This window comes from Choloepus didactylus, chromosome 5, assembly GCF_015220235.1.
Source record: "Choloepus didactylus isolate mChoDid1 chromosome 5, mChoDid1.pri, whole genome shotgun sequence".
Lineage (NCBI taxonomy): Eukaryota > Metazoa > Chordata > Mammalia > Pilosa > Megalonychidae > Choloepus > Choloepus didactylus.
The window spans coordinates 54,999,820-55,071,908 of record NC_051311.1 but is presented as its reverse complement, the minus strand read 5'-3'; positions in this window follow the sequence as shown (position 1 = coordinate 55,071,908).

Here is a 72,089-nt window from a genome sequence, read left to right as displayed (position 1 = left end):
TGCTTTGCCAGAATTTCTAGTAATTGTTTTCATTATTGCCATTGCTTATATTATCACATACTAGCACCTATGGGGATGAATCACAGTTCATCCTGCAGATTTATGGCAAGCCTACAGAAAAGTGTCATATGATGCAATCTTATGGTTTAAATTATCTCCGAAAAGTCCCACAATGTGGTTTGGAGGTCACAATTAAGACAAATCCGTTTAAAATCTTTTCTTTTTTTATTTAAATAATAAGACATATTAAGAAGGATTGGGAAATGCTGTTAGCAAGCAGATAAGTCATTTATTCATAACACAGTTGAAATGGAAAGCTTCCATGTGAGGGAGGATTCATGAATTCTTCTAGCATGTAAACACTCCCTTCCCCCTACACTTTGACTAGCAATAAGAAGGTAGTTCCTCGGGTTTGCTTATATTTTAGAGAGCTTTTCAAAACAACGACTTTGTTTCTTAGCCATTTCAACTTGCCATTATTTCCAGTTATGTTGCCCAGTTTTCTCCCATCAATGGCTTTTTTTTCCACATTCAGGAAGACCTTAGCAAGTATTTTTGTGGGAGAAGAGGGGCCAGGTATTTATGCTGATGACTTCATTTTTCTTTTATTCCTTTCTTTTATCCTCCTGTCTTCTCTCTACTTTTCTCATGTCTTTAAGAAAGCCTCTTTGTGTCTTTTTGCCCTTTCTCTTTATCTCGGATCTGGCTTTCTGTACCTGTGTCTCTCTGTGTTTCTGTCTCTTTTTCTCTCATTCTCTGCCTCTCTCTTCACCTATTTGTTATACATGATCATATACCAGGTACTGGGTGAGAGGTTGGGGATTAGGATGGTAAAAACAGACAGTTTTTGCTTTCCAGGATTTTCAGTCTAATGGAGTAGAGGACAAAAGGAGGGAACAGATATAAAAAAGGTAGTGATAGCGATTATGTAATAGAAATATAAACAAGATGCTGTAGTAGCAAAAAAAAAAAAAAGTAGTTAGTTCCATCTGAAAAGATCACAGAAGCTTTCCTGGATGAGGTAAAATCTGAACCAAGTCTTGAAGGAAAAGTAGGAGTTTTCCTGGAAAACAATGGTGGCCAGGAGAGTTCATTCCAGGCAGAGTGGATGATGCGTACAAAAGTGTGGAGATGGCAAACAGGGCCCAGTCACTTAGAGCCAGAGAAGTAGGGTGGGTCAGCAGAGCCGTGATGCCTACAGTCCAATAGTAATACTATTCTACAAGCTCCTTAAGTCCTGGGCAACTGGTGCATATTTTTTGTTTTTGTTTCTTTCTCTCATTAACCACTGTGGAATGTATGTGATGCTGGCATGTTGGGAAGCAATTCTCTGCCTCAGTCTGAATCAATGAAAGTAGGCTTTGGTGAGGCCTCTATTTCTCTGACCAGAGGGGTTTATGCTGACTCTTTCCTTAACTGAAAGTAGAAGCCAATTGTCGGGGACTTGAGGGCAGCTACTGTATTACTCCACTTCCTTCCCATAGAATTCTGAACCAGTTAAGAGATAAAGATTAAGGCAGATGGAATCCAGATATCCTCTTTATTAGTGATAAAGGCTAGTTCGGAGACTGTGGATTAGGCATGTGGCAATATTGTGCTTCTGGGCTGCTTACTCCAGAATTAGAGAGATTCACCTACCCAAGTACAAGCAGGCTAGAAAACAATGGCTTTCCTAGCAATGCTGATAAGATGAAGAGCAAACCAGAGTTCTCTGCAGGCAGACATTCCCTAGAGAGGAATGAGAGGGTGGGACTGAAGCATGCATGATGCTCTGTTCCTTTTCCAAACTCATCAGTCAGATAAATTATTCCACCCAGCATGGTGGAATAAGTGAGTGGTGGAGAGAGGTCACTAGCTTAACATTGACGGTGCCCCATGAAGCCAGGTAAAAGCAGGTTCCCCCCACCAACTCCAAGTGTCATATTTGTCATCCCTTTTCTCCACCGTAGGAGATTGACATTTGGATGATTATGTGGATAGGAATGTGGTCTGGTGACCATATTTATTTGGATCCCTAGCATGAACTGGTGTGGCAGGGAGAGAGACGTCTGTAAACACCAACATTTTAGCACAATCTTCCTTCATGTAGATTCACAACAGGTTGCTCTCTCTAGATCTGTGACTCCAAATGTTGTGCTCTACTAAAATCAGTGGACTGAGAAACACAAATGTTACAGTTTGAAGAAGTGTTAGACACCTAGATCTTTAGAGGAAATCTGGAATCGAACACAAGATTGGGGATATGTGGCAGAATGATCTTTTGAGTAGATTACAAATTTGAAAAGATTAGTTTTCAGAGTGTTGAAACTTGAAAGGTCTGTTGGTACATTTTGTTCTGGCAACATTAACTGTCCTCTATTAAGCTAACATCTCCCCCCTCTGGCTCCCGAGGACTCTGTTTTCTCTTGGATGTAGATTCTGTGGGGGTGCTGTGTTTCTTCAAGATTAAGACAGCTGCTCTGCTCTAGTTTAGCAGTGCCCGCATTTTAGTGTCTGATTTTTTTAAACAGTTGAAACAAGATTTACAATTTAATTAGTAACGAGCTTTAATCTGCCTTTAAGAGCTGCAGAGGCAGGCCTGTGGGAGAAAGGGAACCTCAGCTCTTCCAAAGAGGTTTCACCCAAGTCCAGAAAATGTATTGACACCTACTGCATTACCTGCCTGTTCTGTGGCCTTGTCTCTCAGTGTTCCTGCTGTTGATTTGCTAGATTTGCTCCCAGGCTTTGCTATGCATCCTTGCTTTTGCCCAGAATAGGCATTTTTAGCTGACTGACCCCAATTTGCCCTGATTCTACTTTCCCTCAACGCCAATAAATCTCTATTCTTAGAGACTTGGGGTGGGGGAATTCTTCAAATTTTTAGGACTGTTTGTGGTTTTCTTTCCTTTCTGTTATTGTTTAATTGATTTTTATTTATCTTGACTCACAATATTTTAATCTTCAAGAATAGTCTTTTACCTAATATTATCTTAATCCTTTTCATTGTTTTTAATGATCTTAGGTTACCATTTTATCACTGTCTGTTTACTATGTCTATTTATTTAACCATGCTTCACCGTATAACGTTCTATCCCATTCCATTTTAAATTCAAATTTTATGTATTTATTTTGGTCATTTTATGGCTGTGACCTTTTGTAAACCAAAAAATTGAATTTGGGGTGAATTCTTTGAATTTTTGTTGTGGTATAAGAAAATTGCTTTCAAGTTACACAGATTTGTTGTAAAAATTTTTATGATTTGCTTTGTCATCATTGCAGCTCCTTAATTATATTTTCTTTATAAGGAGTATATTTCTCTTGAGAGTTGTTTGAAATCCAAACTGTTCACTCTATGCTTCCCTGAGGGAAGTTTTATGAGAAAATAGGCAAGTATTGGCATAGCTTTAGTGGGTGTCTATTTGCAATATGGATTGGACTGCAAGGTGGTGTGACAAGAAGGCCACTAAGTTAACATTCTTGAAACTATCATTTAATTTTTTTTTAAAAAATGCATGTGCCTCAAAAGCCAAACTATGGAATTGAGTTATTATTATTGTTATTTTTTGTAGTGGGTGAGGAATGTTAATTATCTTCCTACCTACTCTTTGAAAAGGCTTTATAGAGAGCTTCATTGTGCATTCCTTGTGTCCTAAGCCAAATTCTCTAGGTTAACGTTTAGGATTATTTCACTTAAAATAGCTTTGGCCTCTGTCTACAGACCTGGGAAAAATCTGTTTCTATGATATCTAAAATGTTGACATTAATTCTCTCACTTTTAAGGTTGCTGGCCATAGTTTAGTAACAGGATCCCATTTTCAAGTGAAAGAAACCCAAACAATAACTAGACTTTAGATAATAGGAAAATGAGAATAGTCGCAAGTTCCATGAAGTTCCTGTATAAACAGCATTCCTTACTCCCAGAATCCTTGGGGGAAGTTCAGTAGACCGTCCCTAAAGCCTGGACTGAGAATTATATCTGCTACACCAGCTTCAGTGGGGCCAGCAGTCTGCTCTTTGTTATTTATTAGGTCTCTGGTCATCCACGAGTCACTTTTTAATCCACTTCTGTTCATTTCCTGTTCTGGTAAAGTCTCTAACCTGACCTTTTCCTTCATGTATGAAATAAAATAGGAAACTGCATTTCAAAGACAAATACCTATTCACCCATTTGAGTAAATCATTACTTTTCCTTTGCATGAGCATTTGTTACTGAGAATTTATGAGTATGCAGAACACCTGTTCTCCCATTTAAGGTGACTTTGATAGCCTTACTTAAAACATTCCTCTACCTACAACAATAACTAACCTATCCCCGAGTTCACATGTATTTTATTTTGTCTTCCCAGCATCCCTATTTCCTTGTATAGGTAAAGATGCCCCAATTTTCCTTTTGGAGAACTACTTTCCCGAACCTTTGTCTATATGCTTAGTCTGTGGGCTTGTCCTCATTTTATGGCTCCAAAGGTGACCAATCATAGCATCAACTTACTTTGACTGAAGAGATTGCTTTAAGGATGGACATGTGGCCAAAACCAGATCAGTGAGGGCCCTTCCTGCGATTCTTGCTTGAACTATTAGGAATGAGGCTCTGCTTTAGACTCTGGGTACTGAGGGTCCTGAGAGCCTGGAGCTACAGGGGACCATTTTTACCTCCAACATGGGGAAAGCTTGCTTGAAAATTAAGCCCACCCAGGAGAAAGAAAACAGGGCTGAGAGATGGAGAACAAGACAATTTCTTGAAGATACTATGTGAACAATATTAAAAAGCCTGAATCAGGCTATCTTGATCCATGGATATTTTATTTTAAAGTTCTGTAAGCTAATAAATTCCTTTTTTTTCTCAAGCTAGTTTAATGTCAGTTTCTGTCACTTGTAACAGAAGTGATGAATATACATTAATATTAATAATTGATAACATTCTGATTAATATACAATATACTAGGCACTGTACTAGGTACTTCCCAGAGGCAGCCAGTTTCAACAATTTTGGCTGTTTCTTTTGATATTTATCTCTGCATGTCTGGACAACATGCCTTTGATTCTTTTTCTTGATTTTTGTCAGTTGTGACTGACTTCCCATTATGGTGACTGAAGTTTCCCTATTTCTCCATTTCTCCCTCCCTACCCTGACTCTCTCTATGGTTATACTACAATGTTTAGCTAAGTCAGTAGTTAGAATTTACAACTCTATAAACATTGCTTACAGTTTTACCAAGCACTGTTCTATGGTTGCATCTTTTCTATACTTTTTGTTTCTCTCATGATAAATTTTCCTGCTTTTGCATTTCTATGTACCAATTGCTATATATATATAAACTTTTTTCCTAAATGTTTCAACACATCTGTCAATCATTCAAGAAAAAATATTCCCTAACATTCAAAATCACCAGTTTCATTCCCCAAACCGCTCGTCTTTCTCTCATAGCCACCATCTTTCTGCTTTAGACTGTTTAGTGACTCTGCTGACTTGGTGCATAGTTGTTGCCTAGGGACATCCTTTCATTGATGACTTGTATAGGAAAACCTATTGCTTGGGTTTCATGTATTCCTTTCTTCTGATTTATCCCTCCATTTATTAAAGCATACAGCTTCTTTGGAATGGGCTCATGGGAAATAAAATTTTTTGGTCCTTCCATATCTCTATATGCCATTATTACACCTTTATATAAACGTACCCAGTTTGTTCAGGGGGACAATTATAGGATGGGAGTAATTTTCCTATAGAATTATGAAGGCATTTCTCCATTGTCTACTGGTCTCCATTGTTGCTTTTGGGAAGCTGGATTCTATTCTGATAAAAGTACTTCTGACATTCTTTTTACACCTGGTGCTTTCTACCTTCAAGATTATGTGATCTGGAGATTTGTGTGTGTTATGGGCCTTTTCAGTCTGGAGACTTGCATCCCTACTGTTGCAAACTCTTTACAATGTGATTTCTATTATAATTTCAACCCATCTATTTCTCCTTTCCCTTTAACTGGAACTCTAATACTCAGATACTAGACTTCTTTGATTTGTCCTTAATTTTCTTAATCTCTCTTATTTTCTAACTCTTTACATTTTAGTTCTACCTTTTTGAGAGACTTCTTTGACCTTATCTTCCATCCCTTTGATTAAATATTGACCTTGTCTTCCATCTCTGTTATTAAATATTTTATCCCAGTTATCATAGTTTTAATTTTCAAGAGCTACTCCTTGTTCTTTGATTTTTAAATCATCCTATTCCTAATTTGTAGATGCATTATCTAAGATCTCCAATATTAGTGTTTTATGTTGTTTTTTTGTTTAGTGTCATTTCATTGTTTCCATTTTTTCTAATATATATACATATATATATATATGCACACATATTTAGCTAATAGTTTTGAACTTTTTTTTCATGCTGGAGGCTTTTTCACTCCCAAAGATTTATAATCCTGAGTTGTCTATTCAATTCATATGTAAGAAGTAGACTGAAAGTTGTGTGTGTGCTTGTGTGTGTGTGTGTGTGTGTGTGTGTGTGTGTAGGGGAAGTTGTTGACAGTAGGCTTTACTAGCAAGCAGACCATCTGGCCTTGTTATCCAGGGATCTCCAGATGTCAATGTACCAGTTGTTTTTCTGGTGTGGTTTAGTTTTTCAAGGTGAGACTCCTCCAGTCTCCTGCCTCACAAGTGGTGAAGGTGCTGGTAGAAGTTGTATCTGCTTTTGACCATGTTCTGGAGTCTGGGAAGGAGACTGACATTCCCATTACTCATATGTAGTCTTTGCTTAATTCCCCTGTATTTAGCCTGGTGTCTCACTCCTGGCCTCTTCTGAAAGGACTTACCCTTTGTTCTGCTGGTGCCAACAAATTTGCAGTTCCCGAGTTGTGAGGCAATGCCTCACTTCTTGTGGGTGTCACCTCTCTGCAGGAACTCAGCATATAATTTGTCTTACTCTGATAAGCCAGTTGCCACTCCTCCTTCCACTTCTCATCTTCAAGAGAGCTGTTGGAATCTTTCATCTGCTGTTGTCTCCTCCTCTGTTCTCTTTATCCTTGAAGAATTACTAACTTTTTAATTCTTTTACTGTCTTCTTAGTAGGATTTGATATAGAGAAGGGAAAACAAAAGTGCCATTTGATATCAGCTGTGTAATCAATCTACCAATTCAAATCAGAATTTGCTGCAGGAATCTTTGTGTGTTTGCTGTACTTTAAAAAAAAAAAACACAGAAACTGGAAATCTGAGATGGTGCATCATGGGTGTGGTTTGTGCAAGAAAATTGAGTCTGAACTTAAATCAGCAGACTCATGCTCAAAGAGAGGCCTTGACCTGACATCAAAAGATTGGTGAATACATACACATTTGTTTTGAGTTAAAATAAAGTGTTTGAGTTATGCATGTATTTTTAAATGGACTTTTCTGATTAATCACCCAAGAAGGCTTTTAAGATTGTCACTGGCTTCCTCTTGATTAGAGTATCAGCAGTGACCATGTCTGCCTTTTCATCACTTTTTCCTCAAAAGTTAGCTCAATGTCTGGTTCACCTAGCAGGTACCCGTAAATATTTGTTGACTGAAGAATAACATTTTAAATCTTCACAATTACTCTTCACAATAGTTTTAACCCCATCCTATAAATGAGGAAACTGGGGCTCAAAGAGATTATGGGACTTGTAAAGCAGCTAGTGAATGTCTGAGTAGGGAAAATTGATTATAATTGGATATAAGATGATAGAATTTGTTACTTTCTTAGGCCTGGTAACTTTATTGTGGTTATGTAGGGAGAATATTCTTACTCTTAGGAGATCCAAGAATAAGTATTTGGGGATGATGTGCCAATGCTTACAAATGCTTTCAAATGTTTCTGCCAGTGTGTGTGTATATATGTGTGTGCACATTTCTAATTTTTGAAGTTGGAAAATTCTCACCCAGAAAAAGTTGGAAAAACAACAAAACAAAAAAACCCAACACAATAGAGAATCCGACTCAAGTCTGTCCAACTTCACGGTATCAAAAAAAAAAAAAAAAAAAAAGCAACTTAAGGACAATTGCTCCAGAAACAGTCTAGTTATCACTTCAGGTCAAACACTATCTCCCTCAAGAATGGATGTTAATCAATCCAGAGAGAGCCCCTCAGGTCATTTAGCAAATAGACACTCTCTTCAAAGTCAGGACAAAAGTTAGGACAAAATCTTTACATGGAGAAAGAAGAGCAATATGGTAAAAAGTCTGAAAATCCTGCTGAAGGAGATATGGTTGAAGGGGAAGAGAAGAGTCCTGGGTAATGACAGCACCTCAATACTCAGAGGACCAAATACTCAAAAGGCAATAGTCTTATTCTGTGTAACTTATAGGGGTAAATCTGGGATAATTATGTAGAAATTTCAAGGAAAAACTAACTAGAATTTTCTGGAAATAGAATGGTAACCTTGTCCAAAAGAGAGAGCAAAATTGTTGGAAGTATCTAAGCAGAGGCTAGAAAACTGCTAACCACCTATTCGAAAAGGCACAGGCTAGGCAACTTTGATGATCTTTTTTTTCTTTTTTTTTAAATTCACTTTTATTGAGATATATTCACAAACCATGCAATCATCCACAGTGTACAATCAGTTGTTCACAGTACCATTATATAGTTGTGCATTAATCACCACAATAATTTTTGAATATTTTCATTAACATACACAGAAAAGAATAAGAATAAAAATTAAAGCAAAAAAAAGAACACCCAAAACATCCCATACTCCATCCCCCCATTCATTTACTTTTTGTCCTCATTTTTCTACTCTTCTGGTCAATGGTCTTTTATAATTTTAAAATCCTGTGATTTATAAACCAATATTAAAATAGATCCAACCCAAAACACCTTTGGATATAAAAATTAAACTAAAAGGATTTGAAATGCAGGTACACCCACCTGTTTGGGGGGAATGCACATGAAGAGACAGTCACCTAAGTTTTACTTCCCTCCCTATTCATTCCCAAGACACTGAAGGGTCCCTTTCCCCATGGGTGAAGGGCTTGGCAGAGCGTGTGTGCCCAAGAAATCAAGTGTACCCCTACCCAGAGGAATGAGTAGTTCAGCAGAGCTAAGAAGGCCACAAATGATTTTTCTTTTTTCTTCTTCAACAAATCGTTAGTATGAGGTACAGAACATCTGAGAACAAAGCAGGAATGACTGGGTGATTAACTTTGATGAAATCCAACATTTCACCAGTCCACTTTTCATCTCTTTTTTTTTCTGGGAGGCTGCTGCGCTTCCTAGAATTGCATGAGGCATATTCAGAAAATATGATGAGAGACCAATACCAAATCATTCAACCAACAATACATGTTGAAAACCTATCTTATGGTCAGCATGGAGCTAGGTATGATGGAGAGTTTAAAAAGAGATTAAGATACAGCCCCTATATTCAAATCATTTAAAATCTGAGGACAAATATAAGTGGTTGTTGGATGACCTCCTCTTAAATCCTACAGCTGGAGAGGAGATTACCCTTATTCATTTATTTTTTGTTCTTTCCGATAGTCAGCCTGTAACCACATGTTTCTAGAGGTGGGAGCGCAGTGAGTTTGCTGAGATACACAGAAATAAATAGCGGTAAATGGAGAAGTCACCTGAACTTAATTTTCCATGAGATAATGGCTCCCTTCTCCCAGCAGCAGGGGCTATGACTTCTCATGATTACACGGTCAGTTGCTTTCCCATGAATTGCTGTAAATGGCTGGCAATAAAAAACTCAGATTGTTTGGTTTCCAGGCAGTTTGTTGGCCTCCCTTTTTAAGGCCACTCTCATGTTTACTCTATTAAAAGAGTGAGAAACCAAAGTGAGAGATGGGGACCCTTTGCTGGAGCCTCACCCCAAGGTGCATCCTGTTAGGTTGGACTCAAGTGCACCTCTTCACAGGATGCTGAGGGAGAGGAGGGCTGAGCTCTTGCTCAGTTCTGCCTTTTATTTCCTGCAGATAGTGATGCTTCGTTGGGCTTGTTGCTTTTTCTCCCAAGCCGCGGCATGCAGATTATGTTTCTTCCCTTAGGTAATTTACTTTCTTCTCTATGCTACAGTGTAATGATCTGTAAAATAACGACATTAGAAATAGGATGGTGCCGAAGGATCACTACAGGTTAAAAACAATAAAACGGCCTCAGATTCAGTAAGGCACATGTTGTTCTGGATACTATACTTTAAATAATATGATCATATTATTGATCTCCAGCATTAAACAAAAACTAAATGAAACGTTTTTTTAGCTGACTTAATGAGGGCTGCAATCTACTCAGTTCCAAATTTACTGCTATTCTCAATTTTATCTGAAAAATTAAACGGACGGTTACTAGGAAAAGTAAATTATTTCACTACTGTAATAAATGGGGTTCAATCTATTTAGAATAGCATTTTCAGCTGCAGATTCTACCTAAAATGTCTTGTAAAAATCACTACATGATGTATACAATGATAGGGAAATTTTCTTATTGATTTTTTTAATTTCCTAACAACATGTACCTACTTATTGATTCACTGGCTGCTGAAGAGATTATAAATACTCTGATAATTTTCCACAGTGAGGAACAATACAAAGATTAGCTTTTCCATTTTGGAAGGTGAAGCCATCCATCCAAAGTATTTTTTCCTCCTTTATCTCCACATCTGAATTAATAGAACTTTAATTCTCATAAGGGAAAATGGATGCAGATGTAATTATGAAGCACTCCTTTAGCTATGAGTTGAATTTGTTAGTAGGAATAATAAACTGAAGAGGGTAACAGAGGCCAAGGTGAATACACTTAATTTGGCCAAAATCAATTTACTCTATACAATGTAAAGCATCAAAAACTTCTTAAAAAAACCTAAAGAATTAAAATATAACTTAGGAATAATTTTACATAGATTCCTTACAATATGCTACGTAAACTTGAAGAGTATAGAGAATATTTGTAAAATTTTAATTGTCAATTTTGCTGTAGGCCAGGAAGTAAGAAAACATTTATTGAGTGTCTACTCTGTGACACACCCTGTGCTGGTATTTCATGAATCATCTATTTGATCCTTACAAGAACCCTATGAATTTGATGTTACTTTCCCTTTTTCACAGATAAGAAAACCGAGGTTTAGAAAAGATCATCATTCATGTGAAGCAGAAAAAATGCTATTATCATCCTTGTGAGTAATATTGGAGTAGTCTGTGTATCCGTAAAAGGAAGGTGAATCCTTTTTAGGGGAATCATTAATTTAGTTATAAAATAAAGGCAAAGGCACTTAGTTTAAAAGGGGCCCAACTTGCTCAAGACTGTGCTTTTTTTCTGAATAAATGTAGTTAATGACACTTCTGGATATTACAGGATTTGGGCTGGTGGATCCCATTTTTATAAACAATAAAAATTTAGCCTTGTGGCATTGGTGAATATTTTGAAGAGCAGAACTGAGAGCTTTCTAACAGGTTAAGAAAAAGGAGTGCAAATGGAGAGTTTCATTTGGAAATTGATAGAATTATAAGGGATTCAGGATTTTCCAAGTTTGGCTGAGGTCATGGAGAAATATGAAGCAAGGACTCAGAGTTGGTAGAGGCATATTGGAATATTAGGAAGAGCTCTAAAGCTGACGTCTAGAGATGTAAATGGAAATCTGGCCGCTGCAGTTACGTGGTTGTTGGATCCCAGGTAGCTCACTTAATTTTTCTTCTATTCCTTACATGTGTAGTGGTTGCTGATCACCTCCACAAGAGGATTGTTATGAGCCACAAATGAAATGTGTGTATAGGTAATGGTAGAGCAGCAATGTCAACATAAGTCTGAGCTGTGTTCATCTTAGGCTTTGGACATTATCTGGATGTGTCCAGAGGACAGGTATGGCATACCTACTAGGGATTTATTTTTAATACCTGGTCACCCAGAATCCTGGGAAATAGCTTATTTTAAGGAAATGGAAAGCTGAAATACACAAGTTTGACTCCAGAGCAATGGATCATCTGGGAAAGTACTATGATTGTGAGCATAGTATAGCTTCTGTCCGTCCTGGGGATGGTTGGGGTGAGGATAATTTTCAACATTATAAACACACAAAAACTAAACACTATAGATTCTCCCAAATCTCCAGGGAATATTGAGACTACAAAGAAAGTCTCAGCAGCTTGGGTGCCAGCAATTTTAGCAGTGATGGGAGATGCTTGGTTTAATTTAGAGCACCGTGATGTCACCTTCAACACGTGGACACTGGCAGCCTCATCATGGTAGAGAGGGGGCTCCTGGAGAGGTGGCCGCCCCATAGGGCTTCACCAGTAGTGACTTTGGTGGGCTCTTGCTAGCAGCAGGTAGTGGAGATGTTACCAGAGTGAATCAAAGTGGGAAAGGAGGGAAATCTTTCCATGAGACTACAAAGAAAGTTCATGTAGCATTTGTAAGACACCCCCAGCGAATAACTTCTGTGATATGTTTGAAGGTGGGGATGGAGCGTTTGCCAGGCAATCCTTTCAGAGAAACTGGGCACAAAGTCCCCCGAAAAATATTTACTGTTCTATGACTTTTATTGCAATCCTATATTTTTTTTCCCAGCAGGAATGGCCTGGGAAACTTGGTTGATATTTGTTGGGTAGCTATACAAATGTAAGGGATCACAATGAAGGCATCTCACAAGTTTATTAATGCTTATATCTGCTAGTTAGACTCAGAAAGCAATGAAGTAGGGAACCAAAACCAGAAAGCTCTTGTTTTATTGCTCAAGGTAGAGACAAATTGAGCACTCTGGGATCTCAGATTTGTATTTTTAAGTTTCACTGAGTTTTGGTTGAATATGTCAAATGAATTGTTTGAAATCAGAATTTTTATAAAAATGGAAGTCATATCAAACTGAGTAGAAAAATGCATAAAATTTTGGTAATTTAAAACTAAATCCTGTGCATTGTTCATTCAACAAATATTTGCTGAAAACCCACTGTGCCAGTTTAGATGTATTATGTCCCCCAAAACGCCATGTTCTTTGATGCAATCTTGTGGGGGCAGATGTATTAGTATTGATTAGACTGGAATCCTTTGATTGAGTGTTTCCATGGAGATGTGACTCAATCAACTGTGAGTGAAATGTTTGATTGGATAATTTCCATGGAGGTGTTACTCTGCCCATTCAGGGTGGGTGTTAATTGGATCGCTGGGGTCATATAAAGGAGTTCACAGACAGAAGGACCTCAGAGCAACTGAGAGTGACATTTTGAAGAGGAGCTGCAGCTAAGAGAGGACAAAATGACCCAAGAGCAACATTTTGGAGAATACCATTTTGAAACACAACCTGGGAGCAAGCAGACGCCAGCCACATGCCTGCCCAGCTAACAGAGGACTTCCAGACACCATTGGCCATCCTCCAGTGAAGGTACCCTATTGCTGATGCCTTACCTTGGACACTTTATGGCCTTAAGACTGTAACCTTGTAACCAAATAAACTCCCTTTATAAAAGCCAATCCATTTCTTGTGTTTTGCATAACGGCGACATTAGCAAACCGGAATACCCACTATGCAGGTGAAGTGCCAGGCACTGAACATCACTCATTTATACATTTCTTCAATAAAAATTTGCTAAACACCTTGTTCTAGTCACTGGGATATAGTAGAGACAAGAAATTCAATGACACTGCTCTCATGAAGTTTAATTCAAATGAAGGAAGAAGACAATCAACCAAAAAGAAAGAAAGAAATGAGAGAAATATTGTATTGTAGGAAATTCCATGCAGGAAATTTTTTAAAGGGGAGTATGACAGGGAACAACTAAGTAGCTCCTTTAGAAGAGGTCAGAGGAGGTGACATTTTGCAAATATTTGAATAACAAGAAGAAAGTAATGTGAAGCTGGGGACAGAGCATTCCAGACAGAAGAACATGAGAGCAAAGGCTCTGAAGTTGGGACGAGCTTGGTCTATTATAGGGACAGAAAGAAGGAGACCTTCTGGACTCCTCTTGGAATGAGGCTGGTGTGCCATGAGGTTGGAGAGCAAGCAAGGGAGAAATCATGCAGGACTTTGGATATTTGCATTGTATTATAATTGTGATCAGTGGCTGTAGTGTAGAGAAGGGTTTTTGATGGCAGCAGTGGAAGCAGGATGCTATGGCAGTAACCCAAGTAAGAAGTGATGGAGGGTTGACACTGATGATAATAGTGAAGATGGAGTATTAGAGGGATTCAGGATATAAATTTGGAGGCACTATTGATTGGATTTGCTGATAAGATTCTATATGTGGGTGGGGGGTTAAAGAAAGGAATCAGGATGACTCCTTGAAGATATAATGTGATCCAAGAGAGACATAATCCCTAATATCATGGAAGCTGGGGAGATGGACTTTTATTAAATAATCCTCTAAATACAGTGAAAAAGTGGAACAGTGATGATGTTTCAAAGGAAAGATTTCCAGTGCTGTGATAGGAGTGATGAAACTGGATAGGGAGATCAGGGAAGGCTTGTTTTGGGCTAAGATCTAAATCCAAAGCCAAATGCACAGGGAACATCCCTCTTCCTCAAGACTGGATCCTCTGCCTTAGACAGGGAGGATACTTAAAAAAGGAAAGTGTCAGACTCACATCCTGAGCAACTTCACTCCCATACTTCCCTTCTCTTATTCCCTCTGCCTACAAAGAGATAAAGATTCCTTTAAAAATGTACAAGAGTGAAACAAAAAAAGCTCTATGTGAGAGAATTCCCAGAAGCTGCTCTGGGATGCGGAGGTGGGGCACAGCCTATTCTTTTTATATTCAAGGTCTATTGAAGAGAGCAACAGCCTCTTTCTTTCTCATGAGTCTTACTGCCAAGAGATAGCCATGCTGTTTCTTTTTCTCTATTATTATTATTATCTTGCTAGCATTTCTTTACTTACATTTGAGAAAGATTTGAAATAGTTAATCACATAGGATTTGGCACAGAACCCCAAGTTTGATATTTGGCTCTACTACTTGTGAGCTGGGTGTGGGTGTCACCTCGGATAACTTTCCTAAGCCTCAATTTCCTCCTGTAAAAAATAGGGGTAATAGTGATAAGGACCCCATAGAGTGTGGTGAGGACTGAGTGAGATAATGAATGTAAAACTCTTTGTAAGTGATTAGGATGTTCTACTCTAACAAATTACCATAAACTGAGCGTTTTAAAGTGACACAAAATTATTACTTCCAGTTCTGGAGTTCAGAAGTCTAAAATGGGTTTCATTGGGCTAAAATCAAGATGTCAGCAGGGCTGTGTTCCTTCTGGAAGCTTTAGGGGAGAATCCTTTTCCTTGCCTTTCCCGGCTTCTAGGGGCTGCCTGCATTCCTTGGCCTGTGGGCTCCTTTTATCTTTACAGCCAGCAATTGTGTCCATCTGACCTTCACTTCCATCATCTTGACTCTGATGCTTTTGTCTCTCTCTTCCACATTTAAAGAATCCTTGTAGTTACATTGGGCCCACCTTATTTTAAGGTCAGTTGATTAGCAACCCTAACTCGATCTGTATCTTTAGTAACATAACATAGTCACAGGTTCTGGGATTAGAACATGAGTGTCTTTGGGGTGGGGATGTGTGCATTACTCTGCTCACCTCAGAGCTCAACACAGGGAGCTATTACTAGCTGTGATAGTCAATGAAAGGGATGCAAAGAGAAGTCCACAGAAACCTGTTAATTCATACCCATATATGGCTTGGGCTATCAAATCAATAGAAATAAAATGTTGTTGGTGGGGAGATTTCTCAGAAGAGGAAGAATCTCACCTGGTCACAGGGATCAGGAATTCAGAAAGTAACTGTGTAAAGAACATTTCCGTTGGGCCTTTGAAGATGGATAAAATTTGTTGGAGGCTCCAAACCTGTAGAGAGTGAGATTATAGTGGTGAAGTATATCGATGTCAGATTTAGGCAGAGCTGAAGTGCTTGGACTCCTAGGAACAGAGAAACTGTAATGATTTTTAACAGGGGTGATGGCCTGTTCTAGGAGGCAGTGTTTTAAGAAGATTAATCTGGTCAATGGCTAAGACTGACCAAAGGCGAGACTGAAGTTTGAGACCCAGTTAGGAGGCTGTTGCTCCAGTCCTAGTGTGAGGTCAAGAGGTTAGTAGTTGGGAAGGTGGAAATGGAAAATGAAAGGAAGGAACTTATCCTTAAGAAGTTAAGGTAACCGCATATAGAGGGAGAAGGAGAGGAAAACATTAAAAAAAGCATAGTTCTAAATGACAGGTGTTAATTTTTGTAGCAGGACCAGAATACTTGATGGTTTGCAGTGACAAAGTGAGTGTTAGCTGCAAAGATTTCAAGATAATTTGCATCATGTCAGCAACCCTGTTTTTATACAGTAATATATGCTAAGTTCGCAATAGAAGAGAAACTCGGCATGCAGACAGCATGAGTCAGTTCTTTCAAATGAGATAAAACTCTAATACTTTAATACTTATCGAGCCACTGTAAGATCTTCCAACTGTCATCTGCGGTGTAAGCATTCACTGAGGACAGGTGGAGGGGGGTTGTTTCTCCCATGAAGGGACTAGATGAAAAGAAATTCTATAGTAATCAAAGGAAGACTAAAATTCTAATCCTTCTCTGGGCTCAAAAGTGAGAGAAGTGTAAAACCGTGGTGTTGCCTTTTCTGTTGCCTGAGCCCCCTGAGGTACCTGCTCAGAGGTGAGGGCAGGCAATGGGCATCATTAATGGAGCTATTTTTGTGCCTGTGATGTCAAGCGCTGGCCCCTGGAAGATGCATGTAAACGCTGGCAGAGTCATTTCACAGGGCACATTGAGGGGGCCATTGTATGAACAGGAAGATAAAAATATGGAAGGAAGCCCCCACAGGCTTGTACAGGAATGTTCTTCAGAATTCCCAGATGGCAATTTTAGTGTTTGAGCACCACAGATTTGGCCCTACTGAGAATTTTGTATTAGACATGGATCCAAATCCCTCACTCCTTCTGGTAGCATGTTCTCTTTCTCCCACTAGTGGCTTATATCGTGAGTAGATTAGAAGAACCATAGCTAAAGAGGTAGAGCCTCCCAAATGTTTTCTTGACTCTCCCCGAAGCCACCAGGGATGGTGCCTGTGTGATCTTTACCTGCTTACTTGAGGTAGAGGGTCAATATTGTGGTTTGTAGCTTGCTGCAATCCTGCTGGGATGCTGGGTGGCAAAAGAGGCCATGCTAATATGTTCAGAGCTGACTTCACTATTGTTTGCTTGGTCTGATCAGCATCTTTCACCAAGGCTGGGAAAAATTCTTCAGATAAATCCAACAGAAACATTGTCAGCTCTTTCAATAGATGTCTTACTTAGCTGTCTGGAGGTTGCCCATGCCAGGGACAGTCCTTGTTTATAGCTATTATCCTGACATCATTAAGAATATCCTGGTTTGGGTGATAAATTATATGGTCACCTTCCTTTCAGGGCTTTTCTACTTCACTGTGTGGTTAATATGCCTCTGGAGAGTTCCCTCCTGCCTGGAACTTTCCCTTTGCTTTGCCTACAAAGGGGTCATTCACAGATTCCGTATTCCCATAGGGTGACTGAAGCCTCAGCCCTGTCTTGGAGAGGTGTCTCTGCAGAGGCGCCCTGAAAATGCTGCACTCTGGTAGCCAAGGGATGGAATTGTTCTACTGTTTACATTTACCAGATAGATGTACTTAAAATAATATGCCTTAACCACTGTCCTGAATCTTGAGGGCCTGACTGCATCTTTTAGACAAATTTTACGTGTCTTACTCAAGCTAATTTTGGTTACTCTTGCAGCTGGGATGGGGATGCAGTAGGAGTGTCTCTATGATGCTATTCAACCTCCCCTGTATAGTAACCACCTGGAGGGCAGGGTCTTAAGACAAATTCTTTTAATTTAGTTATACACAGAGTCTAACAAAACATCAGATGCATGTAGCAGTTTAATAAGAAATAAATGCAATTACAACAGCACAAGAATTATTCAATCTCATGGCTGTCCCAAGCCTCTATGAGCTTTATTGAGCAGACCAAATTTTGTTCAGCAGCCAGAAATATGGCTTGCAATTTACTGAATCCACAGCACTGTTTTCCCCCGAAGTTATTTATAATTTTTTCTTCCTTTATTAGAAAAGTTTTTATACAGCAGAGTTTTATAAAGGGTTTTAATAAAGAATTTTATAAAGGTAATTATTACCGAAATTAAAATGAATAATTATGACCTATAATCAATTTAGAAAAATGGTTTGCTTTCACTAGGAAGTGGCAATTATTGCTATCTTCCTCATGTAGTCTTTGGCTTGCAATTAATTGGTCTTCTGTGGGAAGCAGCAGCTCAGCTTAAAATGATTCCCTCGATTGATTAAAATCTCTAGACAGAATTTTGAGGAATGTGTTTGTGTGGTTACCCGTGTTCAGAAGTATAGACATTCATTTCAGTAATTAATATGGCTATATTGATGATGGTAAAAATGACAATGTATCTGAACATGTACATTTTTGGATTTTTAAAAATCTTTTCTCTTTAATATTTTTCAACAAAGTATTCTAATTTTGATCATAGTTAAACTTACATTTTTTGTTTCTTAACTTTACTAATTGAAAGTTAGGGATTATGGTGTGTTCTGTGAGAACCAATCTGTCCTGAAATGATCCAGCAAGTTACCAAGCACTGAGACTTCCCACCACTAATTTTGCTCATCTCCAGATATATAGGTGTATATAAGGTACACTCTCTGTGGTAGATTGCAAAATGGCCATGGGACCTTAATTGTTTGCATCAATTTTTTTAAACAAGAAGCACTGAAAGAGTAGGGAGCATCAAGTGTCATCTTGAAACATCAAACATATTCTTCTTTTTGTAAAATTAAAATCCCAAACCCAAAATGGCTTATCCTTGTTAAGTAGTGGTCAAATGCAACAATCCCCCAGTATTTTGTAGAAATCCATAGAAAGAATGACTAAATATTGACAATGAATTCTACCTTATCCAATTACTGAAGGAAAACTCTAGATATATAGAGTGTGACATGTACACTCTTCATTAAATATTTCCTTTATATGCCTGTTATTATGCTTGAAATTTGACAATCAGAGATGCCTCAAGTTAAGGCACTAAAGGGATAGAAATGAGAAGTCACGTGTTAACCAATATCCACAACATAACACAACTTCATTTCGTAGATTTAATTTAGAATAAAGTTATAAAGGAATGAGACATGGGATGAGTAAGTTTTGATGAGTGAGTGTTGTCTAAATTATGGGATACTGTATGGGAAAACAGGCCTAGTAGGGTCATCACAGTGGGCTTAGCTGGCATTGAATATCCAAGACCAGGGGATTAAAAGACAGAGAGCTAGCAATGAAAGGCAAATTCTAAACTAACCTCTTGTCATGTCACAATTTTGTGTTTGGCTGGCAGTTGCTAAGATTCTCTTCCCAGGTAAAAGTGAGGGCCAAAATGGTGGTGTTCTTCACTCATCTGGAATTTCATTCACCTTCAGTCCTCTCTCTGAAGGCCAAGTCTATCTCTAGAAGATCACCCTAATGAATAGGTGGTGGACTAATAGCTTTTAGTTTCTGCAAATTATCTCTACGAACTTTTCCTTATACCTCTATACAGGCACAACAAATATGTCTTCATGTTTGTAGCATTCCAATATAATCAGTGTCAGGACATAGTAGATAATCAGTGATGAATATAGGTCTAAAAGCAAGAATTTGTGGAGAGAGCTTCCAACAAAACTAATTCTTCATGTAGCAGGCAATTGTCTTCTGAGTGATTTGTGAAATGCCATTGAAATGACCCTGTTCCCAAATTCTCTCCTCCTTTCCATATCACCTCAAATCCCCGTCATTAGAGATTAGTTCCCCTGGATTAAAAGACAGTAGGTTTTTGGGAGTTCCCTTTGAAAATTAAATCCTTGTGGGTGGGAGGTGAGGTAGGATGAGGAGGAGGCATTTAAGTACCAATGAATTCATCAGCAACCAGCAAGTCAGTTCCGTAACACAGCAAAGGAAGTGGGGGATGCAAAGTGCATGTTGATGAGCAAAGAAGGGACAAGTCCTGTCGCAGCCCAAGAGGGCCATGCCAGTCCAGAGGGCAAAGAAGACAACAAGCATTTTCTGACACATGAACTTTTATTCAGGGCTTACTTACAGGGTGAGAAGTCGTGGAGAGACTGTGACGGCTCTCTCAGGCTGGGCAGACACCACGTTCGCAGGCAAGACGACCAAACAATGCAAAAGGGGCACACAGCCTTTTATAAGGGTTGAAGACAAAGGCCCTCCTGGGGTGGGGGAGCATAGATGCAGGAACAGGTTACTTTGACCTGGGGGGTGGTGCAGGAAGGACTAGAATAGCACTTGAACAATTACATTTTGCTCTTTTTGTTAGACTAACAGCCTCTCACTTCCTGCCTGCTGGCATAAAGTTACATTTTAAGGTCAATTTACCCTTTTTCTCTTTACTGGCTTAGAAAGACAATAGATTAAACATTTAGCTGTCTAGGTCATGCAGACAGCTGTGCACCAAAGATCTGCAGGCCTGTTTAGCTCAGGCCAGGGGTTGCCACAAGTCCATAGAATGTAGTGTCATTTAGGGATGAAGAGTACAAGTCCTCCACGGAGGGGACCTGAGTTAGCTAAAGTTTATGTTGAATACTCAGGAAGGATCTGCTTTTTGAAAAACATAGAAAAAGGAAGTGAAAGAATTAAAGAGCAATTTCATTTATTACACAGTATGGCCCAGGGTTGACCTGCCCATAATAATTTAAATAAGTATCTACTATGTGCCTATTCCCACGTTAGAATTTTGCATGATTTCTAATAATGTGCTGGGCCTCTTTCTAAATGCTTCACATATATTATTTTTCAAAATAGGCTCTATGTGGTTGGTACCATCAATTCTCCATTTTACAGATGAAGAAACTGAGAGACAGAGAGGTTAAGTAACCCAAGGTCACACAGGCAGTAAGTGGCAGAGCTTGGCTTTGAACCCAAGTTGTCCAGCTCCACAGTCAGACTCTTAACCAGCGCACTATCTGATCCTTCATAGATGCTATTTCATTTAATAAATATATGCACTACTCCTATGGCTGTTCCTTCATTCAAAAGCTATCTATTGAATTAGGTGCTATGGTACCCTTCCTCCAGACTGAGGAGTTTCCTGGGATTTGAACTTTCAGTACTAAAACTGGCTGGGACAGTCCCAAGCAAATCAGGATGGTTGGTCACCCTATGTTAGCTGTATGATTGTCATAAAAACAAACATGGGGCCTGCCTTCACAGAAGTCACAGTTTTGTGGGGAAGGACTGCATGTAAGTAAGGTAAGTGTCTGAAAGAACAGATTAGGTTCCATGAGAACAGGTAAGGTAAGGGAAGAGGCATGAGGATAGCAGGGACATGGTCTATTTTAAGAGACAGAGATCTCATCATGTCTCTTATGTGTATCTCTCTCCTGGTCCAAGAAGAGACGGGTACTGGTTAATTTTTCCTTTGGAGCAATTTATATTGTTGCCACATGGTGAAAATGGAGAAGAGTAACCCGCAACAAGCAAGATTTAAACCCTAAAGCCTCATTTATCCCAAGGATACATTCATATTGCTGTTTAAGCCTGATGTGTGGAACTTTTAAATAATCATGTGCAGCACATGTGTATTTTTTAATCCTGCTTTTGTTTTTATAATTTACAGCTGCAGAAAGCCTCAGACACTGTTTTTAAAGAGGATTAAGGTACTGCATCAAAAAGCCTCCGTTTCAAATCAGCAAAGTCCATTGTAGCCATGGGATTAAAATTAAATATCATTACATGTTTCCCAAGAAATTTAGGGGAATATGGAAGTTAAAAAACTGAAAGATTAAAAGCAGCAGGAATGTAATATGCAGATGAGGGCTCCAAGGGAGAATCTCTTCTGGCTTTCTATGATTGGAAACAGAGCCCAGGGGTTGCGCAGGGAAGGATGTCAGCTGTGTCGGGATACAGCCCTCTATAGGCTCTTACTTGTTCTCAGGACAGCATTGGTTAGTTATGTGTTACAGAGAAAAGTTGAACCAGGAGGCACCTTAATTTGGGTCAAGTGCGGTGAAGAATGAATGAAAAATCAAATTGTACATACTCATATTTTAATTTAGTGGCAAGATTAAAAGTAAAAGTCTTAGTTTCAAGGAATTAATAGGGGGTCAAGAGGTCCTTTCAGGTTGTTTGGAGAAGACGGTTTAACCTAAACCAACGAACCAGTTCCGGATTGAGGATAAAGCATGACCCTTACTTAACATGAGAGGCTCCGGCACAGAGGCAGTGAAGTGTAGTAGGTGGGAGGCTAGAAGCTGGATTCTGGAGCTGGCTGACTTTGGTTTGAACCCCAGTGCTGCCACTTACCGGCCATGCAGGGTCTTTGTGCCTCTGTTTAATGGGAATAACAGTAGTACTTAACCCTAAGGCTGCTGGGATGATTAAATGCTAGATGGAATGTGTTGCATAAGAAATATAGAGGGTCCTCATGACAAGTATGGGTGAGGGAGACCCCAAGGAGAGACTCGGCGAGCTGGGAGCTGAGGAGGCTGACCAGCTTTTGAGAGTGGGCTGGACAGGGCACAGACTCTGCAGGGCATGGTGGGGTAAGTGGGGAATCAGTGAAGACTTGCTACGGGGAAAGTCCAGAGCCGTGATAAAAGCAGCAGCTTGTGATTCTATGCTTTCTCTTGGTCCACATCCTCATTGGAATGGCTTCAGGGTACTGGGAACTTCTGGCCAGATGTACTCTGGTTGAAAATAAATTAGATCAGATAACTCGAACAGTTGGAAGGGTAATTTTGGTGATTCATGTAACAAATTTGGCAACTTTATATTCATGTTGGAGCATTTTCTATCTTTCCACGTTTACATTATTTCTATTTCTAATTCGTTCTGCTTCCTTGATCTGTTATAATGAAACATTTTAAACAGTTTCTTATACCTATACAATGGAAAACAATGGGAGTCTTAAAAAATGATGTTGCAGAACTATATAGGCATGAAATGATGGACCACTCATTCATTCATTAATCCACAAATTCTTATCGAGGGCCCACCATATGCCAGACACATAAAAGGCACTGCAGACACAGTAGCAAACAAGGCCCTTACTTTCACAGGGTTTACCATTCTTGCTGTTTCTACTGGTGGTGGTGGTAGGCAGACAGATATGATTAAGTAAACAGATACACATGTTGGAAAGAAAAGGGTTGCTATATAGAGAATTATTAAGAGGGGTTTGGGGGGTGTATTATTTTGAATTGTCCCTCAGAAGGCCTGTAGGATGACCAGGACCCAGCCCTGCAAAGAGCTGAGGGAAAGTATTTCTTGGCAGAGATGACAAATAAGTGCAATGGTCTGGAGAGAGGAACAGCTTGTCAAGTGGCTGGTGGAGTGATGTGAGTGTATGTTGGAGAGGTGGGCAGGATCTTATGGGAGCTTTAGGCTATGGTGAGGAGATTGATGTTTATGCTATACTATTAAGTGAAAAAAGAAGATAAAAATGGTATATATGGAGTAAAGTCCATGTAGAAATAATATATATTTGTGCAGCTAGCAGCTAGAATCTATGAGAGGAGACACACCAAAGCCTAGGAATACTCTGGGACAGTTTTATCATAAATTTGTACAAGTGCTTGTCCCTGAGACATGATTCTCCTGTAGGCATCAGAAGGTATTTGTGTACTTCCCATTTGTCACAAAGAATTAATAAAAAGACATTTATTCAATGGTTGAGATTTAATAAAAATAACAATTTACAGTAATTCATCAAGGAAATTAAAAAGATAAAATTGGCATTTTTTCCAATTTACTACCTGGTGATAAATAATACAATAAATAATACAGTTTAATGCCACAGCCTTGATTTGTACTGAGGCAGCAGCATTGCTTTTGCACCACCAGTACAAAAAGTCATTAGTATTATTAGGAATCTAGTTTTGACCTAGTGGAGCCTCTGAGAGAACCTAGTGTATTAATTCCAAGCCCCTCCAGGAAGTAAGATGCCAGTTCCTCAGAATCCTTCAGTCCCAGTCCTGACCCCATCGGGAATTAGGGAAGACCTATATTTGCAAGGAAAGTCCAATAACAGAATCAGCAAATTACATTCTTTCTCTTCGTCTACTCTGCCTACTATTTATTAACTATCCATGTGTTGTGTTGCATACTGAGCCCCTGTCACTGTTGGCTGTCCACTTACAGTGTTTGTATCCATTCTGGTTAGTGGTTGTGGTACTTAGGGCAGGATCAGAGAGTCAATGTTTTTCGGGCTAGAAGGGACCTAGGAGATCATCTCATCTAACCACTCTCATTTTCATAGGTAAGGAAATTGAGGATAAGATTGGTGAAGTGATTTGTACAAACTCACACAGTAAATAGCAAACCAAGATGTATGAGTACAGGAATGAGGAACTAACATCTCGTGTGAATTCTGTATTCCAGAGACTGTCTAATTGCTATCTCATTTCATCACAGCAACTATCTCCACTTTCCATAAGTCAGGAAACTGAAGCTCACAACGCTCAGGACATCTTCCTAACTCCAAATGGCAGAATGCTGGTCAGCTTGACTGCAAATCTCACATTCCAACTCCTATCTCCTAGCTGTCTTGCCTCTTCTTTCCACACAAAGCTGAGTAGTAATATGTCCCAGTAGTTTATGGACTTAAATCAATAAGCTCCTTCTCAAGAGATGTGATTAAAATATTATTTAAAAAGTTGATAGCTATTAAGAGTATTCTTACTCTCCTTCATCTTGCCATTGCTCCTTTCTTTAAGAGAATGGATGGAAGGAGCCACTTACACTATACCTAGGAAATGTTTCTCTATTTTTAGAGTTAGGACAGAAGGATAAGCAAGGGTTCTTTAGGATAACACCCTAGATAAAAGCTAAGCGGTTCCTTGTTTCCTTCAAGTAATTACTAGTGAATCATGCGTATTTCTCTACTTCTCTATATTCAGCATTTCAGTGTGTTTCTTTGGGAAGCAAGATATTGTGATACTTGTTTTAATGCATTGGCAGAAATTGCTATTCTTCTGAGAAAAGTTTGGTTTTGTCAACTATGACAAATTTGATTTTTAGGTTAATTCTATTTCTATGGTATTAATTTGTAAATGTGTTTAACGGTGATTCTGAAACTTTTCATTGTAACATACTGTTATTTTGATCTCTGTGTAATCAGCTCCTTTCCTAAAAAAAAAAATAAAAAATAAAAAGTGGCAGATCTCTGTTCGTTTAAGACTTAAGAAACCCATCCATGAACATAAACTTTCTTTGAGACCTCATGCATGACTTGAAAGTTCATTAAAAACATCTCTTCAACACCAGCACACTTAGCTGGGTTCATGCTGTAGAAGAAAAAATGCTGAATATAAAATGTATGCATCCGTATTTTAATCAAGTCAGAAACTTCCTTCTTGATGGCTCGACATGGGAGGTAAAATCTGCATTTAAATTGTGATTCTAAAATCTAAATCCCAAGGACGCAAGAGGCCCCTCCCCAGAGGAACAAGGTACAGAGAGTATGAAATTTTTGCTTATCTTTGATTCTGCCAACTCTCAGAAAGTTCAGGATGAACTGGAAGGAGGAACAGCTTTAGGAAATAACAAGAAAATGCTTAGGGATTTGGTACAGAACTTCGTTTAATGATAAGATTTTCTAGTTATTCACAAAGGCTGCATCTACATGATCTGACAAGAATTATGACACGAAACTGCTAATAGGTAATTTATTCAACAGCTGTAGGAAGAGTTATTGCTTTCTGTCAACAGTCACACATTTGTTTTGTGCTGATGTTGGGCAGCTGCTGGAGAAGCAGTGGGGTCCCTTAAGTGACATACACATGGGCTTCTCCAACAGAGTTAGGCTTTTCATCAGCAGCCCTGGAGGAGCAGAGCTTGTCATAATTATAATCCATATGTATTACTATTAGCATTCTCCAGAGAAAAAGAACTGATGGGTTATAGATACAGATATAGCTATAGATATAGCTATTGATATAGGGAGAGGGAAAGGGAGAAGGAGAGGGAGAAGGAGAGGTTTATTATAGGAATTGGCTCATGCGACCATGGGGATTGGTAAGTCTGAATTCTGTAGGGCAGGCCGCAAGCTGAATGAAATTGTATTTGCTATGAGAAGCTGGCTGGCTGAAGAGGAGGGAGAATTTCTTCTTTCTGACTTCTGAAATCCTCCATTCTGTTTTAAGACTTCCAATTGATTGGATAAAGAGTCTCCCTTCATTGCTGAGGGCAATCGCCTTCGTTGATTGTAGATGCAATCAGCCATAGATGCAATCAACTGACTTAGGTGGTAATCCCTCTACGAAATACCTTCACAATAACAATCATGTCAGTGCTCGCTTGATCAAACAACCGGACACCATAACCTACCAAGTTGACATATAAAACTAACCGTTACACCATAAATAAACCCCTGTTTAGGAATAGCTTCAGTTGTATTACAATCTAGTTGTGAAGAACAATCTTGGGTATGTGTGAGAGAAAATTGTATTTGTTACCTTGTAAACTTTTTCTCAAAGTGTCTGCCTAGTCTTAAGCTTTCCTACCTGAGTACAACCTATACATCATGATTCAATGTGTTTTCTTAAAGCCAGTTCTGAAGGAATGTCATTCACCTGCAAAGGCATATTCATTGACTCCACATTCCCTATGGAATCAAAACAAAACTTCTCTGCCTGGCATTCAAGACCATCCTCAATATGTGCCCCACCTACCCTCACATCTTGATCTTCTTCTCTTGGTAACTGATACTCATCCAAACCAAGACCACTCTTTTCAAAGTGTACCTCATAATTTTTGTCTTCTGTTACTGTTTATGCAGTTTCCTCTCTCCTTTCCTTCCTCCCTTCCATCAGCAAACTTGTTTAGTACGTTCAGAACCTTGATGTAATCACTCAATAATGGTTGTGAATTCAATGGAATCTTGGGGACCCAATTTTCTCATTTAAGTTGTTATTTGGATCAAAAGATATTTTTGGAAATGCTTTTTAACTATAACAAAAGTATGGTGTTATTTTTGTTTTATTGTGTTTGACGATGGAAGCAGTTTGATGATGGAACAAACCAATAAGAAGATGAATTTGCACCTTGGTTTTCAGCATGGACTGAATCAGCAAATTGTTCAACTGGAAGAGCAGTAGGAGACGAAGCTGCTAATCAAAAGTCACTGGAACTATGCATTTTGCCTTCTTTCTCCTATCTTCTCCAGTTTTCATAAGGGACTTTAAAAAAGAGTCACTGGCAAATGTTGACTTAAGTTCAAATCCCACAGGAGGGAAAAGCTTAAGTAATTGATCAGGTGGGATCCACAGATCTCCTAACTTTTTGGTTAATTGCTGCCAGCATGCAACTTATGTTTTTTTCCATCACCACCCTTTTCCAAATCCCTTTCTGCCCACCAGTGTGTCTCTCATGTTCTTTTCCTTCATGAAGCTCCCACCAGAACTTTCTCTCCTGCACTTATTCAGAAGACTAAAGATTTTGCTTTGCAAATAAATATAAGGATTTCATCTTGCTTTACAATTGTCCCTTTTAATTTAGGGTTCACGTTATTTAGGTGCTTGTTCTACCTGCTGAGAGATGGGCAGCTGTTTGCCTTGTGGTTAAATTTCAGTGTCATTTACTCACCTGTTCTCACTACACTATCATCTTCTGTTGAAACTAATAAGTCCTTTGAAGCTGACCCAGTTACAATGTCTTGATTAATTCCATGCCGCAGTCCTGTCTAGCTATAATTGCAGCATGCCAAAGCAAAAATTTTAATGATTTATACCAAAATCAAATGCTGGAAAATTGCTTTCGATGATACTATTGAAGATGATTTCTCAGGGGTTATGTGTGTGGTAAACATTACTTAAATGTAGCAGAGCTGTGTCAGCTGGGTTTAGGAAAGTTGAGAAAGTGAAGAGTGGAAAAGTAGACTAAACAAGTTAAGAGAATAGGGTTATATTTTTTGTTTTTGTTTTGGGGTGTGTGTATGTGCATGTGTGTGTGTTGTATATAGCTAGTTCTATACCTAAATGTAACAGCTAGGATTAGGTTTGACTGCATATAACATTAAAATCCAGTATGATAGTCATAAACAATATGAAAGTTTTATTTCTTTCTCTGTAAAACAAGACAAGAGGTAGACAATGGAGGTCTGATATGTGGCTTCATGAAGTTGTCTGGGACCATGTCTTCTAGGTCTACGTTCTACCATCTCTATGCCATGTGTTTTATCCTGTGTTCACAGAGCCTTGCTGGAAGTCCCACATGACACTTCAGATAATATTTCATTGGCAAAAGCATAATCAGAATGTATACAGCTACCTTCTAGAGAGAGTGGGTTTGTAGTCTGTCAACTGGCAGCAAGGGGACAAGCTAAAATCAAGATTTTGTTGATATGGAAGAAGAGGATGATGGATACTGGGAAGGAACTAATAGTCTTTTTCACACCAATCATTTCCCATCATCCCCATGGTTCCAACCCACCCCTCTAGTCAACTTGTCTCCTGAACACATTTGCATTTTCCCACATTTCCTTTGCTCCTGTGAGATTTCCTCTGCTTGAAATCAATGTCCTTTGCTGTCTCCAGATGGTGACAATTACCTTTTCCATGAATTCTTCCCTGATTACTTCCCTGACAGAAAGTTCTCCCCTATGGGTATTCCTATGACACTTATTTTCTCTATCATTTATATAATACGTATCATACCTAACCTTACATGATAATTATTTGTATATATGTTTTGTCCCTCTCTATATTATTCCCCTGAGAGCTGAGGGCCTGTTTTAGGAGTGATTGCATCTCTCAGTATATAACACTTTGCTTTGACCATAGTCATTCATTCATTTTACTGAATTTATTGAATGACACCAGTGGTGGGCAGGAGTGCCATGTCTTTTAGGGGAGACAGACCAATGTACCATTACAATGCAGTATGGTAGCTACTTAGTAGAGAACTTGCTAAAGAAATAAAATGGATTTTATCCCTGTGCTTCACTTACTTTACAATTCTAAGCTGACAGATTTAAGAATATTTAGTCTTATTTACTAGAACAGATAAACACATCTTTAGAAAACCACAGCAATGATTTATAAATAACTTGAAGTAAAATAATATCCATATTTATAAGAATATCACATCTGTAATAAGTAAACAGTACATAATGTTTGGCAAAGATGGAGAATTTGGGCTCCAGCTGCTCCGAGCTCTCTCTCGCCCTCTCCGTCTTTTTCCCTAGTTTTCCTCCCCATTTTCCTTTTTCTCTTTTTCTTTTTTCCTTCTGTTTCCTTGTTCCTTAGGATGACTTAAGGCATCCTATAAAAGTATATATTATATGTAGCAAGATAAAATATAATTAAGTATAAATAAGTCAAGCAACTGGATAAAAAACAAAGATTGGAAAAATCAGATGAAGCCAGAAGTGGGGTTAGTAAACAGAATGCGTAAATGAATGTTATAAGGAACTTCTTATTTTGCTAGAAGTACATCTACATTTCGATTCAAACATTTTAAGAGCCAACACAAAGAGCATGGCTTGGTTAGTGCCAGTTACGTGACGCCGTTTTCTATTCTTACAAGGCAATACCTGTGAGAAGAGGAAAAGTCTGATTAATGCATGTTTAACAATCATTTCATAATCAATTATCTGTAGGGGCTGCAAGGGTCAATGCTAATTACAGGGATTATTTGGTTGCTTTGCCTTTGGTTTGTTAGCTGTGAGATGGCTCGAAGCATTTACTGGCAGAGGCACATTCCCCAGAGCTGCTTCGGGACTTAGCTTTGTCTTGCTGTTCCCTGCTCTGAGCTATCTAAACCAAGTTGCAATGCTTCAGGTTGGCCTTCAGGGCCTCCTTGCATTTGCAGAAATTCAAATTATTACTATTTCAGCATGTGTCTAGGACAGGGACATTGTTTATTTGTTTTTTAAAAAGCATGTCTCCTCCATAAGCATAAGAGAAGGTGGCAGAGGAGGGTCCTCCCTCCTTTCCTGGCTTTTTAGGGAGAGGAAAAAATTATAGTTTTTAGAAATATGTAGAATTGTGGCTAGGGAAACTGAAAATTGTTTATTAAAACAGAAAACTAAAACTTATTACTACCATATTCAATAAACCTTGAAACATCCTCCTGCCTTGCTTTCAACTGATAGCTGTTTTATAAGTATAATTGATGTGGAGGTGGCTGTCCTCTGGAAAATTGGTTCAGGACCTTCGGTTCACATCAACATATCCTTTAGAACTTTTAAAAAATAGGTAAACTCAGGCTGCATTCCTAAAGATTCTGATTCAGTAGATCTAGGGCCAGGTCTGGGAAGGTGCATTTTAACAATGTTTGACAAAGGATTCTAATAAACAGCCATAGTAGAAATTTGCTATTCTGGAATGCTTTAAATGATTCTGACATACCACTTGAGATGCTAAGGAGATTGATAAACCAAAGGTTATTCTCTAGTAAGCCCGCGTCTAGAGGATGGGCCGATGAGTGGATTCTGGCTTCACTCAGTTCTAATCAATCTGCATTGTTGGGTTATATTTCATCTGCAAGCATCCCAGGTGGTGTGCTGAACTGTCAGATTTGCTTTTCTTCATTTCTGATTTAAGAGACATTATGGCACCTTGGAAAGCACTCTCTTCCTTGGAGTCTGAAGTCCTGGGTTCAAGCTCTGGCTCTATTACTTATTAATCCTGTAGCGTTAAGTGAGGCATTTAGCTTCTCTAAGTCTGTTCCTTTGCTGTTAAAGTGGAGATAAAAGTACCTTTCCCATCTCATAAAGTTGTGAGGATTCTATCACATAACTCATGAAAGTGTTTTGTAGACTATAAAGTGTTCTGTATGTGTAAGGGATTATCAACAAAATCGCTTCCTATCAACCCATTGCCAATCTCTCGTTGATAGAAATACTGTAGCTGTATATGGGTTTTCTGTCCTGTCATTTAATAGCACTGCTGTGGCTGAGGTTCTAGGACTAGAGCAGGCAAACCATAGAGGTCATTGGGTGGGAATCAGGACCAGAATATTAAATGCACTGAGAAATCCCAAGGACTAAGGCAGACATCGAGCATCTGTTTGCTTCCAGCTTATAACTCCTCCTTTTCTGAAAAAGGGCAAGAGGGCACCTGTATATCCACCCTCTGAGCTGTTTCAGATGTATCTAGGGATAGACCATGACCCAAACTGGACCTAGCAGATTCTTTGGGCATTAAAAGCATTGAGCTGGAAATCTACGTGGGAATCTATGTGTGGAAGGAAAAATTAGGGGGTCAATACTGAGGGTTACTCAGAATCCTTTTTTGATGAATATTGGTAGGTACACCTATTTCCAGTGGTTGGAAAATCTAAATCCTATTAATGTGTCATTCTGCTGAGAGAAAAATTTGTATTTGTGTTTGTCATTTATGGGAGTTTCTGGAAAAGATGAGATTGTGGGAAAGAGAGCCTTGCTTTCTGTGGCTAGTTCTACTGAATTCAGTGTCTAGACACCTTAAGAGACTGTATGGTGACCAATACCAGCGGCGAAAAGGAACTAGAGGTACATATTTCCTAACTATGTCCCTCATTCCCTGCTATATGGAGGGAAAATTATACCAATTATAATGCAGTTAAAACAAATGGAAATAAAATAATAAAATGAAATACAACTAACTCTTTTAACCTTGAGTATGGAATTTGGTAAATGGGAATTTCATCTTACTTCTTATACAAGGCCTACTAGAAAATAACTCCCAAATTAAATGTCAGGAAAGGGTACAGATGAGGGTGGAGGAGAAGGAAAATTTGGGTAAATTCTATGTGGAACCAGCCCAGAAAGCTTATCTTTGATATCTATTTTCCTCATGGATCTCAGGATGAATTTCTCCCATGTTTTCCAGATGCCTCATCTTAACCTTTTATGTACCTTGCCCATCTTGACCTGACTTCTTTTCTACCACTTAGTGCTGCATGATCAGGAATCATCTCCATCAAATCCCACTTTTATTGTGCCATATTTCAGGTTAGTTTTGGGAACAAATGATGAAATCTGACCAAATTAATTTCTACCTGTCTGCCTTAAATTTGAAGTCATTTTATGCTTGACCTGATACTGTGTTCAGTACACTATAATCTTTCCTTTTCATTCTATTGCAGTAAACTCAAATGTAAGTTGACACTGGATGCAGGAAAGTACCTATATCTGTGCTGAAACATGGTTTGTAAAAATTTGTGGATTCTCATTTTGGTAATACATACTTCAGGGACTACTCTGCTTAGGTTATTATATAAATTGATTTGAATTTATCATTGTTGTTTTGACATTATGCAAGGTTCAATTTATAGTTGCTTGATTCAAAATGTCCTTCACTATCTAATGAGATGGAATTTATCTAATTCCTTCAATTAATTATTTCCCTTAAAATATATTTAAGATCTGAAAGAGATCATTTTGTAAAATCCAAAGCTAGTTGGTTTCAAAATGTTATGTTCATTTTGCTCCAGGAAGTGAAGTCCCAGGATACCTGGGCCACTGATTTGAATCCCTAAATCTTCTTGGAGAGGCACTGCATCAAATAGTGCTTAGTACCTTAATTTATGGGACGGCTTCAGCTTCATGACCCTGTGCAAATTTTGTATAGAAATGAAGCAGAAGAATTTTCTGCCTAGGCTGAAAGTAGAACCCAAGAGACTTTAAGTTGGTAAAATAATTGCTGTTTTATATCTATCATGATATTTTCTTGCATACTTGAATTCAGTCAATTTTAGTTCTGGAAGAACTCATTGATTACTAATTTAGGGAAAGCCAACTTTGCTGACTTATGCTTCTTTAAATTTGCATACTTAGTTCTGTGTTGATAAATTAGACCCAACAGTTGTGCTTCATCATTAATTTAACTTTTCAGCAAATTTTTAAATTAATGAACCATAGTCCTTTTCTTTTGGAGTTGGTTTAAAAAGAGTCATGTCCACAGAGTAAGAGCTTGTTTTTCTCCCCTGCATTTTCTCCTGAAGGAAACCATATAATTCATTGAGTTTTTGTAGTGATTACTGGCGATCTTTGAAAATGAGGCAAAATAGTGTAGCTGAGTGCTGCCCACACATCTGCTTCTATAGTTTGCATTAAAAGCATCCTTCCTTTAAAAAGGCATTTTACTAATGAGCTCACTTGATCATAGCTTAGGGTTATGTCAGAATTGAAGGACTGGGTTAAGAAACTTTAGTAGAGGTTCCTGAACATGATTTGTTTATATATGTGTGTTTTGATATCCTTAGGGGACCTTTTGGTAAAAGATTCAGAAGGTTTCCTGCCTTTTATTAAAGGCTAACTATTCAGGAAATGGCCTAAATAAATGTTTTCTTTTATTGAATTTTGCCCTATAAATTATATATGAATTTTTTTCAGTCTGTTTGTGAGGAACCTGCTGTTTTGACACCAGGGTTTAGTGAAAGAGAAGAAATGTGAGAAATGTACATCTTTTTGTGTACAGCTGATAGAAATCACCCATCAACAATGGAGAATGTTCTTGAAAATGTTTCTCCAGGGCAGAGTTTGGGTTAGGCCTGAATTCTTTCTCTTGGTCTTCTGATGATTAATAGCCTATAGTTAATGAGATAGGTAGCTACGATTAGAGTGCAGCATCTGTTCAAAGCACAGACAGAAGCTAAATCTGCCAGGTATCCTTGACTTCATTAGCACCATGCCAAAATACTAGATTATATGTCTACCAGCAGGGTCATTTCCATAAAAAAAGCATGGATCCAAAATATACATAAAGAAACCTTTGAGAATCAAAGTCAAGGGAAGGGTAATTTTATATAGGTCTCTAAGCAGGCCTGTCACTCGTCTTATTGATGGCTTTGTGGGATCAGAGAAACTAAGATAATGCTGGAACTAGTGGTAGGATAGGGTCAGACATCACAGCCAGAGAGTGTGAAGGAAGAAGGGCAGGCTTCTGACTGAGGCCCAGAAATAGAATCATAATAATTATGTATTCCTTCTTGTGTTGGAAGCATCATAGAATTTACAGTTGAAGGAATCTTACAGATCGTAGTCCAAGCACTTCATTTTTCAGCAGAGGAATCAGAGATCCAGAAAGCTTAAGTACCTTTCCCCTGAAATCACATACCCAGTTGTGGCAGAGCTATCACTAGAACACAAGTCTCCAGCCACCTTGCCAATCCCTTTCCCACTGCTACCATTATCCCAGATGCATTTTCTTTGTGACGTCAGGATCATCACGGTTGTAGTGAAAACTTCTTTAATAGAAAACAATGAGCCTCACCATTCAGTAAATACTGAGTGCCATCTACATGCCAGGGGCCGCTCTACAGCATTGATGTTTAAGAGTGACATATTCATGATTTTCATTTTCGTCTGTGACTTCGACTCTTGATACTCCTTTCCTATGATACTTTCCCTTTAGCAGAACGTCTCTGGGACTCATTTTTATGTATTTTCATTATTTACTTTAGCATCCTATAAGCTCTTGAAGAAGTGGTGGTCGGGGGTGCTGCTGATAATTCCAGGAGGTGGGGAGAGATATCTGAGGTCCACTGGAAACAATCGCTCACAACTTTAAGTTAAAAATGTTAAAAATATCTTCAAAGGTTTGTTTTCTTAATTCTTTTAGAAAATCAAATGGGACATGATAGAGAGATTTTTATGGAGGAAGGATGTGATAATTTCGAGACTTTATGGACCTCAGAAGACCATGTTCTTAAAGCTAATCCATTCCTGTGAGTTTAAACCTATTGAGGGTGGGATCTTTTGATTAGGTTATTTCAGTTGAGGCCCCAGGTGGGTCTTAATCCTCTTACTGGATCCTTTATAAGAGGATGAAAGCCACAGAAGCTGAGAGGAAACCACTGAAGTAAGCAGCTGGAAGCCAAGGAACCCGGGAGAGAAGGGAGAGGCTAGCAGACACCGCCATGTATCTTGCCACCTGACAGAGGAGTCCGCGTATCGTCTTGATGATGTCTTGATTTGGACATTTTCATGGTGTCAGAGCTGTAAGCTTGTGAGCTAATAAATCCCCATTGTAAAAGCTGATCCGTTTTACGGTATCTGCATTTCAGCAGCTTTAGCAAAGTAAAACAAAGGAGAAACAATAAATCTTGGTTGTATTTAGCTGCAAAAGCTGCTTCCTGGAAAAGAATTTGCATACATATTTCTCAAGAAATTTGAAAAAAGCAAAGGATTGGGAAGTGAGTTTGGCATAGAGTATCTTTTATATCATGAAAAATAGACATGATTATTTTCCCCAGTGCATTATGCTATTCATTTCTCTAGGATTCTCATGATATCCCAGGTGGAAGATTACCTTAACATTTTGTAAATAACCAGAGAAACGCATCCTTCATTTCTATCTGCTAAAGAAGAGAGATTTACCTAGATTGCTTGCTCTTGATAAGGAATATAAATATTCTGTTGATAGATTTATGACATAAACTTATTTCCTATAGAAATAGCTACTTCCATACCTCTGAGTTTAAAATAAGAATTATCTTAACATTTTGAACATTTCTCCTTCATATGAGACAATTGCCTACCATTAAGATAAACATGGGACTCATTTCATAGTTCAGGAACACTCATCTTCTATCTTTAGGAAAATTCTATAAGTAATAATGTAACTTGTTAATTATACATAGTTTTTGCCTGTCTAGAAGGACTGTTGGGATTCAGGATTAGTTGTTACATTATTAGAGATTGTATTAACTGACATACAATGTTGGGGAGGGGACCCATGGTTTCTGCAAAAAGAGATCATATCCTAGTTATCTAACCAACCTATTTCAAAGGGAGGAAAAAGTCACACAGAGAAAGGGAAATTTCATTTGGCTCACTGAAATTCTGTTTATTTTTTTTCTGTTTATGCAGACAAATGTAATTCTATTTGATACACTGGATTTAATTTTTTATTTTTACTCTCAAACCAGAATCTGTGAATATGAGACTTTATATAGCAAAAAGGATGTGGTTATAGATGTGGTTAGGTTAAAGAGCTTGAGACAGGGAAGACTGTCCTGGGTTATCTGGGTGGGCTTGATATAATCACATTGGTCCTTAAAAGCAGAGACCCTCCCCAGCTGTGACCAGAAAGAGATATGGTGATGGAAGGAAGAGATGCTACATTGTTGGCTGTGAAGATGGAGGAGGTGGGCACAATCCAAGGAATGTGGGCAACCTCTAGGGACTGAAAGGCTAGAAAATGAATTAACTCCTAGAGCTTCCAGGAAAGAACATACCCCTATTGACCCATTGATTTTAGCACAGTGAGATCTGTGTCAGATTTCTGACCTCCAGAACAGTAAGATAATAAGTATGTATTGTTTTAAGCCACTAAATTTGTGGTAATTTGCTATAGCAGCCATAGAAAACTAGTATAGTAGAGATTTTGATTTAACAAGAACAAATGGGAAGGGATAAATTGACCTTTCTTCTGATGGAGAGGTGGTAACATTTGGGACCCTGAAGAATTAGTAATGGAACGTGTAATTTTAAATTAAGATTTCCGTAGATGATTTGGAACTGGGATTACATAGTAAAACTCCAGATTTGCTCGTAATGGTGCTCTTTGTAGCTAACAAAATGTTGAACTTCACCTCTCACAAAAGTAGGAGGTGAACTTAATGTGGACAAGTGGTGGATAATAACTTGAGGGAAAAATACCTGTTATATAGTAATAATACAATTCAATTATCTATTTCATGGTCTTGTTTCAGCTTCTGCCTTGATATCTTTAAATAAAAATTTTGAATCTAGTTGCTAAGTGTTGCTAGGGCAACCTAAAGAAAAGACTTTGACATTAACCCCAGGCATGGCAAGTCTAGAATTGGTATAGGGTGGCAATGGAGATCACACATGCTCTGCAATAGCACAGCTTCTTTCCTCAAATGAGCAAAAACTTTTAGCTAGGTGAAAGGTAGTGGGGGAGAAAGAGATCCTTCCTCAAGTGGCTGTTCTTACAATACACCCTTAGAGAAAGGAGAGAAATAGATCCCCTATAGGGCTGTGCAGTCAACCTGGGATAAGATGCCCTTAGGAGTGACTAAGTCCATGAAGTAAATTAAGCTGCAGGAACATTGTGGTGCATCTTCCTGGTTGTCAATTAATTGAATGATTTTGGGGAAAACATTTTTTTTAAAATTGTTAAGCAATAAATTATGGAATATGGAAATTTAAAAATTTGTCAATAAAAAAAAATTTAAAGCAAAAACCTGTAAGAAATTCCATGCTGCCATAGACAATAGAATTCTATTGGAGATAGTAGGTGGAAAGATTTAGAAGCTCTGGTGTAAGGCAAGTAAATAACCCCTCGCTCTTCTACCTCTACTCCCACATTCCTTCCACAGGGAGTGATAAACTACTGGGATTTTCTATATATTTACTTCTAAATTATAACCTGGAGTCTGTTATATGAACTAGTCTGTCTCCAAACATCTAACTGTAGTGTGTGTCTATAATTTCCACAATATGACCCGAACCTTTTTCCCCAGACTACCTCCCACTTCTCTTTGCCACTCATTTTATGTTTGAGCTAAACTGCTCAATGATCTCCACACACTCTTGGAGTGTTCCCCAGGTCTGTCCATCTCTGCCTGTCTAACTCTAGCCTGCCCATCAGAACCCTGCTCAAACACCATCTTCTCCTAGATTTCTTTCTAGATTCCCCCAGCAGATACTATTTTCTTCTCAGAATGCTCACACCTTCTTCTCCTTTTTTCTTTTTTTTCTTCATTCTGTTTACCCATTCTTAGGGCATTGGCAAAGATTGAGTTTCCAGGGAAACAGACTCAATTCAAACACACACACACACACACACACACACACACACACACACACACACACAGAGATTAGTGTGCGGCAAGTTTATAGGGATTGCTCTTTGGGATAAAATGCTGATGAAAGGAAGGGAGCAGGATTGGGTAAAGGGAGAAACTGCGGTGCAATACCATCGAATAAAAGTTTTCAGTTGGATGATCCTTCAGAGTTGTCCCAGGCTGAGGTAAGGAGGCTGGGGCTTTATCCTTCAGTGTAGACAAGTCATTAGATTCTGTCTTCCTGGGAACAGGGTTATCAAATTTATCAAATGAAGATACAGGGCTCCATGCAATGTAATAATGTAATATTGGGGACATAATTATACTAAAAATGTATTCACTGTTTATCTGAAATTCAAATTTAACTGGGTGTCCTGTATTTTATCTGGCAACCCCACCTGGGAAGGGAGTGTGGCCTTGGGCCAGTGACTGTCTTCAGCAGAGGAAATGTCCAAAGAGGCTAGCAGAAGAGGGTTGAATGCTGGCAGCACTCCCAGCACCTGGGAGCATAAGCTCTTTGGTCTCTAAGGGAGCTCTGTGCTATGCATCAGAGCATCCACTGTAGGCACATATCACTTTCCATTTTGCATCACTATTGGTTGCCAATCTGAGAGTAAGGTTGGTATAGATATGCTTTTAAGAATCGAATAATGTTAGGTGGGGGTAAAATGGGGAAGAATTGTGGTTCCTCTTTCTCACTTAAAAAATGTGATACCACTTCAGGATGGATAATCTCCTTCATCTCCCTCCCAAATCAAAGACATTCTCCTATATTCCAGACGGTTTTATCATCAGCAACTAGGACTGACCTGAATTGACCACTGGTTCTGCTATATAATTAACTTCAGAAAGAGTAACTACAGAGCAATTATTGTAAAACTAAAGTATTCATATTTGTTAATGTCTCTCAATATTTAAGCAGCTTATGGAAAACATCCCTATTCATCAGTTTAACTTATTTGTTTATTTAAATATAAAATGTTATGCTACTTTCTGGGAGTCTTACTAAGATGTTATCCTGATTAACATTTTTCCAGTCTAAAATTGTTATGGCTACTAAGATACACTATCAGCATTTGGGGCCATGATCATCTAATTATCTTTATGTTAACATGGACACTTGAGTGACAGAGTTACATTACCTCAGAAAAAAGACATGTTCTTTATCTTAATCCACACTCCCGTGGGTGTGAACTCCTTGTAAATAGGATCTTTTGAAGGTATTATTTTTAGTTAAAGTGTGGCCAACTGAATCACGATGGGTCTTAATCCTATTACTGGAGGCTTTATAAAGAGAAAGCCATGGGGAAGACTTGGAAACTAGAAGTCAGCAGGAACCCAGAAGGGAAAGGTGATGGGGAAGCCAGGGAACCCCAAAGATTGCCAGCACCATCAGAAGGCTCTGGGGTGGTTTGAAGCTGTGTGTTCCCCCTGAAAAACACGTTCTTAAACCTAATCCATTCTTGTGGGTGTGAACCCATTATTAAATAGGATGTTTGATGATGTTGCATCAGTTAAGGCCAATCAGGATGGGTCTTAATCCTATTACTGGAGTCCATTATAAGAAGTTTGAAATTCAGACAATATATAGAGAAAGCCAAAGAAGGAGCAGCCAGCAGCTGAACATCAATGGAACCCTGAAGAGAAGGGAGAGACCAGGAAATGCTGCGTGTGCCTTACATGTGACAAGCTAAGGACCAGGGATTGCCAGCAGCCAGCCCCAGAATGCTAGTCTTGGGAAGAAAGCATGACCTTGATGATGCCTTGATTTGGACTTTCTTTTAGCCTCAAACCATAAGCAAATAATTTCTCCTTATTTAACCTCACTCATTTCATGGTATTTTCTTGAGGAGTCCAGGAAACTAAAACAGCTACCAACCCTGGGAAGAAGCAAGCCTTTGAGTTTCTGAAACTGTGAGTCAATAAATTCCTATTATTTAAGCCAACACTTTGTGTGGTATTTATCATAGGAGCCTGGAAACTAAGACAGATACCAAGCCTTTTTCTGAGAAAAATCTTGACTCTGGTTGGGAGTCATCCCTTGGCCTGTCTTTGCAGAGAGGTGGCAGATTTAATTTTAAGGCATATGTTATTTTTTAGACTCCCTGTTCTAATTTCTAACCCAGTGTTCTAGTTTGCTAATGCTGCAGAATGCAAAACACCAGAGATGGATAGGCTTTTATAAAACGGGGGTTTATTTCACTACACAATTACAGTCTTAAGGCCACAAAGCGTCCAAGGTAACACATCAGCAATCGGGTACCCTCACCGGAGGATGGCCAATGGCATCCGGAAAACCTCTGTTAGCTAGGAAGGCAGCTGGCATCTGCTCCAAAGCTCCGGCTTCAAAACGGCTTTCTCCCAGGACATTCCTCTCTAGCAAGCTTGCTCCTCTTCAAAACATCACTCCCAGCTGCACTCTCTTTTCTCTCTTTGAGTCAGCTCATTTATATAGCTCCACGGATCAAGGCCCACCCCGAATGGGTGGGGCCACGCCTCCATGGGAACATCTCATCAAAATTATCTCCCACAGCTGGGTGGGGCACACTCCAAGCAAATCTAACCAACACCAAAACTTCTGCCCCACACAAGACTACAAAGATAATGGCATTTGGGGGACACAATACACTCAAACTGGCACACCCAGCTCACCTAACAAAACCATATGATTCTGCTCTTCACAGGAACATAGAATACCTGTTCTCCAACTTCTTGTCAGGGAATATGACCCTCAACTTGTGACTTCATCATATTTACCAAATCTATATTTGTGAAGGATTGCCTGAAAATAAGGGGGGTTATTGATTCCTCTAGATGTTACAAAATTCATATCTCTATTGCTGAAAGCTGCATTTTTGTACTATATTTTTCTCACTTTCATAGAATTGCTTTTAATAAATTATATTCTAATGTGATCCTCTATTTACCTTGAAGAATATTATACAGTGAACCCCGTTAATAAAAATGATACATTGAGAATAGTAATGATGATGTTCATGTATAAATTCATTCATTCAATAAATATATATTGAGCAACTTCTGTGTGCCAGATACTCATCTAAACTCTGGGAATACAGGTGAACAAGATAGACGAAAATCTGTCTTTATTGAACTTATATTCAAGTTAACGGTGTGTGTGTGTGTGTGTGTGTGTGTGTGTGTCAGGTTTAAAAAAAGAGAAGAGAAAGAAATAAAGAAAATAAGTTGATCAGTGCTTTGGGAAAAAAATAAAGCAAATAGGGGGGATGAAGGGTTGCAATTTTAAATAGGCTGGTCAGTGAATGCCCAGAATGACCAATGTATTTTGCTAAGCATTTTACATGAGTCATTTAATTTAATCCTGTGAGGATGTTTTGCATTTTGTTACACACTGTCCTCTTTATAAGGACCCATGGGAGAATTCCTTCTGTTGTTAGAACTAACAATAGCTGGGTTTCTCCTGAGTAACTGGTTTCTTTTTATCTTTTGGGCACCAAGAATCATGTAACAGATCATGTTTACCCATTTGTTTATGCTACCTGGAAATCTAAAACTTTGGCATGAACTTGGAGTATTGACCTGACTCTTGGCTTCACCTTACCTTTTCTACCTTATTTTTTGCCTTTGTCCTAATTGATTCACCTACTTATTTACATTTTATCTTATGTTATTATAAATTTTTTAAATTTTATGTTATTATATTGTATTTATTTTGGCAAGCATCCATAAATGTTTTTTCTAACAAGGTAAGGCATGAGTAAAAATAAGTGCCCACATACTTACATGCACACAGAAATACATATAGATACACAAATAAACAAATCATCCTGGAGGTACATCTTCATATCACTGTACCTTGAACCTGGGGTTCTTATCTGAAAAAACTTTTTGTGTTTCATGGTAAGTTGCCTGTATAGGTACTCAATAAATATTTATGTAATAACTGTTTTAGTAGCATTTATAATTTAAATGAGAAAGATATCATGAATATGTTAATTTTTCATTTGAATCTCAAACAGGTAAATTTTTGCCAAAATTTAGTTTTTAAAATAATGCTATTTAAAATGTCATAAACCCTTGAATATAAATCTGTGGGGTAAATCTGGAACATGATTGATTTATAGTAACAACTCTCTTGAAATACTTTTGAGTTGGTTTTAATAATTTGGGGAAGACGAAAACCCTTTGAAAACTATCCCTCTCTCTCCAGGCAAATTCAATTACAAAAAAATTTACATACAATCCCAGAGAAGTAGTGGATATTCTGCAGTAGATCAAATTATGCACCTCAGAGAAAACATGTTCTTAAGCTTAATCCATTGCTGTGGGTATGAACCCATTGTAAATAAGACCTTTTGAAGATGTTATTTTTAGTGTAGCCAACTGAATCAGATGGCTCTGAATCCTGTTACTGGAGGCCTTACAGAGAAGGCCACAAAAAGAAAGTCAGGGGAAGAAGCTGAAAGTCAATGGAACACATTGGAGAAAGGAGAAGACATCTCCATGTGCCTTGCCGTGTGACTGAAAAGCCAAGGACCAAGGATGATTGGCGGCCAGCCTCAGAACTCCACAGTCTTTGGGGAGAAAACATCACCTTGCTGCTGGCTTGATTTTGGATTTCTCCTAGACTTAAAACCATGAGCCAATAAATTCTTTTGGTATGCTAACCCACCATATAGTTTTTTTTTTTGCAGCCAATAAATTCTTTTGGTATGCTAACCCACCATGTAGTTTTTTTTTTTTGCAGCAACTAAGACATCATCCATGAACCAACTCCAGGTTTTGAATGTCTGTCATATAATTTTTCTTTTTAAGTAATATTGACATGTTCTTAATTTTTAATAGCAAAAAGCAGAAAACAGCATAAAAAATTACCTCAAACCTCAGCACCAAGAGACAGGTATTTATCACTAAATTTAGACGTATTTATTATTGATTCTTATAAAGTTTAAAAAATGTGTTGAGCTTGCATTTTTTGATATTTTGTATCTTGCAATTTTGCATAATGTGCTTAAGCATTTTTCTAATGTGTGCATTTAGTTTTTTTTAAATCCAATTTTTGTGATAAACTTACTGTGAACATCTTGGAACAAAATCTTAGTTGATACATGCAAATTTTCCTAAGGATTCCTAGAAGGAGAATTACTAGGTGAAAATGTATAAGATAACTGAAACTAATGATATACATATCCAAATTGTTTTTCAGAAAGATTGTTCTAATTGCACTGGTACAAGTGGTTTGTGAATGTACCTAACAAATTATGTTACCTCACTCTTGCCAGCATTGCTGGTAATGGATCACCGGCATCCATTTAGTACCATTAGAAACAATGAATCAATGAAACAAAACTCCTTTAATTTGATAGGTTAAAAAATGGTATAATTTTGATTTTAATCTACATTTATTTGATTACTAATGAGGTTCACTTTTTAAAAAAATTTTAATGAGAGAAATTGCAGGTTTAAAGAAAAATCATGTAAAAATACAGTGTTTCCATTTAGGCCTCTATTGTTAATGCTTTACATTAGTGTGGCACCTTATTACAATTGATAAAAGAATATTAAAATTGTGCTATTAACTATAGAACATAGTTTACACTCGGTATATTTTTTTCCATATACCATCCTATTATTAACACCTTGCATTAGTATGGTACAGTTTTTAAAATTCATGAAAGAACATTTTTATAATTGTAACTATTAACTATAGTCCATTGTTTACAATAGGGTTCACTGTGTTGTACAGTCCTGTTTTAGATTTTAATTTTTATTCGAGTAACATATATATGACCTAAAATTTCCCTGCTAACTACATTCACATATATAATCCAGTGCTGTTAATATACTCACAATATTGTGCTACCATCACCAGCATCCATTTTCAAAACTCTAAAATCAACATAACCAGAAATTCCGTAGAAATTAAACATTTCCTATCCCCAACCCAGACCCTGGTAACCTATGTTCTAGATTCTAACTCTAAGAGTGCTGTTATTCTCATTGTTTCATATCAGTGAGATCAAATAATATTTGTCCTTTTGTGTCTGGATTATTTCACTTAGCACAATGTCTTCAAAGATCATCCATATTGTCACATGTATCAGGACTTAATTCCATTTATGGTTGAATAAGAGTCCATTGAATGGATATACCATGTTTTGTTTATCCATTCACTGGTTTATGGACACTTGGGGTGCTTCCATCTTTTGGCAATTGTAATAGTGCCACTATGAACATCGGTGTACAGATATTTGTCTGAGTCCCTGCTTTCAGTAACTGGTGTATATACCTAGTAGAGGGATTGCCAGATCATATGGTAGCTCTATACTTAGCCTTCTGAGGAACTGGCAAACTGTCTTCCATAGTAGCTGCACCATTTACATTGCCACCAACAACACATGGTATTCCTATTTCTCCACACCCTCTCCAACACTTGTAATCTTCCATTTTTAAAAAATAGTTTCTCCTTGTGATTTGATTTGCATTTCCTTGATGGCTAATGATGTTGAGCATCATTTAAAGTGCTTTCTGGCATTTGTATATCTTTTCTGGGGAGATTTCTATTCAAATCTTTTGCCCCTTGTTAAATTGGATTGCTTGTCTTTTTTATTGTTGAGTTGAAGGATTTCTTTATATAATCTGTATATTGAACCCTTATTGGGATATGTAGTTTCCAAATATTTTCTCCTATTGAGAGGGTTGCATTTTCACTTTTGTGATAAAGTCCTTTGATGCAAAAAAGTTTTAAATTTTGAAGTCCTATTTATGTTTTCTTTTGTTGCTTGTGCTTTGGTGTAATTCTAAGAAACCTTTGCCTAACACAAGATCCTGAAGATGCTTCCATACATTTCCTCTAGGAGATTTATAGTCCTGGCTCTTGTATTTAGGTCTTTGATCTATTTTGAGTTGTTATTTTATGGTGTGAGATAGGGGTCATCCTTCATTTTTTTTGCATATGGATATCCAGTTCTCCCAGCACCATTTGTTGAAGAGACTATTTTTTCCCAAAAGAGTAGGACTTGGCAGTCTTGTTAAAATCAATTGGCTGTAGATGTGAGGGCTTATTTCTGAACTCTCAAATTGATTCCATTGGTTTATATACCTATCATTGTGATGTTTTGACCACTGTAGGCTTGAAATAAGCTTTAAAGTAAGGACGTGTGAATCCTCAAACTTAATTCTTCTTTTTCAGGATATTTTTGGGCATTTGGGGCCCCTTATCCTTCCAAATAAAGTTGCTGAATGGGTTTTTCATTTCTGCAAGGTAGCTTGTTGGAATTTTGATTGGGGTTGCACTGAATCTATAAATTGCTTTGGGTAGAGTTGACGTCTTAACAATATTTAGTCTTCTAATCCATGAGCATGGAATGTCCTTGCATGTATTTAGGTCTTATTTGCTTTGTTTTAGCAATGTTTTGTAGTTTTCTGTGTACAAGTCCTTTAAATTTTTGGTTAGATTTATTCCTGGATATTTGATTCTTACAGTTGCTATTGTGAATGAAATTTTTTTTCTTGATTTCTTTCTCCAATTGTTCATTACTTGTGTATAGAAACACTACTGATTTTGGGGTGTTGATCTTTTATCCCACCACTTTGCTGAATTCATTTGTTAGTTCTAGGAGCTTTGTTGTGGATTTTTCAGGATTTTCTATATATAGGATCATATCAAATGCAAATAGAGAAAGTTTTACTTCTTCCTTTCCAACTTGAATGCTTATTATTTATTTTTCTTGACTAATTGCTCTGATTAGAACTTCCAGTACAATGTTGAATAATAATGGTGACAGTGGGCATCCTTGTCTTGTTCCAGATCTTAGAGGGAAAGCTGTCAGTCTTTCACCCCTGAGTATCATGTTAGATGTTGGTTTTTCGTATGTGCCCTTTATCGTGTTGAGGACATTTCCTTCTAATCCTAGTGTTCTAAATGTTTTTTATCAAGAAAGGATGTTGGATTTTGTCATATTTCTTTTTTTCATCAATTGAGATGATGGTGTGGTTTTTCCCCTTTGTTTTGTTCCGGTTTGCTAATGCTGCCGTGTGGAAAAAACACCAGAAAAAGTTACAATTTTAAGGCCATAAAGTATCCAAAGTAAGGCATCAACAATAGGGTATCTTCACTGGAGAAAGGCCATTGGCATCTGGAAAACCTCTGTTAGCTGAGAAGTGGCTGGCATCTGCTGATCCCAGATTGTGTTCTAACTTCTCTTTCAGCTCCTGTGCATTCTTTAAAATGTTGCTCTTGGGGTGTTTGTCCTCTCTTAGTTTATCCAGAGCAAAAGTGTGCTTTCAATGGCCGTCTTCAAAATGTCTCTCTCAGTTGCTCTCCAAAATGTCACTCACAGCTGCTCTCAGTTCCTTCTGTTTGTCAGCTCTTTGTATGGCTCCAGTGATTTAATTCAGACCCATCCTGAATGGGTGGAGTAACACCTCAGTGGGAATTATCCAATCAAAGTTCTTGCCCACAGTTGATTGAGTCACATCTCCATGGAAACACTCAATCAATAGGTTCCAACCTAATCAACACCAATAACATCTGCCCACACAAGATTGCAAGAACATGGTGTTTTGGAGGACATAATGCATCCAAACCAGCACAAGTGGTGTATTACATTTATTAATTTTCTTATGTTGAAGGACCCTTGCATACCAGGATAAAACCAACTTTATAATAGTGTATAATTCTTTTAATGTGCTGATGGATTAAATTTGTTAGTATTTTGATGAAAAATTTTGCATCTGTATTCATCAGAGAAATTGGTCTGTAGTATTCTTTCTTTTAGAATCTTTATCTGGCTTTAGTATTAGGATGTTTTTGGCCTCACAGAATGAGTGAGATAGTGTTCTCTCCTGTTAAATTTTTTGGAAGAGTTTTTTCAGGATTGGTAATAATTCTTCTTGTAATGATTGGTAGACTCCACCTGTGAAGCCATCTGGTCTTAGGTTTTCTTTGTTGCAAGCTTTTTGATGACTGATTCCATCACTTTACTTGGTCTGGTGAGATTTTCTATTTCTTCTAGAGTCAGGGTAGGTTGTTCATATATTTCTAGAAATTTGTTCATTTCATCTAGGTTGTCTAATTTGTTGGCATACAGTTGTTCACAGTATCTTCTTATGATCTTTTTATTTCTGTGATGTCAGTAATAATGCCCCCATCACTTTTTATATTATTTATTTGCATCTTCATTTTTCTTTTTCAATCTAGCTAAGGGTATTTCAATTTTATTTTTCTTTTCAGAGAACAAACTTTTGGTTTTGCTAATGCTCTCTATTGTTTTTTTTTCTCAATTTCATTTATTTCTGCCCTAATCTTTGTTATTGCTTTCCTTCTGCTTGCTTTGGATTTAGTTTGCTGTTCTTTTTATAGTTCCTCCAGGTTAACCATTAGGTCCTTAATTTTAGCTATTTCCTCTTTTTTAATTTAAGAATGTAGGGCTATAACTTTCCCTCCCAGCACTGCCTTCACTGCATCACACAAGTTTTGATATGTTATGTCTCATTTTTATTTGTCTCAAAGTAGCTACTGATTTCCCTTGTAATTTCTTCTTTTGACCTACTGATTTTTTAAGAGTGTGTTATTTAACTCTATTATATTTGTGGTTTTTCCACTTCTCTGCCTGGTTTTGATTTCTAGTTTCATTCCCTTATGGTCAGAGAAGATGTTTTGTCTAATTTCAATCTTTTTAAAATTTATTGAGACTACTTTTGTGACCCAACAGGTGTTTTACCCTGGAAAATGATCCATGTGCATTTGAGAAGAATGTATATCCTGTTTTGGGTTGAAATGTGGTGTGCTGTGTATATCAGTTAATTCTAGTTCATTTATCATATTATTCAAGTTCTCTATTTCCTTATTGATCTTCTGTCTAGATGTTGTATCTGTTGTTGAGGGTGGTGTATTGAAGTCTCCAACTATTATTGTAGAGGTATCTATTTCTCCCTTCAGTAGTCCCAGTGTTTACCTATTTTGGAGCACTGTAATTAGAGGCACAAATATTTATGAATGTTATTTCTTCTTTGTGGATTTCCCTTTTAATAATATATAGTGTCCTTCTTTGTCTCTTGTAACAGCATTGACTTAAAGTCTTTTTTGTCTAATACTGGTATGGCTACTTCAGCTCGTTTTTGGTTACTATTTGCATGGAGTATCTTTTTCCATCCTTTCACTTTCAACCTATTTGTGTCTTTGGGTTTACGGCGAGTCTCTTGTAAAAGGTATATGGTTGGATCATGTTTCTTTTTATCCAGTCTGCCAATATATGTCTTTTGATTGGAGAGTTTAATCCATTAACATTCACTGTTTACTGTAAATGCAGTACTTACTTCAGCCATTTTGTACTTTGTTTTTACATGCCATATCTTTTTTTTTTTTTTTTGCCTTTCATTTCTTTTATTGAAACCTCCTGTTTTGTAGGGTTGATCATTTGTGATGTATCTGGTGGATCCTTTACTTATTTCTGTTTCTGTATATTTTCCAAATACTTTCTTTTTGGTTACTCTGGGGCTTATATTACACAACCCACATCTATATCCTCCTAATTTTAAAAGATACAACTTAGCTTCAATGTCATACACATTTTCTGCTTCCATGTCCCTCTGTTTCCCTTCTTTATGTTTTTTTTTTTTTTTGTCCCACATTACCTTTTTTATTTTGCATGTCCATTATCAGGAAATATGCCTTTTTCTTGTTCAATAGTATTCTGACTCTTATAGGAATTAGAGTAGAATTGTATCTTAAGAATACAGTACTATTGTGTTTTGCATTTATTCTTTTGGTTATCCTTACTGAAGATCTTGATTTCTTCACACTACTCCAAGCTACTCTCTCCTCTCTGTTCCTTTAAACCTGCCAAACTCTCTTTAGCAATTCTTGTAGGGCAGGTTCTTGGTGATGAATGCTCTCAATTTCTGTTTATCTTTGAGCATTTAGAAACTCTCCCTCATTTTTGAAGGACAGTTTTTCTGGATAAACAGTTTTGGGCTGGTTGTTTTTCTCTCTCAGTACCTTATCTATATCATAGCATAGCCTTCTTGCCTCCATTGTTTCTGATGAGAACTTGGCACTTTAAGCATCCCTTGTATGTGACAAATCAGTTTTCTTCTTGCTGCTTTCAAAAGAATTGTCTTTCTTTAGAATTTGACATTCTGCTTAGCAGTGTCTCAGAGTAGTCTATTAGGATTTATTTTGTCTGAAGTACATTACAAAATGTAATCTTGGACATGTATATTTATGTTTTTCATAAGAGTTGACAATTTGGGGCCATTACTTCCTCAAATATTCTTTCTGCCCCTTTTCTCTTCTATTCTCCTTCTGGGACACCTATAGTTTTGTGCTTCATACTCCCACTCAAATTTCTAAGATACTGCTCAATTTTTTCTATTCTTTTGCCTATCTGTTCTTCTGACTGTATGATTTTGATTGCCCTGTGTTCTAGTTTGCTGATTCTTTCTTCTGCCAGTTCAAATCTGCTGTTGTGTGCCTCTAAGTGTATTTTTAATCTCCGTCATTGTGCTTTTCATCCCCATAATTTCTGTTATGATTCTTTTCAATTTCAAATTTTTCTTTATGCTCACACATTGTCTTCTTAATATCCTTTAGCTCTATATTCATATTTTCCTTCATCTCCTTGAATTTACTTAGGAGATTTGTTTGAACTTCTATGATTAGTTATTTCAAATTCTGGGTCTCCTGTGAAGTTTTAATTTATTCCCTTGACTGTGCCATATCTTCCTGTTTGTTATTGTGCCAGTTTGGATGTATTATGTACCCCAAAATGCCATGTTCTTTAATGCAATCTTGTAGGGGCAGACATATTCATTTTGATTATGTTGGAAACTTTGGATTAGGTTGTTTCCATGGAGATGTGACCCCTCCAACTGTGGGTAATAACTTTGATTAGATTATTTCCATGGAGGTGTGGCCCAGCCCATTCAGCATGGGTCTTGATTTAATCATTGGAGTCCTATATAAGAGCTCAGACAGAAGGAGCTCACTGCTGCAGCTTGGAGAGACATTTTGAAGATGGCTGCTGAAAGCAGACTTTTGCTGACACTTTGGGGATGATAGCCCAGTGTTTGCTCTAGAAAAGCTAAGAGATGACAAAACACCCCAAGAGTAACATTTTGAAGACAGCAGAGGAGCTGAGAGAGGAGCTCAGCACAACCTGGGATCAGCAGATGCCAGCCACATGCCTTCCCAGCTAACAGAAGTTTTCCAGATGCCATTGGCCTTCCTTTGGTGAACGTATACTTGTGTTGATGCCTTAATTTGGACATTTTCATGGCCTTCAGACTGTAAATTGGTAACCAAATAAACCCCCTTTATAAAAGTCAATCCATTTCTGGTACTTTGCATAACGGCAGCATTAGCAAACCAGAACAATTAGTATGACTTATGATTTTTGCTGATGTCTGGGCATTTGATTATCTTGTTGAGTTAACTCTGAAGATCAGTTTCTCATTCTTATACAGGGTTTATTTTTCATTGTCTTTGTGTTAACATTCTTTGACACTTAGTCCAACTTTTTCTGGACCTTTAGAATATCCTGTTTTAACAGCTCAGATTTTCTCAGCCCTTCTTCCTCTGATTCTTGCCCCAGATATGCAGTACAGTTTTTAAGATTGCACTTTTTGTACATTGTTTCGCCTCTTGGAGAAAGCTTCCTTTTCTCTGATCCTTCTCTTGGAATATTGATCCATTTGTTTTTGCACAGAATTTTCTCCCCAGCTCCTATGATTTGTTTAAATTCTCTCCCTCACTCAGTGCCCCCTTTTGTCATCCTCCAGATAGCCAAGCAAGTGGAACTTGTCCTTTTATTAGCTAATTCTGAGGGAAGACTTTTCCAGGGGATGTCTTACATCACTATGTTGATGATATCATCCCTATCACAATGAGGTTCACTTTAAAATGTATGTTTTCAGCCATTTGCCTCTTCTTTTTAATAAATGTCCTGTACAGGCATCTGGTTCACTAATAGGCTAATAGATGGAGAGATTTTTTCCTTTCTTCTTCTTCTTTTTTTTAGGGGTGGGGGTATACCTTAAAGTTTTAGTTCTTTTTATATGTTTAGTTCTCTTTCACTTAAATCCTTTTTTTCTTAAGTTTATTCTTGGTATTTGTTGTTATAATGCAAAGAGATTTACTCTTCTATTATGTTTTCTAATTGATTGTTTCTGCTATACATAAAGGTGATAGATATTTATGTGTTTATGTTTAAATGGATTTTCAGTTGATCTTCTTGGAATTTTTAGGTATATTATCATTGTCTGCAAAGGAAAAAAATAATTTAATTTCCCTTTTCCCAAGACGTATGCCTTGTAATGTTGTTTTATATCTTATGCTGGTTAAACCCTCCAGAACAATGCTAGATAATAGTGATGATATTGGATATTACATAGTTTTTATTTTGACGTGAATAGCTCTTTCACTGTTAGCTATAATAACTCTAGGGTTGAAATAGATCATTACAGACAAGTTTGAAATGTTAACAAATGCCTACTCTGCATATGTTGTCATGTTCTGTTGGTTTATACTTACTTGGTCTATTGGTTTGATCCTTTTTATTAATAGAATTTCCTAATACTGAACTGTTTTTGCATTGATGGGAAAAATCTATTTGATCATAGTGGATTTTTTTAGAGTTCTACTGAATTCAGCTTTCTAGTATTTTGTTTTGAATTGTATTGATAGTCAAAATGAGATTGCTGTATCATTTTCTCAATTCAAACTTGATCAAGTTTTAGGGTCAGAGTTGGTTATGCTAGATTCACAAAATTAATTGGGTCATTTTTAATCTTTCTCTGTGCCCTGAAAAATATTATGTAACCTGGGAATTATCTGTTCCTCCAAGCATTTGAATTTGTAAGTATAAAATATTGTAATTTTGAGCCTTTTTGGGAAGTGATTATTTGATAACTTTTTCTATTTCTTCTGTGATTATTGCTCCCTTCAGGCTGCCATTTTTTGAATTGTATTTGGAACAATACATTTCATCCACCCCCATTTTTACCCTCGTATCTATGAAGCTCTATTATTTACTATATAAGGTTTATATAATTTACAATGTTATTATGTGTTATACTCTGATTAATGTAAAATGATTCGCTGTCCAATTTAATGGTTTTTTGTCTTGACTTCTTTCTACTTTAATAATTAAATGCTTTACCTGCTTACTTGTTTCTTTTATCCTTTACTCTCTTCCTCTCTCCCTCCATCTCTTCCTTTCTTACCTTGTTATTATTCTGATATGGCTGCAATTGGCTTATTGAAATCTGTGAATTGATTAGGAGACAAAAAACAGTTTTATTTCTATTGGATTCTATGACTTCAAACATGCCCTCCCATATCTTGCTTCCCTACTCCTTGATGAAATCTTGGACCAAAGTGTGCATTCCAGTGTAAGTCAAAACTCTAATCTCATAGCCATTTGCAGCTTCCTCCACATCTCCCACCGCCCCAAGCTCAGGCCACGGATGCAATGAGCATAGTTTTCTTTTGTTTTTAGTTTGCAATTTCTCCCTTGTCTCCCTTCCTTTTGTGGCTCTGCTAGGATGGGAGGTGGGGTGTAGAAGGATAGGTCAGAGAATAGGTCAGAAAGAAATGCAAAAATCTTACTTTGCTTTTGAAAAATATAACAGACCTGTGTTGTAGCGATCTCTTGGCTAACACTGGTTGGCCTTAGATACTTTCTGTGCGACAGGACCTCCTGCACAATTTGACTGTTATCTTGTTACCCTGTCTTCTGCAAAACTCTTAGCTCAACAGTATACTTCTTTCTTATCTAATCTGGGTTCCTTTCAAGTTAAGACTCATACAGTTTAGAGGGACCATTTGCTATACGTAATATATGCAATACAATGAGTTTGTGCCCTTTCTTTCCCTCACTAAGCCAACTGCTTTACCTTTTTTTTCCTGTCTCTTAGGCCATTGTTTTTATGTGTCCATATTTTATTTGATTGTGTTTTTGTTAACTAATCTTCAGCCTTGGGGGGATTTATCCTGGTTTGGTTTTGCTAAACCCCAGGATACATGCAGTCCCCAATATCCTTTTGAATACAAAAGGCTCTTTCTCTCTGATCTAGACCTGGAAATGTTTGCATGTTTATAATCTCCAGTACTAATTCTAATTTTTGATAGGAATTTACCGAGATCTTCTACTTTCCCAACTATCATTCTTTTTTTTTTAATTGTTAAAAGCATGAGTAATTCTTTAATATGTGTGCAATTGTTACATATGAGAGATTATACCTTAGCATGTACTTCTCCCAGAAGCTCTGCTTTTACTTTTGTCTACAGAGCTTTCTACCTGTTTCTGGGTGAAGACTAAGAGTTGCAGCTTCTCGGTACAAGGAAATGAAAAGTGACTGTTAGAGGTAGAGGAAGCATGGATGACCTTGAGGCCTGGTCAGTCAGTAGTTTTTAGGAACTATGTATCTTTTAGGAACTATATATCTTTTAGGAACTATATATCTTTTAGGAACTCTCTTTCTCTCTGTCAATGTAGCCACTATATGTTAGGATTGGCACAGACTTTAAAAGTGATTAAAGTATTTTCCTAACTTCCTGAGACTCTCTTGGGGGTCTATTTCAGAGATCTAAGCTTGTTTAAGTCAACAATAAAATTTTTAAAAATTTCCATTGTTTCTGGAACTAGTGAAAATTGCCCTGACTTTTGTCCTGGTTTCTTCAGTGGTGGGAAACATCTTTCACTGTCAAAGACAGCTACCTCATGATCTTTCTTGTTCTAAGTTTAAAAATCAGACTAGTTGAAAAAAGTGCTGTGTTAGTTATTAAGCTATCATCTCTCAGTTCCAAATAAGTCTTCTAAATTCTGCTTGGTGATGCTGGGTCCTGGATGCTCTAAACTACATTCTTCCTTTGTCAGCTGGTTCTCTGTTAAGCTCTATCAAGAGGGGGACTCAGAGGGAGATAGAAGGGCAGGAAGAGGGGGAGAAGGGACCTCCTTTTTCCTCTTCTTTGCAGTTCCCTTGAGCAGCACCCCAGCCATGATGCTTTATTTCAGCAGCAGCAGTTGGTTCCAGCTTCCTGTTTCTTTTGGCACTTCCAGATCCACAAACAGGCAGCAGTGCCCCACCTCTGAGGTCTGAGCCAGTTTCCTGGGAGTTTCTCTGGGCTCCTAGGTCTCGATAATTCTAACCTGTTCCTTATGTCCCTCAGCCCTAGTGATGGAAGCTACTTCCTGCAATTACTACCTTTGGGTGTTTCCTTTTTTCCTCCTTTGTTCATTCAGCCCTCCCACTCCAGTGCTGAAATTCCATGCGAGTTCTTTTTCTTAATTAGACCCAGAGTGAGCAGGTGCTTGACACATGAACCATGTCAGGGAGCTGGGACAAGGGAGAAAATGGCAGCTCCTGTGGGGGACATGGTGTCACTTTGTTGGTGGGCCAATTCCCAGAATGGGGGTGGGTCAAGAGAAAAGAAGAGACATTCCTACAAGTATAGGAAGATTCATACCCAGAGAGTATTATTTTAGGGTAAATGAAAGGAGGTCCAACTATATGCACCATAATAGTAACAAGTATAATTTATATCCTTGGTTTCTTAGGATTTCTAGTTTTAAAACAAACAAAATCCAGGGAGTGAGGACTTGGCAATGTACATAACTGGCCTCTTAAGAGCATTTTCATGCCTTTCCCTTAAACTTCCTTTAGAACCTGTGCAGAGAATGTTCCCTGTATTAGCTATCTCTTATCTCCCTGTTTGTAAGTTAAAGTAAGATAAGGAAAACAGAAAATGAGACAAAAGTAAATTATTTTGACAAATTCAAACATTTCCGATAGACCGTTTTGCAGCAGGCTGGTGCAGCGAGCTTGTAGAGCACTCCAGTCACCCACACTGCTGTCGAGTGATTTGAACTCTTCCACTTAGAGCCTGGCTGTTCCTCGCTTCTGTCATTTTTTCCCAAAGCATCTCTTTTCTGTCTCTTCTTCTTGCCAGCCTTCAGTAGCTATTGAAGTTCAATCCTTTTCAGGTATTGGAGTAGTAGTATAGATATGCAGAGATGAAGGGGTGTATCTTAGAAATAATTATTTGTCTCTCTTGGAAGAAGCTTGATGAAAATGATGTATTTTGTTCTCAGATCCACAGTTGCAGGAAATTGACAGTTTTAGCATCTCAGACTTCCTTGGCCTGACAGAGTCCCCTTAGCCAAATTTATAAAAGATTAAAACATAAACAAGCATGTCAATATATTCATTCATAAAAGAAAATATACAATACTAAGCAATTACTACCATTAATTTTAGTACTTATAAATTTGTTCATTTAGTAATATCCCACAGAGTATAAAACAATGGTCTCAGGGAGAGAAAAAAAGGGTAAAGCAATTGACTTAGGTGGGGAAAGAAAGGGAAAGGATACAGACTTCGTTTCGGTTTGCTAAAGCTGCTGGAATGCAGTATACTAGCAAATGGGTTGGCTTTTAACAATGGGGACTTATTAAGTTACAAGTTACAGCTCTAAGGCCAGGAAAATGTCCAAATTAAGGCATCAAAAAGAAGATACCTTCTCTGAAGAAAGGCTGCTGGCATCTGGGGTTCCTCTGTCACATGGAAGGTTCATGGCAACGTCTGCTCGTCCTTCTCTCCTGGGTTCTGGTTTCAGTGGCTTGCTCTTTCAGCAACTGTGGGTCCTTCTTGCTTCTCTGGGCATTTCTCTCTCTGCTCTCTCTCTGAATGTCTTTTCCTTTTATCTTCTCATAAAGGACTCCAGTAAAGGATTAAGATCCACTTTGAATGGGCTAGGTCACATCTCAATTGAAAAAACCTAATCAAAAGGTCCCACTGCAATAGGTCTGCACCCACAAGAATGGATTAAAAGAACATGGTCTTTTCTGGGGTACATAAAAGATTCAAACCAGCACACTTATTATACCACATATATTACATGTAGGAAAGCATCCCTCAAAACTTCATAAGGCTTAACTTGAAAGGAGCCAAAGTAAGATAAGTTAGCAAGCTGAAATAATTGTTATGGTTCTATGGGATATCCACATTATTGTGTCATACATGTCTGCTTATCTTAACAGTGACTGTACTTTTGTGATTAGATGTATCTATTTGCCCTTTTTTGAAAAATAACTTATCAAACCAAATCTACTAATATAATGAGAAAAAATGTATTTTTTAATGTGGAAAGTACTTAATGTTAGGGGCTGAGGACAAGGGAATGAGTCCTAGATTTCAATATAATCAGGGCAAATCCTGAAATAATAATTAGTGTTTAATAGAAAGATTTATAATTCAACTGGACTATGCATTTATTGGGGTTGAAATGGCCAACGAACTGTTTCTGAGCTTTTCTATACAGTATTCATGCCAGCAAGTATTATATGTCCAAAAGCATTATTGGACATTTATTTGTGGAGGTTTCTCTGGCCTGAAGAAGATAAAGAATAACGTCTACTCATTATATTCTCTAGAATAGGAGTCAGCATGCTGTGAGCCAGCTGCCTGTTTTTGCGAATGGCATTGTCCTGGAACACACCCACCCTTATTTGCTTAGGTGTAGTCTCTGGCTGCTTTCATACTACAATGGCAAAGCTGAGTAGCTGTAGCAGAGAGCATAGGGCCCACAAAGTATAAAATAGTTGCTATCTGACTGTGCACAGAAAAAAAAATGCTTAACCTCTGCTGTAGAAGATTTTAAGTTAGGGCATAATACCGTGATGGTCTGAAGCTGTATGTAGCCCAGAAAGATCATATTCTTAATGTGAATCCATTCCTGTGGGTGAGACCTTTTGATTAGGTTATTTCAGTTGAGGCCTGCCCCAGGTGGGTCTAAATCCTCTTACTGGAGCCCTTTATAAGAGCATGAAACAGAGTGAAAAGCCAGAGAAGCTGAGAGAGAAGCACCCAGAAGCTGAAAGCAACAAAACCCAGGAGAGAAGCGAGAGATCAGCAGACCCACCGCGAGCCTTGCCATGTGACAGAGGAACTGAGAATTGCCAGTAGCTGTCTTCAGAGTTCAGGTATCATCTTGATGATGCCTATATTTGCACATTTTCACAGCCTCAGAACTGTAAGATTGTAAGTTAATAAATCCTCATTGTAAAATCCAGCCCATTTCAGGTATATTGCATTTTGGCAACTTTAGCGAACTAAAACAAGTAATTTTACATATAAAAAAATAACTAAGAATACAAAGTGCAGATCAATAAGTGCTGAAGTGTGTGGCCTAGTTGTAAATACTACAGCAATGCAGAGAAACGGTCAGAGTGCTGTTGGCAGAGGAGATGTCTGGCAGCAATAAGGAGAATGGATAAGATGGGGAGAGCAGGGGCACCACTTGGAAGATTGTTGCAGCAGGATTGGAGAAGACCAGGGATAACTGGTGTAGGCTTCATCAGCATGGGATTGTATGTGGCCACATACACGGAATTCCCAGGATTCTGAGGTTATCCTGGGAATCAGTTAGGCTGGCTCAGCAGGGTAGGAAGAGTATAGCCTAGTTACTTAGAGGAAGGTAAGGTTAGATTCTGAGGTGCAGATCAAGCTAGGAACAATGAACAAAGTCTTCTCCCCAAATAGGCAAGTGGGTAGGTGTTTAAACAGTGTGGCAAGGGTGTTGTATTCATTTCCTAGGGCTGCCATAACAAATTGCCCAAACTGGTAGCTCAGGACCACAGAAATGTGTTTCCTCACAGTTCTGGAGAGCAGAAGGTTGATATCACAGTATCTGCAGGGATGTGCTCCCTCCAAAGGGACTAGGGGAGAATCCCTCCTTGCCCTTCCAGCTTCTAGTGACTCTAAGCCTTCCCTGGCTGGTGGCTGCATAACTCCAGTCTCTGCCTCTATCTTCACATGGCCTTCTCCTCCCTGTGTCCTTGTCTTTTCCTCTTTCGTCTCTTATAAGAACTCCTGTCTTTGGATTTAGGACCCACCAGGATAATCTCATCTCAAGAGCCTTAACTTACACTTGCAACTCTTTTCCCAAGTAAGGTCACATTCATAGATTCTGGAATGTGGAAGTATCCTTTTAGGGGTGACTATTCAACCTACCATAGGTGTATAAATAGGTGTTGGTGTTCAGAGCTCTGATTTGCTGGAAGACATGTGCATGTGCCAGAAATAATGAGAACCAGTGTTGTTATGGACACTGAACTGAATGGTGCATGGGAAAGAAAGAACAGGGAAATGTGTGAAAAACTCTAAAGGTTGTTATTGTTGTTGTCATTATTGAGGAAGAACAGCTCAATATCCTTTTTTCTTGCTTAGAAGAAAGTGGGGCAGTTTTAAAAAACACGGGAAGAACAAAGGTTGGGTTAAGTGGTTTCGAAGTTAGATTAGAAACGCAAGAATTTAGAGTTCTTCAAAACTGGGTAAACCCTAAATCCCCTAGTTGCTTATAAAACAGGTTGCAGGAAACCTATACTTCATTTCAGGTATTCGTCTCTTTCCAGTATTAAAAATTCTATCATTGACACATCTGTAACTTGTTTTTGCTATAAAAATTTTTGAAAAATATGCTAATTTAAAATAATAGAAGATGCTGGCTGATTTGTAACTATAAATGAAAGTTTAATTATCGTCTTAGGTTGCCAGAGCTGCTACGACAAATACCACACAATGGGTTGGCTTAAACAAAAAGCATTTGTTAGCACACAGTTTTGGAGGATAGAATCCCAATCAAGATCTTGATAGGCCAAGCTTTCTCTGGGAATATGTAGCATTCTGGTGCTGGCTTGCTGCAATCCTTGGGTACCCTTGGCTTGTATCTCTGCCTCTCTCACATGGCCGTCTGCCTCATTCTCTGGCTTCTTCTGCCTTCTGGCTTCTACTGGCTTCTTTTTCTGACCTCTGTGTCCAATATCCTTTTCTTATAAGGACTTCAGCCATATGGATTAAAGCCAATCCTGATCCAATTCAGCTTCATCAAAATAGGACTTTCAAAGACCCTTTTTATAAGTAAGTCCACACATTAACTAATAACATCATCTTCAAAGGTTCTGTTTACAAATGAGTTCACACCCACAGGAACATGGGTTAAGACTTGAACATGTCTTTGTGGGGTTCATGATTCAATCCCTAACAGTTATTCAGAGTTTTCTTTTTGTTAGAGATAATTTCTTATGTCACATGATGTTATTGTTGGCTTGAGACTTTGACTACTTTTAAATTATGGTTTAAAAAAATAATTGAAGAAGTGACAACTGGTTAAGCTTCGAATCTATTAATCAACAAAAGATGCTGTCTTATGTTAATTTCTAATATATCCTTCATACAAACTTATGATAATAGACAACTATGCTTTTGAACCAACATTTCAGAACAGCCTAAAGAAAAACATTAGATTATAAATGAGGAATAAATAATTTTCAGTTCCAGTTAGAGTTATAATAAGTAAGCACAAGTCTCAACCACAAGTAGGTACATCTAGAACAGGCATATTGGTAAGGTCCATGCTGAAGAGGGGAGGGAAGTTAGTAAGAAATTGAGTTAATGTGGGAATGGCTGGAATTTGAAAAGTCAGGAGGGAAAGAAGATGGGAAAGGAATTGAGAGGAGAGAAGCATTCAATCTCAAATAATTGTGCTCTGCTTTGTCCCTCTTCTCTCTACCAAGTCTGGACACAAGGAGACTGTGATGATGCGGGAACCTTGAAGCTGGTGGTAGTGGTAGGAAGGGGTTTGTTCTTTATTTTTCTTTTTGGATCTCAAGGACAGACGATTGAGTTAATCGTACTTGCACATAAAAGGATCCTTTTGTTTTTTTATTTGTTTATGCATTCATTCATTTATTTATTCTTTCATTTTTAAAATTCCTGTTCCTCAAACCCACCACACTTCCTCCATAGGAAACACTGAAATATGTATCTTTAGTTTTATGTGCATTCTTGCAAAATATGTATATACATTTGTGTTCAAATGTTTCTAATTTGCCTTGAATGATGTGATATAGATCTTATTCTATTTCCTATTATTTCCCAATCTGTTTTTATGACTTACGTGTGTTGCTTTATGTACTTCTCATCTGCTTCTAACTTAGATGTAATTCTAGGGGTGTTCCTGTGATGTACAGCCTATACATTTACCCACATCTCTCAATGCCTCTAACTACCAACAGCCACAAATAACCCCAATGACTCTGCTTTTACATGATTCCTGTGAGAATTCCTTTGGTTAAATGCCCAGAATCAAATCTACAGGATCAGTTGGGTATGTGGCGATTCTCTTTATACACAAACGTCACAAACATCGTAAGTGATCCTCTGCCATTGGCCATGGTGATGACCCCACTGCCAGCATACAAATGGTGTTTTCCATCTCCTCAGATAACTTCATTGCCAGCTCTCATTTTACATAGAGGAAAGATCATAGGCTTTGAAGTCTAAAGGACCAGAGTGGAATCTTGGTGCCACTTTATTAATTGTGTGGCTATGAACAAATTCCTTAAACTTCCTGAGGTTCAATTTCCTCATCTATAAAATAGGGGAAAAACCCAGATCAGTCATTGTAATAATGAGTAAATTGGATAATGCTTGGGAAATATCTAGTACAGTGCCTGAAATATGGTATGTGTACAAAAGTTGGTCACAGTTGCTCTTACTGTTGACTATGATTTCTACCACTCCTGGCTGCCCCTCATGGCTTCTTGTGGCACTAGCCCCATTTCTGACTATGAAAAATAACTGGAGGGAGGCCTCCACCTGTGTAAATTGCATCTCACTATAGTCCGTCTGGGAGGAGAGAGAGGGAAGAATTTATTTACCAGCTCCTGTTTCTCCTTCATCAAAAGTTTACCTCCCAATCCTTGTACTTCCAGATTGATTACATACAAGCACTGGGTAGAATCTTGTGATCTTGGCGTCATCTGTGAGTCCTAGGGTGGGAGGTCAGTCATTCCCAGAGCAGGCCGAAGGAAGGCTAAGATATGCCTGGGTGAAGAGGGCCAGAACCCAAGCAGAGCTTATATCTACAGCAGAGGCCGAGTAAGAGACAGGTGCAGTTGAGATGATCTCAAGTGGTGTATAAGAGATACCTAATACAGGAGGAATTGCAATTTGGGCAAGAGGTATATTAAGGTAATGTCCAAAATCACCCACTACAAATATGTAGAAAAACTAGAGAGAATAATTTTGAATACATATTTCTGTTCACAGGAACGATAATATCAGGTATCAGAAATGAAGAAAGAGGTAAAACCAGAATATCATTGTTGCTGTTGTCCTCAATATGGGTATAGGTGTGGGTGTGGCTTTCTCTCCTGGTCACCTTGGATCTGAGTGAAATGACGTGTTGTAAGTGGGACCCATGGATAAAGCTAAGGCCCTTAGAGAGCTCCACACTCAGTGTGAGAGGAGACTAGAAAAGTCAGTCCACACTGTAGAGAGACCAAGAAGAAACTTGTCTGTTTGCCTGGGCTCTGGATAAAAAGAGTCTCCACAGAGGAAGCTACAACCCAAGCCTGTACCTCTCACAAGTTTGGATCACCAGACAATATTTTAGGTATCCCTGACACTACTGAACTGAAAAATAATTAAAGATCATCACCTTGTATTGCTCTCCCTAATGTACCCAGCAGGAGCGAATGGAAACCCACCTAGTTAATACACTCATAACTAGGCCCATGGGCTAATCACAGAAAAAGCAAAACCCTCTAGATATTATCTCACCGTGAAAATATGAATCATGTGAGAATGAATATAATACACCATGAGAGAGAGAATGAACAATCACAACGCATAGGGAAGTTAGAATCCCTACACTCCATGAAATAATCTGAAAGAGAACACAAAATAAATCTGTTGATAAGGATTAAAGAGATAAAGGGGAAACTATATAATGAAATAACATAACACTCTGAAAAATTATAGAAAGGTTTGGAAAAGAACCAAATAGAACTTATAGAATTGAAACTTTAGCCAATGAACTTAAAAACTCAGTGGATGGATTAGATGATAAATTAGAGACTGCTGAAATAAGTATTTAATAGGAAGGCAGAATTGAGGTAATTATCCAGAATGCAATCCAGAGAAATGCAGTCACAGAAAAATCTGAAAGAGATGTTAAGGAGTATGTAGTATATAATGAGACGATACGAAATACATCTAGTAGGAGTTCTCAAGGAAGATAATAAAGGATGTGAAATAATGATTGATAATATTGCAGAATTGATGAAAGATATGAATCTTTATATTCAAAAGGGATGAACAGTCCTGAATAGAATGAATAAAAAATAAAGTTATACAGTGATACGGTAGATAGACTATCAAAGAAAAGAGGAATTCCTAGAAGCAGCCAGAGAGAAATAGCAGATCACCATCAAAGAAACAGAATTTAGCACAGAAAAGTTTTATCAGAAGATTGATAGTCACCAAAAGAAAATAGAATGGAATAATATTTTTAATACTGCTGAGGGAAAACCAGGAACATAGTAGGGTGATGAGCTTCCTGGTTTGCCTGGAACTGTCTTGGTGTCAGCCCTGAAAGGTCCTGGGAAACCCCTAGTCCCAGGCAAAGTTGGATGTTTGGTCACCCTGCAAGTTAAGATGTCATTAAACAGTAACAGTTAAAAAATAATGGTGCCTGACAAAGACTGAGAAAGTTCACCTCTCGTAGACCATTGCTGAAAAACTACTGATGGTTAGAGTTTAGCAAAAAGAAAACTGAATCCAGATAGAAGGAGTGGGATATAAAGAGCAATGGAGGAGAAGAAAGTTGGGTAAAATATTGATAAATATAAATAAGCATCAACTGTACAAAGTAATCATTATGACGACAATGAATTTAGGGCATATAAAAACAAGGAGAATAAAAGTAGCTGACAGGATGTGGGAGTGAGTGGATGTGGGGATGACAAGAGTTAAACTTTCTAAGTTCCTTGAATTGATTAGGATTGATATAGGACTATTGGTTAACTTTACCCTTTGTTAAGAAGGTATGTTAAAAATCTCTGGCAACCTTTCTCCTTCCCCTTCTCTTCCTGAATAATTCAGTTTTAAAGCCATTAGGGCAAGATAGGTATCCGTGCTGGGGTGGGCAGGTGCTAGTCACAGTGGCCAAGAGGGGGGCAGAAGGAGGCCAACTAGGGTGGGGAGGGTGTCCATGCAGGGGTGAGCCTGGTGCAAAGTGTCAAGGCGAGGGTGGGGTAAGGAGGCTGTCTGCACCGGAACGCTGCCCAGCATGGGGTGTTGGAGCCCAAGTGGGGTGAGGTGAGCATCTACACAGTGGGTGGCCTGGGGCAGGGTGTTGAAGCTTGAGCAGGGTGAGGAGGATGTCCATGCAGCATGGGGTGTTGGAGCCAGTGCAGGGTAAGGAAGGTGTCCTTATAGGTGGGCTGTCTGGCACGGGGAGTGGGTGACAGTGGCAGTCTGGCATGGTGTGTTGGAGTCACGTGGGGTGCAGAGAATGTCCATATGATGCAAGGGAAGTGGAGATAGGAAATTGGTTACATATAGGGGAATTGTTCAAATAAGTAAATACATTATAGTTGGGAGCCAGGTTTTTCACAATCAGAGAGAGAGAAAGCTACAGAGTAGAAAAGGAGAAAATTATAAAGAACCCTGTAGTAGTTGGATTGGAATTGGAGGTATCTGTTTGAGCTTGTGGTTGCCAATGTAGATAGATAGGTATAGGAATAAATACAGATTTAAATGTTTGTATATACATGTATGCATGCATTTCTTAGCTCTCTCTGCTGAGATGGCCTGGGAACCAAATAGGGGACAATTTGAGCATCAAAATAAATATTGATAGTAAAATTTTATAACCCACTGAGTAATTTAGTATAATAAGTAAATAAATTGAAATTTTGATAAGGAATGGGAGAATTACATAATTTCAAAATCTCCACAAAAATAAAGAGTGATAGTAACATTTTATAGTTCATTGGGTATATCTAATTTAGATTAATAAATGAATAAATGGAGATTTTGATGAGAAATGGAAAATTTACATAATTTCAAAATCCCCGTAAAATAGCTATTGATTATAAAACAAAAAAGGGGAACTTTACAGTGGAAAGGCCTGGTAGACACAATCTGATTCAAGTGAACAAAATGAGCATCATCAGTATTAGGACAAACCAAAAACATGTGCCATATGAAAATATGCAATAAAAATAACACAGTATCATTTCTGTGATATTTCTGCCAAAAATGCATAATCCTAAGGAGACCTCAGACAAACCCAAATTGAGGGGGATTTTGCAAAATAATGCCTTCAATCATCAAAATTGTCAAGGTCATGAAAGTCAAGGCAAGACTGAGGAACTGTTCCAGATTAAATGACAATAAAGAGACATGCAAACTAAATGAAATACATGATCTGAATTGGATCCTTTTGCTATAAAGGACATTAGTGGGACAAATGGCAAAACTTGAATGGGGATTAGGATATCGATGTTACTTTCTTGATTTTGATGGTTATATGTCATTTTTTAGAATAAAGTTTTCCTTTTTGTAGGAAACATACACTAAAATATTCAGGAGTGGGTGGGTGATGGGGCATGATGTTGGAAACTTACTCTCAAATGATTCTGGAAAAAAGTTACTTTTACTATACTTGCAACTTCTCTATACATTTAAGATTTTTTCAAAAGAAATGTTCTCCAAAATTATTTTTCTGGCAACATTGTGGACTAAATGTCCCAAGAAAGCCCTCCCAGTATAGGATATTTAAAATGCTGAATATCCAAAAAAAAAAAAAAAAAAAAAAAAAAAAAATGAAGCACCTTTTTAAAAGCCTGACCAAAGAAGAGAAACATTCAGACATCAGAAATGTCAGGAAGGTATGATTTCCTAGCAGCCAGCAAGCTCTGGAGTTCTAGTTTTCCAAAGATCATCTGCTGATTCCTTGTGGCCTAGAGCCTCATTTTAATATGGCCATGCATAGGAAAGGAACAGATTGCTCAGTGCCCAAGAAAGGTGGGAGGTCTGAATAAAAACTCAAATCTTCCAAAGGTAAAAGAAACCTTCTCCACAGAAGCAGACTTGCCTGTCTCATTTTGGCTAAGTGTAGAATGGAATGGAAAGAAAAAAAAAATCATCTGAAAATAATCACAAGTTCACACTCTTTTGGTTTGGGGCTGAAATTCAGAGCATTTGTGTGACCTGATAAATACCAAGCTGAAATTTTGTTTGGAGGGATCCTGATTAAGTCTTTAGTCTATTGTCAGGTTTTCTAAAATAGAGACCCTGAGGCAGGGATTTAAAGTGCTGAGGCTTTATTTGGGAAATAAATCCAAATCCAGGGCAGCTAGAATGAGGAACAAGGGAACCGAGGCAAGAGAAGATGTGAAGCACGCAAACTGGCACTGGCCATTGCTTCCTGAGGAAGAGTGAAGAGCCTCAGTGGCACTCAGCAGGTGGGCTGTCTCCAATTAGGCTGCCTCCTCCAAGGTGGGGGGATATGCTATGTAACTGATCCACCACGGGATGGCTGGCAGATCTCCTCCAGGAATGATGGTATGTTATGAGTTTGCATTAGTGCATTTGCTTCTATTGCTGACAGTTGGGCATTCAGCAGTGACAGTGGTTAGAAAGGCCTTGATGATGGGAAGCCCATGCTCCTGAGTTCAGACATAGCCTCCATTTTTACCACCGAAGCCACTCTGTTCATGGGCTTATTGATCAAGCTCTGGGGTGACTTAGGAGAGATGCTGGTTGACATCCACATTTTGTCCATCTGGTTGTCAAGAGCTTCCTCTGATATGGATGCTCCCTGATGGGTATTAATGAAAGACAAAATGATCTGCATGCTTTTGTGACCACCCTCAATGGTCCATCCACATGCCTCTTCTCCAGACCTTAACCCCAGTATTCCAGTTTTGTTCCTTCCAAGACTCTGACCAATTGCCAAACTGTTTATCACCACCCAATAACACTCAGCTCATGATGGACAGTTTAAGTCACAGGGTGACCTGTAGTCAGATGCTTAGTATTTACTAGCACCCAGTTTTCAAATGGAGAGTAGTTATTTGCCTCAGAGGTTAAGTCCTTGTTCTAAAATGTTAGTAGTCTGCATTGTTGTGCATCTTTTGGGGCTTGCCAGAGACTCCATTGGGCATCCTAATTCCTACTGTTTACCTCTAGCACCATCAACTCTGATTGATTATCTGGTCTAAAAGGCAAAGCAGATTATCTCAGACTGCACCTGCTGCAGAGCCCTTTCTTGCTCTGGGTGCTTATTCAAGACTGGAAGCATTTCTGGTTACCCCAAAATAAGTTGGGGCAGTGTTCCCAAGAAAGGTATATATTGCTTCCAAAAATCCATAGAGATGTGCCTCTTTTTCAGTCATCTGAGATCAAGATTCAACAACTAATCCTTAGAGAGGATGTTCTCTTGCACCCCCTAAAATCTTCACTGATTTGATGGCCCCTGAATCTTTGTGGGATTTATTTCTCATTTTCTGAGACACATTTGTCTAATTAGGGCATTGATTTTTCACAATAAGGTGTAATTCATGCCTCATTAGAGTTCTAGATACAGAAGATAGAGATATTGGCTTATAGTCATATTGAACAGGTGATAGCTGAGGAAACTTCAGAATAAATTTGAATATTCTGATACCAGTGAATGACTGATATCAATCCACAGATTCAAGAATCCCGGTGATTTCAAAGAAGAATAAATAATTCATATCCAGATATATCACTACAACTGCACATTGTCAAGGTAAAAATTATCTTAAAACAGGCATAGATGAAAGACAGATTATCTCCAAAGCAGTGAAACTTGCTTTTTGGTTTAGGGTGGATTTCCCCAGAAGTAGACCCACAAAGACTTGAATGAGATTGATTTTTTAGCAGGCAATCCTAGGAAGCCCTCCTGGGGAGTAGAAAAGTGAGATAAGAAAGAGAAGGGAGCCAACACAGAGTGTGTAAATGATCAGGTAATTATTGTGGACAGTTGGGGTTCAATCCTACTGGGAACCTCTGTGAGACGGTGTGGGGCATACTTCAGAGTTGTCTCACCCAAAGGGGCAAAGAAGCTGGGGGATTTATTTTGCAACTCCCACTCATCATTGCATGAGAGCTGCTCCCAGGGGTGTTTAACTGCCTGCCTTTTCTGATCTGCCAATCTGTGAGCTGAGGCAAAGGGACACAGTTGCTTGCAGTTAGGCACTGTTGGCCTGCACTGGAAGAATGATGGCTGAGGGAATAAGGGTGGGGCACCATCAGTGTGCTATAGTACATCCTGTGGACTGCTCAGATCTACTGTGTGCCACACTGCATTCACTCTGTCACATTATGCTTCTTCGAGGTTCTAAAAGAAAAAAAAAAACACTTACAATGTGAGGATTAGTGAAGCAAGATCTCAGTCCCCAATGCAGCAGTTGGTCACAATGCCATAAATGATATTACTTCCATGCATATTCTGTGGTTATTTTTCTTTATGTGTGGTTAAAAAGTAACTTCTGGGCTCTTCTAGAGAATATAGTCAAGTCCTGAGTTCTCTGGTCTTGCACAACAAATCCCTGCTAACTTTCCTACCTCCATGAGATTTCCAGCCTTTTCAGAATACTGTGCCAAAGTAGTTCTGGCATCACCATTGCATTGTCGGTTATAGGCTTTAAAGAGCTGTCATAGCATAATTAACAGTGCTAAATGGTGTGTGAACATGGTTGATAGGGGAAGTTTAGAGTCATGTAGGTCACCAGAAGGATAGTCAGAGGTTAAAGCATGGGACTGTATAACACATTAAGTCTTGTGGTGGATAATGACTGTGATTAACAGTAAAAATATAAAAAATTTCTTCCATGAACTAGAACAAATGTATGAAACTATTGTAAGGAGTTAATAATAGAGTGATATATAGGGGAAATGTACTTATTGCAAACTATGGACTACAGCTATCAGTAGAATCTTAATATTCTTTCATCAACAGTAACAAGTGTACCACACCAATGCTAGGGGTCAATGATGGGGGGATAAGGGGTTCAGGATGTTTTCAGTTTCCCCTTTTTTCTGAATAATGAAAATGTTAGAAAATTGATTGTGGTGATGAACACACAACTATGTGATGATACTGTAAGCCATTGATTGTATTCTTTGGATGGATTGTACAGATCAATAAAATTGCATTAAAAATGTTAGATAGTAAATATTTTAGATGTTATAGACCATATAGTCTCTGTTGTAACTACTCAACTCTGCCATTGTACACAAATATATAAAAGAATAGGCATGGCTGTGTTCCAATAAAACTTTATTTACAAAAAAAAAGAGCCCTCATAGCAATAGATTAGGTCCAGCTTCAGTCTTTGCCAAGATATTAAATCTTGAGTCACACAAAAGTATCCCCAGATCAATAAACTCTCACTTATCCAGTCTTATATTCTTCTCTTCCTGGTCCAGCACCTTCAGTATGAATCTGTGTTCTCTGGGCTCCTACTGGGGCAGTCAATTCCCTCCAAGTCTTGTTGAAACTTTACCCTGGCTACTAGTCTAGAAGGGGAAGCAGATGCAGCTCTTGAGAATGACAAGTGTCATCAAATAAGGCATCTGCCTCAAGTGAGCCCTTTGCATGGTCTTCAAGCAGTGAGATTAGGTTCTTCTCTATGAAGAGTGAGGGGGTTACCCTTTGTTTTTGGGATTCACGTTGATATGGGAATTTTTTTCCATTGCAAAAACAAAATGTCCCCAACCCAAGTCTCAGTGATCAGCTCTTGTCATATAAGGGCCTTGACTTTAGCCTAGGAGACCAGGTAGGACTTTGAATTCAGCATTCTCTGTGACTCTCTCACCCTCAAGATTAAATATTGTGCCTGATTTTCAGGACAGTCTGCCTTCCAGGTATAGAAGATGAAAGTTTCTTTAAAAACAGTCTTAGAGGCCCTCTGGCATTTACACCATGCTCTAATTTGGTAGCCAGTTGACTTGAGCCTCAGTTCAGCAGTTAAGAAGAGCCAGTCAGCTTCAGAATCCTTACATTTATCATTGCTCCCATATCTTTCAAAAGCTAGAGATATTTGCATACGCCAATACATCTCCTTCTACCTGCACCTTTTCAATTCACCACAAGTGAGACTCTTAGTACAGGTGTTGCTATAGCATGCCACCCACTTTTCATAAGCAATGAGTCATTGTTTCTGTCTGGCCAGCGAATGACTTAATTCGAGAAACCCATCGCGAGAGACTGCTTTCTAGGACCTTCTTGGATTGCATTCCTCGAAAGTAACATCTGTAAAAGGATTTGAGTTAAAGTGATTTATTTGGGAAAGAATGTTTTTATGAGTGTTTTAATGAACAGAGTGTTTTAATGAGCAGGTTATCTCCATTGGCACCTGATGTGCAGTTTTATTAGGTACCCCTTTCAGATGATGTGTAACACACCTGAGAGTTGTGCTATCCTAGGAAGCTGGGGTATTTATCCCCCAAATCCTATATGACATTAGCTGAAGCTGATTCTGGGGTCACCAATTCCCTAGTACTTTCAGCCTGTTTAGTATGCTGGCTAAGAGAAAGCCTCCAGTCCTTATAGCAGGATGCTGTTGGCATCTGCATGAACTATGAGTGCTAGGGGGTTATGGATAGGCTTGAAAATTCCTACAGCCCCAATGTGAGTAAGAATTGATGCTGTTATCATCAATGTGTTGAGAGAAAATAATCATTAACCTAGAATTCTATAAGAATTCTACACATAGCAAAAGTATCCTTCAATAAGGATGGCAAAATAAATAAATCTTCAGAAAACAAAGTTTAAAAGAATATGCCACTAGCAGACCTCACCAAAGAAAACTGAAAACCATTTACTTCACATGGAAGGAAAGGGATCTCAGATGGAAGATTTGAGAGATGTTGAAGAGAGTTAAAATATTTAAGATGCTAGCATTGTCTGGGAAGAGATTAAGGGTAAAAATTAACATTAGAGTAGAAAATAATTCAAGGATGCCCATTATAATCTTTAGGGTACTCCTCAAAAGAATAGCAAACAGAAGGAAAACATATATAATGGTAAAAAAAATTCAAGAATTTATAAGAATACAAAAGAAAAAAAAAAGAGAAAAAGGGACATAGGCAAATAGAAAGCTGATATTAAAATGATAGACTTATATACCCAAATATCAGTAATTAAATTATACACAGTGAACTCATGCTTCAGGTAAATCAGAACGTTGGTCTGATTATAAAAACTTAACAACTATATGCTCTTCATCAAAGACACATCTAAGACATAAGGATTTAAAAAGACTGAAGGCCAAAGAAAAGAAAATGATATGACATGCAAATGTTAGCCAATGAAAACATGATGAAGCTATATTTATAACAGATAAAATAGAAATTAAGGCACAAAGCATTACTAAACCTAGAGAGTGACTCCACAATATTAGAAATTTCAGTTATTTAGGAAGATATGATTTTTAATTCATATACAACTTATAGCCTCAATATTTACAAAACAAAAATTGGATAGAACTTCAAGGAAAAATATACAAATATAAGATCATGCTGGAGTATTTTAATATATTTCTTTCAGTAATAGAACAAACAGAAAATATAATTAGTAACTATATGGAAGGTTAGAAAACCGTGATTGCAAATTTGACTTAATTGAACATATAGGAAACTATACTAAGCACTCACAGAATATCATTCCAGGCATGTACAGAGTACTTACAAAAATTGACCTACTGCTGGGCTATAAATATATTTTCAAAGGTCTGAAGTCATGTAGATTATATTCTCTAACCATAGTGCAACTAAGAAATCAATAAGAAAATGATAGCTAGAAATTATGAATTTGTTCGAAAATTAATAAATATACTTCTAAATAACAAGAGTGAAAGAAGAAATCACAATGGAATTTACAAAATATTTTGAACTAAATGGTAGTGTAACTATTACATGTAAAAAACCTATGGGATCTAACTAAAGCAATTCTGGGAAGTTTATAAGGTCAAAACTTTGTATTAGAAAGAAGAACAATTAAAAATTAATGATCTATGTATTCATTTAAAGATAGAAAAGAAAAGAAATCCCAAGAAAGGAAGCAAAAGGAGGAAATAATAAAGGTATGAGCAGAGATTAATGAATTACAAAACAACTTATAGTAGAGATGATCAATATTAATAAAATGAGGCTCTTTGAAATGACTAATAAAATTGTTCATTCACTGGTGAGATTCTTTCAAAAGAAAGAAAAAAGAGAGATGACAAAAATAACTAATATCAGTAATGAAAAAGGAGATGTTACAACAGATTCTACAGGCATTGAAAAGATGAGGTATTAACCAATTCATGCCAATGAAACTGTAAATTTAGATGAAATGGGCAAATTCCTAGAAAAAAATAAGCTTAAAATGGCACTAGAAGAAAAAGAAAATTGGAATAGTCTTCTAATTGAAGACATTAAATCCATAATTATAAACTTACAAAATAAATTGTAGGCCTAAGTGACTTCTCCAGTAAATTCTTCAAATATTTTAGAAATAAATAACAAGTTTACACAAAGTCTTCCAGATATTTTTGAGAGAAAATGAAAAAGAACCTAAATAGATGAGGAATGTACCATGATTGTGAACTGGAATATTCCATATTATAAGAATATAATTTCTCCCCAGATTGATCTACAATGTCAATGTCAACCCATTTAAAATCCTTGCAGGTTGTGTGTGTGTGTGTGTGTGTGTGTGTGTGCGTGTGTGTATGGGAAGGGGTGGATGGAAACAACGATTTAATTCTAAAACTTAAGTTATAATATCAGTTGGAAGCACAAAAGCCCAAAAATAGCTAAAAAGCTCTTGGAAAAGAATAAGAGAGTATTTGCTCTATAACACCTCAAGACATTTTTAATATTATATCAATTAAAACAATTTGCAGAAGAATAGACAAATAGACAAATGGAACAATATTGGGAGTTCCAAAACAGGTCTATACGTTTATATTCACTTGATTTATGACAAAATTTGCACTGCAGAGAAATGGGAGGGCAGTCTTTTCAGTAGATGAGGCAAGGGAATTGCACAAATATTTGGAAAACATGAAACTTCACTTTCATTTCATTAACATACGAAATCAATTCCAGGTGAACCATGGACCTAAAAATACATGAAAAATAATAAAGCTTTCAGAAAGTAAAGGAGAATATTTTAATAATTTTGCATAGTGTTTCTAATATGTGATAATTGTTTCTTAGAAAAACTGACATCCTTGAAAACTGTATACTAAATATATCAGGGCTTATAAGTAAAAAATAGGATGAGAAGCATACCACACAAATCCTATATAATTTTATAAGCAGAACACTAAATAAAAACTGCAATCCTAATAAAAATAGCACAATAAAAAAAGACATTGAATCTTAATTAGAATACTAGAGTAAATAGAAACTTTAAATTTCAGAAAGTTTAGCTCATTTGATGAAGAATATGTATGGAATTGAATTATGGTGACAAGGCAACATACACAAAGTTTGGCAGGAACCATGCAATAAATGCTTTCAAGAGAAATCAAGTGTCAAACTGTGCCAAGAAGAAAGTGTGTG